The sequence below is a fragment of the Antechinus flavipes genome, chromosome 1 (genome assembly GCF_016432865.1).
Source record: "Antechinus flavipes isolate AdamAnt ecotype Samford, QLD, Australia chromosome 1, AdamAnt_v2, whole genome shotgun sequence".
NCBI classification, from domain to species: domain Eukaryota; kingdom Metazoa; phylum Chordata; class Mammalia; order Dasyuromorphia; family Dasyuridae; genus Antechinus; species Antechinus flavipes.
Window position 1 is genome coordinate 93,478,956 of NC_067398.1, and position 72,089 is coordinate 93,551,044.

Genomic DNA, 72,089 nt, shown 5'->3' on the forward strand with positions numbered 1-72,089 from the left:
AAAATTACCTTTTCTTGGAATATAGGGGAACAAAGCTATCAGGAAGTTAATACTCAAGATAAGTAAAGAAATGGAGAGAGCACTTCAATGATTCAAAGTCCTGGCCCATATGAAGTATAGTCTCAGGTGCTGTAAGAATGGCAGGTGTCATTGCTAAGTCACTTCCAGTGATTTTTGAAAGGTCATGGTAAATGAGAGATGCATCACAATGTTGGAGGATGAAAAGAGTCTCTATTTTCAAAAAAAGAGTGTACAAACTCTAGATCATTAAGCTTGGCTTTGATTTCTGGAAAAAAATGGATATAGCATGACTGAATCAGCCTATTAGGCCAACTCAAAGAACAAGCATTCATAGTTCAACAAGAAATGTTCAGAGAGTCCAAGGATAAGAGAATTCTTTGTTTGGACAATCTGAAATAATGAACTTTCTGGACGCTTCTAAGCATGTATTGGGTCCACTTCTGAAATGACTTTTGGATTCTTTAGAACAGGGATGGGGAACCTGTTTTTTGTCAAGGGACATTTGACTATTTATAACCATTCACAGGCTATACAAAATTTATCAACTTAAAAACTCAAACAAAGGGAGGTTGTAGTTCCTAGCTTTCAGCTCATCATCACCTGCAGCTCCTTTGGCAGGGCCAGACCAAATGATTTTGTGGGACTTTTGTGGCCTGTGGGTTCCTCACCCCTACTTTAGAATGATAGACAAATATTGAGCATTGAGCATTCTATACCCCACTCCCAACATCATCACAAAGGAGAATGCCGAATCTGATGAAATGATTGGTAGCCCTCTTTGACTCAGATATCAAGATGTTTTGCTGGTAAAGGATGTAGAGATTCAAGGTCTTTCTCTATCCCAGAGTAGAATTGATTTATTTCACATGCCATGTAGGGCATGGGGGCTTAACCAAATGAGCCTGCATAGGAGCCCCAGACTGCCTATATCTGTTTCTTTTCCCTAAGAGGGCTATGGTATTAGCAGTGATAGGACCAGGATGGCACCAAAGATAGTAGTTACCCAGGTGGTTCCAGTTTCTGCAGCTCTGGAGACAGACTAGTGACAAAGGAAGAATCAACATTAAAAAGAATAAGAGGACAAGATAAGATAGATTCCCACTTAGATCCCACTTGGAGTTTGATTATGCTGTGCTCAGTAGAGATGAAGTATAAACTAGCTAACTGAAAGTCTTATAAAAACCATTGGTGTACCAATAAGACATAAATACTAGCCTCTCTGTGGTTGTATTTTGTACTTGTAGTTATAAGTTAATCATTCTCTAATACCAATTATGATTCCTTTATGTTTAGCAATCCACTTTCTAAGTGGGAATAAACCTGTTCTAAATATGATTCATATTGATACATTAAGTACATTTTTTCATTTGATTCCCCTCTCTTTTTCTTTGAGGAAGTCTTAGACTAGAACCAACGGTGATAAAACTATAATTACTTATGAACTTTACTCATTAACCCAAGATGGGGGCAATAAGCTTAATGAATTGCAAGAAATGGGGAACCAATCTCATCCATTGAGAAGTCAGGCTTTTCCCCAGAGCCAACCCTGAGCAAGACTTGATGACAACTAAAGGATAAAACCTGGCATGGGTCAACAGTTCTGTGGCTTCAGCTGAGTTTTGTCTATCTCACAACTGTATGAGATCAGAATGGATTATTAAAGATTTGGTTGATGTACATCTAAATATAGAAGTGGTGATTAGTTGTTAATGAATCAATGTCAATAAGGCAAGTCTCCTGCAGAGTACTTTAGAGATCCATGCTTGATCCTGTGCTGTTTAACATTTCTAGTAATGATTTGGATAAAGGCAAAGATAGCATATTTGTCAGATTTTAAAATAACACAAATCCAAGAAGATCAGCTAACACATTGGATGACAGAATGATCTAAATGGATCTTAGCAGGCTAGAATATTGAACTAAACACAGTAAGATAAAAAAAAATAATAGAGATAAAAGTAAAGTCACACTCTTGGGTACCAAAAACATCTTTGCTGGGACAAGATGAGGAGACATGATTAGACAGTTATTAGATTATTCAGAAAAAGACCTGGGGGAGTTTAATAAATTGAAAGTTCAATATGCATCAGCATATCAGGGGGTAGCCTACCCTATCTCCCAAAATGCTGGTATAGTCTTAGGCTGCATAGAAAAACATAGTTTTCAGGAGTAGAAAAGTGAGAGATCTCTGTACTCTGCTCTCAGCAGACCTCATTTGAAATATTTTGTTCAATTCTGGGAAACCAGTTCAAGGGAGCCATTGACAAGGCTGAAAATGTCCAGAGAAAAACAATCAGATTAGTGAAGGACTTTGAATCTATATCATATAAAATCAAGTGAAGGAACTGAAAGTCTTTAGCCTAAAGAAAAGAGGGTAATGTACATGATGTCTGCATTTAAATATTGGAAGGATTATCATGTGGAAGAAATATTCAATTTACTCTTCCTGGCCCCAGAGGACAGAATATGGAACAATATAAAAAAAAAACAGATTTAGGGTAGATGTCATGGGGCAGGACAGGGGGAAGACATCCAACAATTTAAGCTGTCCAAAAGTAAAATAGACTGTTTTAAGATATGATGAGTTCTCCCTCCTTGGAGATGTTCAAATAGAAACTAGGTTATCACTTGTCAGGCATAATGCAGTAGGGATTCTTTTCATGTGTGTGTTGGATGTGTTGGATTAAATGGACACTAAGGTTCTTACCAAATGTTATGTTGTAGAATTCTGTGACATAAGAATAACTGTACAATCTCCTTATCCACCTTATAGTAGTGCTGTATCAGTTTCATGATGGCATAGTTGCATGGATTCTGAATAATGGATGATGCTTTTGTGTTTTCCCACTTACCAGTGGGATGAAGCAGGAATGTGTGCTTCCTCCCATGCTTTTCAGCATGGTATTTTCAGCATTGTTGTCAAATACTTTCAATGAGAGCAGAAAAAGCATCAAGATCAGCAACCACTCGAACAATTAATTTTTAACTTGAAAGAGCTATAAGCCAAGACTATGACAGAGGAAAAGTTGATGCATGGCTTTTTGTTCTCAGATGATAGTGCTTCTATACTGCTTCTAAGGCTGAAATGCTATAGAGTATGAATAAATTCTCTGCTTTTTTTTTTTTTTTTTTTTTTTTGCTAATTTTGGCCTAACAATTAATATCCAGAAAAGAAACACCAGCCAACACCACACCAGCCATAGATGGAGCTATCAGGTACTGTGAATGGAGAGGTTTTGAATATTGTAAATAATTTCACTTATCTTAGCAGCATACTTTCCAAGGATGCATATAGATAAGGCTGACACATGCTAACTTAGTGTTGGAGAGCCACTGAAAGAAAGTGTGGGAGAGAAGAGGTACAAAACTGAAAGTATACAGAGCTGAACAGTCTACTAGTATCATTCCAAGAAAATGAATCACTTTCATATGAATTGTCTTAGGAAGTTTCTGCAAAATAAGATACTGGACATTGAGAACCTTTCTTGAGTTGAATTGCCAAGCATTCAAATACTGCAGAGATGCAACTTCAATGGACTAGCCATACAGTTTGAATGCCAAAAGTATGTTTGCTTAAAAGACTATTTTATGAATAACTTAGTTAAGGCAAGTTAGAGGTCAAAAGAAGTGCTACAAGGATACTCTCAAAGTTTCTCTGAAGAACTTTGGAATTGATTATGAGACATTAGAGACACTAGTTAAAGACCATCAAGCTTGATCTACATCAAAAAAGGCACTGTATTCTGAGCAAAACAGAATTAGAAGACAGCTGAAGTCATCGATCTGCTAAGCTCAAAAGAAAAGTGAGATGAGGAAATTTAGAGAAATGTCCACACCCAATGTTCATACAGGCTATTTGTACCTAAACCAGGGTAGAGCTTTTTGATCTCAAATTGGTCTAATCAGTCACAGTTGAATACACCATACCTTGACCTCAAAATATTGATGTCATTTTGGTCTTCTTAGAGAATAAAGTATAACAACTAACCAAAAGTGCTATAACTATGAAATATATAGTTCTCTTCTTCTGAAAAGAGGTTGAGGTATATATCATAGAGTAGGACATAGTGGAAAGATACATGAATTTCTTGAGGCTTTAATGCCATAAAATTAATTCATCCATTCATTCAAAAGATAATAAGAACTTAATGAATATAAGTTTCCAAATAGTGAGAAATGTCTAAGCAGAGCTAATTAATTTAAATGGTAAATACACTAGAATTATAAAATTATAAGATTTGGTAGGAACAATAAAAGTTGTCAGGCACAAACCCTTACTTTGAAACATAAAAGAGTTCTAAATAAGTGCAAAATAATATTAGCAAGTTCATCATGAGTAAAATTGTTACTATTAAAGATATACACTTAAGCAATTTGAATGCCTGAAACATACAAGAATTATGGTTTAATATAATTGTGTCTTCCTTTAAGAAAACTCAACATAAAAACCCCAGACTTTCAAATCATAAATTCACATTGTAAAAGGAGTCTTTATTTTATAAAATAATCCCCTAGCATTTGCTTTAAAAGAGTGATCTTCCCAAGTCAATTTTAAATTCTTTGATTTACATGTAACCCTTCCAAAATCCATTATTGCATCAAATGGGGGGTATATCTATACTCAGAATGAGACTGAAAAATTGCCTTGACACTCACTATCAAATTACGCAGACTGTGTTTAAGACAAGAGTCTTCTAACCCAGCAGTTTCTCCTTTTCTGAGTTTTCTATATTGCTGCAGGGTCCTGTTTAGAGGAAGAGATGCAAAGATTAGTAGATGGATGATCTTGGCCAACTTTTTAAGTGCCAACATGTCTCCCTTAGCTAAGAGAAGACAGTATTTGTGACTCAACATTCAGGAAACAAAGAAGAACAATCTGAAGACTATTCAAGTGATAACTGGTACCTTCAATTAGAATTATCTAAAGTTGTATGTTGCATTGAGATGAGGCTCTTCCTCTCCTTTGTTTAGAGAAATGATAGGTAACTGAGAAATTTCATTGTGTTTTTCCTAGAAGAATAGCTCTGCAAGACTGCACATCTCCTGGAGGACTGTTGGCTGCTTCTCAACCAAATCAGGCAATTAAGCATGCTGGAACTTGATGGTTCTACTCCTTATTTCTACAGGTAAGTATTCAGGATAAGGTCACCTTGTCTTAGATCCTGTTTCCAAAGGAGTTCAAGTAACTAAATTATCCAAAGGATTATGTTACAACACATCTACGCATAAAGGACAAAACAAAACTCATCTAGTGCCACTCTTCATGGGAGAATTTTCTTAAACTTTTAAAGATCAGTTATTACTCACATGTAAAAAATTTTTCTCAAAAATTAAGAAAGAATCCTATCAGAATCTTTTTAGGAGACAAATGTCCTAATATCTATATCAAGGAAAGACAAACTGGGGAAAGAAAATTCTAGGTCAATATTAATAAGAATTGACTTAAAATGCTTCAACAAAATCCTATTAAAATGCACCTACTTCAGCCACCACCTATTTCTAATTAGAATTGTACCGTCTTCGCAAACTTTCCCCCATTTTGTAAAATTATCCATATAAAAATATGCAACAATATTCTTTAGCAGTTTGTTAACAAGTTCCACAGACTCAGAAGTTCAGATGTTTCTTGTTTATCAGTTCTCAAAGGAAATTTAAAAATCTATTTCTTATTATTCATTATTGACAAAATGAAGGAACTTTCAGATCAATTGCTTAGCATTTCATTATTTCTACCTATTTATTTTGGAAGTTCTTTCAAATGAGTTGACCAATTCTGATAAAATTGTGACTCTACCCTTTTGTTGGCCAGGATAAGAGGTGCTGAGGGTGAAGAAATATCCAGATCTATGATTTCTTCACATAAGGAGTTTCCTCTATCAAGGGAAGTAAGCAACCCATTGGTTCTGACTTATACAAGTTAGATTTCATTCAGAAATATACACAGATCTTTCTGACTTCATTATTTGTCCCTTCTCTCCAACATCATGCTGTCTTTTAGAACTTGGAAAAAATTAAAAGAATCAGAGTATGTTGAGTTACCTGCCTGCTTTGTCTTATAAAATTTATAGAAAATGGTGATATGCTGGTAAATATTTAACAACCAGCTTTCAAAAAATGCATAGGAAACACTTTTAAATTCAATCTGTATATTAACTTTCTCCATCACTTTCTTAAGCTATGATAATCAATCAAGTCCAACTTCTAAGGGGGGTAAATGCTCACACTGAAATTTTAAAAATTTTAAAGTGATTCCTGCATATTCCAACCTAAAACTCAACTTTGCTTCTCTGTTGGACATCATAGAATGAGGTGTACATCAACTGAAATTTTTCAAACCAGTATAATATCTATAATTTGTAATCAACTTTCAGCAAAATTTGGTATGAACAGAGAAATTTCAGAAATTCATTTCAGTCCTACAAACATGTATTAAACACTCACAATGTGAAAGATATTATGTTAAAGAATAGAGAAACAATGATCAGCCATGATACAGTCCTCACTTTTGTGGGGCTTATATTCTTATAAGGAGATGGACTAAAAAAATAAATTTCACACAAAGGGGGTTTAATTTAAGTTCATTTCTCCTCACTCTACAGATGTGAAGAGCAGATTATTTTAGAACAAGAGTCCTAGACAAAGCTATTTCACTTTTAAATTGTATGACCTTACACAGGTAACTTTATCTCACTTGTCTAAATCTTAGTTTCCACATTTCTCAAATGTAAAATGCTTAAATTCAAATGAGGAGCCGTAGTACTGTACCCCAATATAATAACAAAATGGCAGTTCTGGGGCAAATGAGGGGGTTATACTCATTGATTTCTAAATCCCCTTCCAATTCAGCAATCCATAGCTACAAAGATATCATTCTATTAGTTCACAAAATCATAAAATTTTAAAGTTGGAAGGGAACTTGGCAATTATAAAGTTCATCCTATACTTGAAAAATAAATCCCTATTATAACATCCTCAAGAAGTAGTCACAAAATTTCTTATTAAAGACCTCCCCGACTCTTTTAGATTTCTCTAATTATCCAGTTTATTTGTTTAATACAAGTTTAAATTTTCCTCTATGCAACTTCCATCAACCATCATTATTTCAGTCCTGCCCTCTGGGGCCCTTCAACAAGACAGTCCCTCATACAGTTCTACACAGCTATCATGCTTCTCCTTAGACTTCTTCCCTCCTAACTAACCAGTTCTACCTCAATCATTACCTAGCCTTAATCACTTGAATGGGTGCAGTCTCAGTCAAACTGAGCCTATTGAAGACATTAGCTTAAAAAGGCTAGGGTCTCCCATTTCATCCAGAGCTATCTCGTTATCTTAATCTATATTTGGCCATTGGACCCAGATGGTTCGAGAGGGGAAAAGGAGGCAGGTGACTTTGCACAGTCCTGCCTCACTTAAATCTATCTCACTTGCATGTCATGGCATCATCTCTCTGAAGTCATGATCCTCTTCAAGAATTAAGGACAAACAACAACCTCTGTGAGTAAAGCTGGCCCATAAACTGGAACTGGTCAGTTGAAAAATTCCTTCATTCCTTTTTTCTTCTTCCCTCCCTCCCTCTCTTTTTTCCTTCCTTCCTTTCTTCCTTCCTTTGTTCCTTTATTCCTTCCTTCCTTCTTTTCCTCCTCTCTTTCATTCCTTCTTTCCCCCCTCTTCTCTTTCCTTCCTCTGTTCAGATAGGGTATGATACCCTGCCTACAGATGCTCTTAAAAAATGTTTCTTCTTTTCTTTTGCACTTCTGAAGCACTCCAAGATAACTTGGGATTTACTGGCTAGATTTCTTTCAAAACAGCCATGCCTTAAACCAAAACTAATATGATTCTCATCGACCACCAATAGGTACTAGACCAAGTCCTATTTGGTCATTATTTTGGTCCTGATTGACTCAGATTGAATGTAAATAGCAATCATTTCTGCTTAGGCAAGAAACCTTGAGAGTCTTCCCCTCCAAGATTCTTTTATTGGTTTATTTAGTTTTTTTGGACTAGGTGAAAGAGGAGATTCTTTGCTTCAATTGCCACCTAGCCTTAATGGTGCAGCCTCAGTCAAACTCAGAACAATTGAAGATCTTTAATTTAAAAGCCAAGGTCTCCCAATGCATCCAGGGCTATCTCCAGTCCTCTTGATCTTTATCTTACCACTGAACCCACATGGATCTCGGCAGGAAGGTAAGGCACAGCCTTCCTTCACTTAAATCCAGTTAAATCCAAATCATGGTGTCACTTCCCTGATGTCATGGTCATCTTCAAGAACAGACAAACATCAACATTCCCAGTTCCTTTAGTTAATACCCATAAGACTTGGACTCAAGCCTCTTTCATGTTCTGATCATCCTCCTTTGGCCCGGTTCTCTTTTTAAACAATTTCCTCTTCAGAACAACCCTGAGAAGCTGAAAGTACAAGTTTTATTATCCCCATTGTAGAAATGATTAAAGTAAGGCTCAGAGCAAAGGACTTGCTTAGCATTGCACTGCTAAGACATGGTGGAATCAGGACTCCAACCAAGACTAGTAGTCTTTAGTCCCACATGCCTAAATCTTCCTTGTGTCTTTTCAGAGTTTCTGTCCAAGGATGGGGCAGTTAAATTATTGCTTGATTTGTGCACAACTGAAAAGGTTCTCAGTTCACCATCAGGTACCCATCCCTAACTCAGCCCAACTTAAGGTAAAAACTCCTGGTGGATGCAGCTGGTAGCAATCAGGGATGTCTCTTGTCAGTCTTTTTGTGCCTGTAATTCCCTTTCCCAACTTCTGCCAGGCCATGTTTGTTGCTATTGAGAGCTGGCTTTCTTGGCATCTTTTCCCACTTTCTCCCTTTGCTCAGTTAGCACTCATCCCTCACAGTCTTTTCTGGGAGCTTTTCATGTGCCCGGGAGGGCATTCTGTGTTGGATGTATGCTTCTCTCCCACTTGTCGTCAACACATTTTTCAAATTAGCGCTTGGTAGCTTTTAGGGAAACCCAGACATTGTTGGGAAGAGAGTGAGAGGCCAACTCAAAAAGAGGTCTGTTTTTTTCTCAGCTTGTTATAAATTTGCAATACAAGCAAAGAAAAATAAACACCCAGATTCTGCAACTGATATAAAAGTTCCATGACTTGATATGGTACCAATTTTGGTCTTCCCCCAGATTCTCTGTTATTTACAAGCAGGGAGCTGTTTCTCATTCTGAGGAATGCATGGCATAGTCAGGCAACTCGACCCTCCCCTCCCCTGCCTCTTATTAAATTATTACAGTATTTCCCAGGATGCAAGACACATAGCATATAAAACACAGAGACTTCTAGTTCCTTGGCATAGGATGAGAAGGCACTTTCACTCCGGAAGATGCCTTCCTTGACCCTGGCAAGTGGAACCACAAGGGAGAATACAGCTGATTTTCATTTGCATGTGAGAAGATCAGGGCTCTTGCCAGAGAATCTTTCGTGGCCCCTTCTCTGCCCTTTGTGTTGGCGATACAGTGAGGACTTGGGAAGAGGAACCGGGAGAAGGAAAAGAACAAGACCAAAGCCCTTTGGGAAAAAAATTTGGGATGACTACAGCAGAAGGTCATGTTTTCAGACTTAGGGATAAAGCCAGCATCTGGAGGCCATGATGATTCCTGCAACACAATCCTAATAATTGACATAATTCTATTGGAAGCTTGTTTTTTATGACCTGGAATGCCCTCTCTCCCTCTCTTCACCTAATGAATTCCTTTAATGTCCAAAGTAAAAAACCACCTCCTCCAAGAAGCCTTCTTTAATCCAGTTTCAGACTTATCATCACTCCTTGCCTTTCCCCCTCCCTAATCCCTGATATAGGCAAACAGAACTTCTGGAACCAGGCTCAGGAATTTATTTGCTTCCAACTCTTCAGCAGACAGACTGCCCTAATTCATTCCAAGGTTAGATCTGTCTGTGGCCCTAGTGATGAGTCAACATGGTTTTTCTTAGATTATTTGTGTCTGCATTTCCTTTTCATGATTGCCACCTGGCCATTTTTGTAATATGTAATAGCATGTGTCACAGTGATCCGTGTTTATGCCTTATAGTTCGACTATGGAGTAATCGATATGGATATGGAGTATATAAAGATATAGCCCTAAACTCTTTCCCCCAAAGCTAAATAAAGTATATTGCAAACAGTAGGCACTTAATGTGTATTGAATACAAGACTGACTCTTTCTTCCAAATTCTATATGGCACTAACTCCCTTCCAAATGTCAAATAAATATTTGCTGCCTAGCAAATATTTTGCTAGTATTTTGTACCTCTTTACTAACATGTTCTCCTTATTTTCCACCTACACAAGTAAATCCTTCATGTCTGGAATGTCCTTCCTCCCCTCTGCTGTACCTTATAATCCCTAGTGTCTTTTAAGGCACTGACCAAATGTCACCCACTTACATGAAGTCTTCACTGCTTCTCCAAGTTATTAGTTCTTTTTCTCTCTTGAAATTATCATACATTACTTTGGATATTTTGTATTTATTGGTCTATGTGCTGTATTCCTTCTCCACCCCTACCCAATAATGTAAGCTTCTTGAGAACAGAAAATATTTAATTTTTTGGCTTTGTATCCCTAACCCAACATAGAGCCTAGCTCATAAAAGATCTTTAATATATGTTGACTAAATTTAATTAAAATTCAATTTTAAAAGCTATTTCTATACCTTATGTGAGAGTTTGATTTATATTATAAAGTAAGCTTTATTTATACTTGTCTATTGGATTATAAATTCATGAAGGCTGAAAACTTGTGTTGGTCATCTCTGTTTCCTCCATGGCATCATCCACCACTATTCTTGATCAATATTTCTTAGTTGAATGACTGAATGACTGAATGTAACTTCTTTTACAGTACTTGATAAATTATGCTTCATATTAATAGTGTTTATATATGTTTTATCCAAATGATGGCTATTTCATCATTTCAAAATTCCTTTATATCACTCATATCTCCCCTATTAAACTGTAAGTTGTTTGTGGGCAGAAATTGGTTTTTATATCAGTTAAGATCCTCTCTAAACAACCAGCCCAGTACTTTCTAACATGTTTGTTGAATTAAAAGGTGAATGAATGACTGAATTTACTAATCAATGCCTTTGGCCAAAATATAGAATGCACATATTTAGTCCAGCCAACTCATATTATTAATAAAAACACCATAGTGACTTGCACAAAAATCACATAGGTAACTTGCAGCAAAGAGAAGAAAATAACCAGATTCAGTTTCTGGTGTGCACTTCATTTTTTTTGCCTGGGCCTTAATTCTTCCTCTCTTTTTCTCTTCATGTATTCTAGCCTGATATAACAATACCTTGTAATTTTACCATACATGGTGTCTCTACATGATGATATAATACAAACAAAATAGGTGAATGTAACCCCTATCCTCATGGAGCTTACATAGTCTAGAAAAAACATGTATGTAATAAAAAGAGCATTGGACCAGAAATAGAGACTAGATGACCATAGGAAAATCCCTTAATCTCATAATGAAATGAAAAGAGCACTAACTCTGGAGACAGTGTTTTGCTTCAGTTTCCATTTTCAACAGGAAGTCTTCCTCAAATTAATTCCTCCTAAATCCACTGCCTTCTTGCTTTATTATCTCCTGCTTACTCTATATATGGCTTACTTTTTATATATTTACAGATTATCTCACTTGTTAGATTATAAGCTCCTTAAAGTAGGCTTTATTTTTTTAATATCCTTAGCATGCATGGTACCTGGCATGTAATAGTTGCTTAATAAACGTTTATTAATTGATTGAAGTTACTTAATATCAGGAGTTTTTTAGGCCTTGTTTTTGCATCTGTAAAATAAGGGTATGAGAGTCTAAATGATGAGGTCTTTTTTAGATTTAAATCTATGAAGTTCTCTGAAACATAATCTCTAAAATGGTGAAAGAGGGAGAAGAATTAATACCACATATATCCACCTCATAGGGTTGTTTTGAAAATCAAAATAAGATAAAAAGTTTTTATAAATCTTACAAGTGCTATAGAAATGTTAGTCTTGGTTATAATCAATTCATTAAGGGTGATGGTGAGGTACAAGAAAGAAACCCAAATCTTGACTAGTGAGATACCCTTCACTCAGATCTGACTTTATAAATAGACACAGTTTTAAACAATTATCATCCTCCCTTACCTTCTAGGGATTCTTGTACAGAATGTGGCCTTTTAGGGAATCTTGTATAGACAGGATACCTTTTTTCTTGTAGGCAGTGCTCCTTTTCCTTTTCAACCTATCTCCATCCAGAACTGTGTCTGTTAATACACACTGGTACAGAGACAGACAGTATTTACACATGGTAGTCTGAACTTCCTTTCATTCTTTTCCTCTATTCCTATCTCCACCACCACCACCTTCTTTTCTATACGCCTTCATATTTATTACAGAGCTTTGTCTCAGCACTTAGGCTTCACCCCAGGGACACATTTGATCCATATGCAGGGAAATCTGTCAGATGAAATAAGCCAGAAGCACAGTTTGCCCTCACAACCTCCCATGTCAATGGGGCTGTGCTCTCTTTGAAATCTTCCAGGGCTATGAAGTAGCTGGGTGACATAAAGGTGGAAGAGAAAGCCTTTGCCTGTGTGAACCTTGATGAAATTTGTTCATGTGGAATATGAAGCAAGCAGAGGCCTTTCTGACTAGACCTCACTCTCATGATCCTGTTCTTTACTGGGATGGGAAGAAAGAGAGGCAGAGAGAGAGACACAGAGAGAAAGGGAGAGACAGAGAGAGAGAAAGAGAGAAAGACAGGAGAGAGAAAGAGACAGACAGACAGACAGACAGACAGAAAGAGAAACTCCTTCAAGGTGCTATTTTCTATACAAGGAACTCAAGACAGGTTTGTACATGACTGGGTCTCTTTTGAAAGGCAATGTGTTTGATCTCAAAGTAGTCAGACATCAGCATTGACCACTTAAGTTCATTTAATATTTAGGGCTGGTCTTTGTTTTGTTTCGTTTTGTTTTTTAAGCCTGATCTTTTTATATCACAAAACATATACTGACCTGACTTTTAGGAGACTCCATTTGGAAGATTCTTTTCCTATCATCCCTACTGCTTTGACCTTCAGCAGACCACATGGCATCTCAGATTTTACAATATGTTCATCATCCAACAACACTCCATAAGTAGAGCCTGATATCTGGTTGTGGTTCATAACAGAAGCTCTGCAATCATAAGTATAGAAATAAACAATAGGGATTACAAAATGTGAGTTGGTTAATTTAATCTCATTACTGAAGATATATATGGTTGTATATCTAGATTGCTCAAAGCCATCTCAGGTAAGAAGTCTTCCACTTGGACCAACAGCAGTCAAATCAACAAGCATTTTTATAAAATACCTACAATGCAGCAGGTACTGAGTTAAGTACTGGGAAGTTTAAGGCAAAACACAATTCCTCCTCACAAGTCTACTAAAAGAAACAACATGCAAATAACTTTGTACAAACCAGATATTCAGGATAAATTAGAGAGAATCTCAGAGGGAATGCACTGGCATTAAGCAAGCTAAGGAAAGGCTATTTGCAGGATATAGGATTTTTAACTAAGACCTAAAGGAAGCCAGGAAAGCTTTGAGGCACAGATGAAAAAGGAAAAAATTTCAAGCATGGAGAACCAGAGAGAGAGTCAATGTACCTCTTATGTCAACCAACAAAAGTTATTAAATTCCTACTATGTGCCTGCACACACACCACACATACACACACACACACACACACACACACACCCCCCACACCTCAGTGGAACATCTAGTCCAACCCATATACCTAAAATAATCCCCATACAATATATTTAAAAAGTGAACATCTAGTCTTTTCTTGAAGATCTATAATAATAAGGCACCCACTATTTTCTAAGGCAACATAGTCCACATTCAGAAAGCTAGAATTGTTAGGAAGTTTTTCCTTACTTCAAGCCTAAACTTACCTCTTTGCAACTTCTACCAAAACACTGGTCATAACTCTTTCTGATCACTGATTTAGAGATATAAATAACCTTGAAGGCTGTTGGGTCTAAACTTCTCATTTTGCAGACAGTAAGCGAGGCACAGAGAAGTTAAGTGAATTAGGCAGAATCACACACCCAGTAAGAATCTGAAGCAAAATTGGACCTCAGGTCGTCTGACTCTCAGTCCAGTGCAATATCCACGGTGCCAGCTCTCAATTAGATTCAACTCCCTTATCATAAGAAGGAAGCAATGGCTCAGAAACACAAGCACTGAGGGTAAGGATGCAACAAGGAGTTAATGGTCAACTTAAGACTGTCTGTCACCCAGATCTCCTAATTTCTAGTCTGGACCATTTCCTCACCACCACCACACAGGTCACCAATACTTTAGAAAGGCTAAGTAAAGAGTCAAGGTTGTGTGGTTTCCTCTAAACACTTCCTCAACCTTGGAATGCCTGACATGCAAATGCAGCTGTACACACAGCATCACCGGCCAACAGCCTTTCTTTCCTTGGCACAGGGCATAGGCTGTGCCACTTTCTTACTGTGACATTTTAATGCAAACCCAAACTCTGGAAAACCCTGCATGACCTTCCCAAAGTCAGCAACCTCTCATTCATTTGAACCTTTTCCAAGACTAGTGCGCCAGTTTCAACACTGCAAGAACTGGAAGAGGGCAGGCTGAGAATTGCATTTTCCAGAAAAATAGAAGACAGTAGACTGTTCAGGTCCCTTTTCAGATGGGGCGGTTCTTTGGCACAGAATATTCACAAGTGGAGAATACTGGTGCCTGTAATATCTTGTCCTAATCCTCCTAGGAGAGAGATGATGTATGCTTCAGAAAAGAGTTGGATCAGGTGACCTTTAAGCCTCTAAAGTTCTCCCAGCCTGGAATCTAATCTGAAAAAAAAAAAAAAAGAAAGAAAGAAAGAAAGAAAAAAAAATGTTATGTTCAAGTACCTATCTTCAGACGGCATCATGAAGAGATGGATCCTATAATAATTAGCAATATTTACTGTGTCCTTACAAAATGGCACTATGCCAGATACCATATCACACATGGTCTCTGCCTTAGAGGACTTTAAATACTTGGTACTTGAATAGAAATGTTTATCTCAAGATTTTTAAAAATGTAATTCTACCCAGGTGACCAATCCAAGCATATAAACAAACACATCCTCACAGCACCCCCTAGTGTAAGAGGGGGATACAAAGTGGCCAGTTCTTCATTGTACCAACATACAAAGAAGAGAGCCCCCATGTCACACTTTTGAAACAGTATCAAGACTTTTAATATTGAACTATTAAACTATTGTGTCTTATTGAGCCATCAATTTTCTAAACAATGAATGACACTTTTCCCCTTTAAAAAATGAATTCTACTTTATTTTGAATTATTGTGCTTTGCAAAGGAATTTCAAAACAAAAACCCATGGAATTCGAGGAGTTAGAATTGGGAAGGACATTAGAGGCCGAATCTACTAGTCAGTACAAAGGGAGGCCCCAGAATTGACTTTGCCAAGATCTTTAATGAAATAAGTAACAAAGACAAGATTCTAACCTAGGTCTTCAGGCTCCAAATCCAACGTTCTTTCCACTACACCAAATGGGTGCTTCCATAAATTTAACTGAGCCATGAAAAATAATGAGAGTTAGCTTGAAAAATCAACAAATAACCTTTTTCCTGACTCACAATGTAGGAAAGAAACAAGGAAATGCTGAATAACACTGAGAGGCAATAAACTTCAGAGAAATAAAAGGGGAAGAGCTCTTTATAGTAGTTCTATTCAACCTATGGAATTCACTGGCATGAGGCATTATTGAGGCAAATAAATAGTCTAAAAAGATTTTTTTAAAGGCACAAGATAATTTTATGACCACATATAACATCTGAAGCACTCAAGCAGACTTGCAGGCCTGGTAATCAAACCTCTAACTTAGAAGGTAATCTGATCCTGCACTGGATATAGGCAGAGAAATGTTCCTCCTCATGTTAAGATCTTCCATAATTAGCTAAGTGAAGTATCAGGTGGTAGATACTGCTGGAGGGAACTCTCTGAAAGAGGTTTACCAAGGTTTGTCCTAATGCTCTGATGGAACAGCTCTGGAATTTTCAAAGAGAGAAAGAGAAGGGGGAGGTGGGGAAAACTAACTGAAAAGAAAGCATACCATTCTGTTTTCTTGGCCTCCCTGAATCTCAGGGAGATAAACTACAACTGAAACTGTGTTACTTAGATGGCTTCTATCCCTTTATAATAGATCAAAGAACTCTTTCCATCTGCATAGCCTAGTGGTTAAACAAAAACTACAGGTCTAGGCTCAGACAGTAGAAAAAGTCGGCCCTTTTTGACATAAGAAAAGCTAATTATCAGATAATGACTACACTGAGTCATTCACAAAATTTGCTTTCTTACTGGTTAAGAAAGTTTATTATGGCCCTTCTACTTCTTCTCATTTCTAAGTAGAAACTCAGTGCTTGGGGGAATCCTGATTCAGCTCCCCACAGATATCTACTAAGTTATTACTGACCTGGTTAGAATTCCCTTTATCCTTAAGGGTTATCATCTTCTCTAGTAATGGATTCAAAATGGAACAATCCCTGTCATCACTTCTTTTTGAATTTTCATTCTTGCTCCTTGAAATATTGCTATCCTCCTCATTCTTCTCCTAAATGCTTGACAAGATTTAAGATTTGTCCTTGGTACCACTTATCCCTTCCTTGATTACAATCAAAGATGCATCCCATCAGCAACCATGCTACCATTCAATGTGTATGAGTTGAAGCAATAGAAGGTGTTGCTTTAGCAAAACATTGAAAGATGGGCAATCCTATCTATTTTTTAAATACAAAAAGACAGGTGAAGGGATAGGGTTGCAAAATGGTGAATAAGTAAATCTGTTCAATGTTGTGAATTTTTTTTAATACCCAGTTGAATCAGCTCAATGCTCTCAAGTTCAAGGTCATTTTCTCATTCCTCCTGTCATATTCATTGTTTTTAGTTTTAAAGATTCTTGTTAAGAGTTAAGAATTTTGCAACATATTTTAGTTCTATTCAACCCAAACTTTTGTTCTTGTGTATCCCTAGTTATCTCTCAGTGGGAATCAATAACATTCATCCAATAACCATTTATTGAGCTTCTACTATATATAAAATGTTGTGTTTGACTGTGATATAGATCATAAAAAAGTCTCAGAGGTGAGTTTCAGCACGTCTGCATAAGCTTTGGAGAAAAACCATATGATACCATTTTCAGAGTATATGAAAGTGACCTACCCATAATGAAAAGTTGTTGTTGAAGGAAAGCATACTGTATTTATAGTAATTTGCTCAGTTGAGTAAGGAAGCATATTGGAAAAGGAAAATTATGTATGGCTTTGGTACTAAGCATATTTGAACAAAATAGAATACTCTGGTAATGATGAAGAAATTACTGGAGTAAGCATTTAGCATGATTCTTATGGCTTATCCAGTCAGAGATTATTAAGGTGCATGTGATTGCCACTGTTACTACTACCATCCAGTCATAAGTTGCACAGTAGTTATGTTAATGTATTTTAGAGCTTAAGAGGGAAGTATAAATTGTATTCTGGGCTCACTCCTGCTCTGACAAGTAAGAAGGTAATAAAGCATCATTATCTGCATGCTATGCTATGCATCCCAGGGGATTCTCATGTAGCACCAAGCAGCTGGAGCTGCTCGGATGGGAAGGCAGGTTCTATCAGCCATAGCAGAAGGGCAGATACCAAATGGCCAGGCACTCCCTTTTCTACAGGGACCTGTGAATCCCCCTCTGGGAGAGCTCTTCTGGGGAATCCTTGAAAGATAAAGCGGGGGTAGGGGCGGGGAGTGATAACTGCTAATTCCTAGAAATAAGACTTACTTTGGGACTTAACACTCCTGGGAACCTTCAATTCAATTCAACAAATAATTATTAAGAATCTATCCTGTGTTAGGGACTGGAGATACAAAGGGGGAAACAATCTCTGTCCTCCAGGAGGGCATCCTCTTGGAATGATGGAGCATGCAAACAATAATAATAGCTAAGATTTACATAGCATTTACTATGTGCCATGCATTGTGCTAATCATTTTAAAATTATTTCATTTGCTCCTCACAACAATCCTGTGAGGTAGATGATATTATCTCTGTTTCGTAGATAAAAAACTGAGGCGAACAGAGATTAAAAGACTTGCCTAGACTGCTCCAGTTAATAAGTTTCTGAAGCCAGATTTGAGCCTAGGTCTTCCTGATTCTAGATCCCCGTGATCTATCTACTGAATCATTTAACTATCCCATGTCACATATAAAAGTAACCGAACACAAATGACATATGAATTTAAAAAGCAGTTGAGAGAGAAGGCTCAAATAATGAGGGGGATCAAGGATCATGTAGATAGTAATACCCTTGCAGTGTTTTTAAAAAACCCAGGAACTTTTTGAGGTTCCAGAAATGCAGAATCACTTACACAGGTGGGAGATGTATAGGAAATACCTAGAAAATCAATTTGACCAGAACAGAGATTGAATAGAAGGCTGTGATATATGATGATATGATATCACCAGCAAAGTTGTGGGGGCTACATCTTTCCTTTGAATAGGATATGGCCTGTGAATGATCTCTATCCTTGAGGCACTTGGGGGGAGGAGTATAGAATGATGCCGCTATTGTGAAACAGGGACAAGACTAGCCTTATGGAAATCAAGGGCCCAAAAGCAGGCAGGATGCACTCCATCAACTTACACACATCCTTTCATGTTTCACATGGGAAGAAGGAGCTAAAGCCCATGCATTCAGGTTCCCTGACCTCACAGGTCAACTCCCGAAACTCTAACTGACATTTAGCTAAGCTGATCAGGTAATAAGTACTTCAGGGGTAAAAAACACTTTACCATGAAAATGTGCCTTTCCTTCATGATAAGCAAATGAATCCTTTCTATCTCTTCCAGAGGCAGTGAGGTTGAATTTCCAACAGAATTTCTGAAGTTCAACATTTTTTCCCACCCAACCATCTTCTGCAGATACTGTAACTCTGGTGATAAATTCACCTTCAGGGACTTATTCCACACAGGTCAAAGCATAGGAAAGATGGGCTTTGCTATGAACAGTACCCACAGAATACAAGAAACTCAACTGTAACACAATTACAGTGGAGTTTCTCTTTTTAATAGTAATACAGTTAATAAATAATGCAGTTAACAAGAGTTAATTTCTCTCGTTAATAATAATAAATACAACTAATTTTATACTCTTCAATGTGTTTTCACTTTGAAATCATTTAAAGAGGAACAAATTTCAGGTAAATATAGGAAAATATTTCCTAATAATCAGAGCTGATTCAAAAAATAGTTTACCTTCAGAAAGAATGAGCTCTGTCATTTTTCCGTTATAAATAGTCAAAGATATGAATAGGCAGTTTTCAGATGAAGAAATCAAAGCTATCTGTGGTCATAGCTTTAAAATTATTGAAATCATTATTTACTAGAGAAGTACAAATTAAAATAACCCTATCATATTGACTAAGATGGAAAAAAAAAGAAAAATGGCAAGGGTTGGAGGGAATGTGGGAAAATTGGAATGGTAATGCACTATTGGTAGAGTTGTGAGATAATTTATCCTTTCTGAAGAGCAATTTGGAACTAGGCTCCAAGGGCTATAAAATTCTTTGCAGGCCTTTTGAGCTAGCAATATAATTTCAGTATTCTGAAGAGATTAAAAACAAAAAGGAAAAAGGACCTAAATGTAAAAAATATTAATAGCAGCTCTTTTTTTTTGTGGAGGCAAACAATTAGGAATTGAGGGGATACCCATGAATTAGGGAATGGCAGGAAAAATTGTGGTGAATGATTTTGATGGAATACTATTGTGTTAAAAGGAATGATGAGATAGGGGCTCTCAAAGGAAAACCTGGAAGGATTTACATGAACTGATGAGAAATAAAATGAGTAGAACTAGAAAAATATTGTACACAGTAATAGCAATATCATAAGGATGAACAACTATGACAGACTTAGCTATTCTCAACAAAGCAATGATCCCATACATTCTTAAAGACTTATGATGAAAAATGCTACCCATCTCTAGAGAATAACTTTCATTGTTAGAATCTGAATACAGATCAGAGCATACTTTTTCTCCTTTTGTTTTTCTTGGGTTTTTTGTCTGTGTTTTATTTTAATATCATGACTAATATGGAAATGTGTTTTACATACTGCACAAATATAATCTATATCAAATTATTTGCCTTCTCAATAAGAGGGAAAGGGATAGAGGGAGGGAGCAAATTTGTAGTTTTTAAAATGAATGTTAAAAACTGTTTTACATGTAATTGGGGAAAAAAATTAAAAAAGAAACCATGAATTCTCCATCATGTTGCTCTCCAAGTGAACAGAGAAGGAATTCCTGAAAAGGTATGAGTTGAAGATCCCTTCTAACTCTAAGATACAGTGGTTCTTGACAATGTTTATCCATTCATCTTAGTACTTATTGTTTTTATTTCAAAGGGTCTGGATAATAAGGTGGGTTTTTTTTTGTTTTTTTTTTGTTTGTTTTTTTTGAAGATCAGATCATTGCCAAGCTTCATAAAGAGTCCCTGGTAAAAGACTATTTAAATCCTGCCACATCCAGCCAATGGATTTCTGTTCAATTTACCAAAAGGGGTGGAATCAATTCAAATTCCAGTTAAAGCAATTAACTTTGTGGCCTTTGTGATCTAGCTCTGCCACACTTGATGTCCTGACCTTTGTTTTAAATAGACATCTCAACTCTGGAATTCCCTAATTCCAATTTATATGTCTGGTTTTGATCATGAGTTTTTTAAACCACTGGCATAACTACAGGGTAATGAGTTTGACTTTGATTATCCAAAACTTCTGGAATTGTAGTTACTGAATGGAAGGTCTAGAAAAAATTTCTATCTTGATGAGTATATAATCAAAATAAAGTTCTGCGTAGTATCCCTTTACTGGTAGATCAGAAAAATACTGGAAAAAGAGTTTACCTAGATTTTAGCAAAGCATTCGGTAAATGTCATGCTATTCTTCTGGATAATATAGATGAGAGCATGATATAGATGATAGAGCAATTAAGAAGATTCAGAACTAAGTGAATGTTTGGATCCAAAGAATAGTCACTAACGGTTCTATGTCAACTTGGAAGGAAGTCTGGTGAAATGTCCTAAAAGCCAACACTTGGTCAGTTGAAATTTAACATTTCTCTCAGTGACTAAGTTAAAGTCAATTTACAAATGAATGGAGTGGGAATTGAAAGACTCTCCCACACAAACCATGATTTCTGTGACCTTGTATCATTCCTCTTCTGGTTCTCTTCCAGTCTAACTAATTTTCCATCTTTTAAGTATGGGATTCCACAAAGCTCTATCTCAGATAGTCTTTCTTTTTTTTCTCCTAAATTCTCTTCCTTAGCAATATCATCTAATTCTCTGGTTTCTACTATTTCTGTATAAATAAATGGATCTTTCCATTAGTACTTCAAATTCAGCACATCAAAAATGGAACTTATTCAAATTCACTCCTCTTCCAAATTTTCTCATTTCTATTAAGATCATTCACATTTTCCAAGTCACTCAGAATTGTTTTTATTTTTTGTACCTCAGTTTCCATGTCTAATTGACTAGAAAGTTCTGTCTGTTCTACTTTCATATCTCTTGCATCTGTCTATTCTCTCTACTCATATGAACACTAATCTAGTTCTCTTCCTATCTAGATTAGTATAACAGCTCTCATTTTTTTCTTCCTACTATTTATTTCACACAGCTATAAAATACTTTTCATAATGCATAAGACTATGCACACTACTCTCCTCAAAAACTTTCAGTGGCTTTCTATTTCCATTAGGATACTCAACAGATTCCTCCATGAGGAAATTTAGATCTTTCCCAATATGGCTCCAACACATCATTATAGATTTATTTTATTTTTAAATATATATACATTTTTATGTTAAATATGGTAGAAATATATGTTAAATCCAATATATGTGTGTGTATATATATGTATATTATATATATACACACACAAATATTATGCTGCACAAGAAAAACCAGATCCAACCATTAAAAAAAAAAAAGAAGCAGAATAAAATGCAAACAACCAACAATGAAAAGAGTGAAAATGCTATGTTGTGAATCACTTTCAGTTACCACTGCCTTCTCTCTAGGTGTAGATGGCTCTCTTAATCACTGAACAATTGGAACTAGTTTAAATCATCTCATTATTGAAAAGAGCCGTCAAAATTGATCATTGTATCATCTTGATGTTGCCATGTATCTCCTGGTTCTGCTCATTTCACTTAACATCAGTTCATGTAAGACTCTCCAAGCCTATCTGAAATCATCTTGCTGGTTATTTCTTACAGAACAATAATATTCCATAGCATTCATATGCCATAATTTATTCAACCATTTTCAATTGATGGGCATCCATTCAGTTTTCAGTTTCTTTCCACTACAAAAAGGGCCTCCACAAACATTTTTGCACATGTGGATCTCTTGTGGGTCTCTTTCCTTTTTTTAAGTTCTCTTTGAAATATAATCCAGTAGAAACACTGCTGGGTCAAAGGGTATGCAGAGTTTAAGCATAGTTCCAAATTGCTCTCCAGAATGGTTGGATCCATTCATCATTCCACCAACAATGTATCAGTGTCCCAGTTTTCCCACATTCCTTCAAAAATTCTTCATTATCTTTTCCTGTCATTTTAGTCAATCTGGTATCTCAAAGATGTCTCAATTTGCGTTTCTCTGATCAATAGTGATTTAGAGAACTTTTTCATATGACTAGGAATAGTTTACATTTCTTCATCTGAAAATTGTTCATAGCCTTTGACAAGTTATCAATTGGAGAATGCTTGAATTCTTGTAAATTTGAGTCAATTCTCTATATATTTTAGAAATGAGGCCTTTATTAGAACCTCTGAATATAAAAAATGTTTTCCCAGTTTATTACTTTCCTTCTAATATTGTATGCATTAGGTTTGTTTATTAAAAAAAACTTTTTAACTTAATATAATCAAAATTATCTATTTTGTGATCAATAAAGATTTCTAGATCTTCTTTGGTCACAAATGTCTTCTTTCTCCACAGATCTGAGAGGAAAATTAACCTATATTCTTCTAATTTGTTTATAATATCATTCTTTATGTCTAGATCATGAACCCATTTTGATCTTACCTTGTTATATGGTATTAGATGTGGGTCAATATCTTGTTTCTGCCATACTAGTTTCCAATTTTCCCAGCAATTTTATCAAATAGTGAATTTTTATCCCAAAAGCTGGGGTCTTTGGGTTTTTCAAACGCTAGATTACTATAGTCATAGACTATTTTGTCCTGTGAACCTAACCTATACCACTGATCAACTATTCTATTTCTTAGCCAGTACCAAATGGTTTTGATGACCTCTGCTTTATAATATACTTTTAGATCTGGAACAGCTAGACCACCTTCATTTGATTTTTTTTTTCATTTGTTCCCTTGAAATTTTTTACTTTTTGTTCTTCCAGATAAATTTTGTTATTATTTTTTCTAGGTCAGTAAAATTGTTTCTTGGGAGTTTGATTGGTATAGCACTAAATAAATACATAAGTTTAAGTAATATTGTCATCTTTATTATATTTGCTTGACCTATCCAAGAGCCCTTGATATTTTTCCAGTTGTTTAGATCTGACTTTATTTGTGTGGAAATTTTGTAGTTTTGCTTATATAGTTCCTGACTTTCCCTTGGCAGTTAGATTCCCAAATATTTTGCACGATCAACAGTTATTTTAAATGAAATTTCTCTTTGTATCTCTTTCAGTATCTCCTTTTGGATTTTGTTAGTGATATATAAAAATGCTGATGATTTATTTTGTATCCTGCAACTTTGCTAAAGTTGTGGATTATTTCTTATAGTTTTTTAGTTGATTCTCAAGGGTTCTCTAAGTCATATCATCTGCAAAGAGTGATAATTTGGTTTCCTCATTACCTACTCTAATTCCTTTAATCTCTTTTTCTTCTCTTATTGCCAAAGCTAGCATTTCTAATACAATATTGAATAGCAATGGTGATAGTGGGCAACCTTATTTCACCCCTGATCTGACTGAGAATGGTTCCAGTTTATCCTCATTATATATGATGCTTGCTGATAGTTTTAAATAAATGCTACTGACTAAGTAAAAGTCCATTTCTTCCTATACTCTCTAGTGTTTTTGATAGGGATGGATGTTAGATTTTTATCAAATGCTTTTTATGCACCTATTGAGATAAAGATAACCATATGGTTTTTGTTAATTTGGTTGTTGATATAGTCAATTATGCTAGTAGTTTTTCTAATATTGAACCAGACCTGTATTCCTGGTATAAATTTTACTTGGTCATGGTGTAATATCTTGGGGATGACTTTCTGTAATCTCTTTGCTAATATTTTATTTAAAATTTTTGCATCAATATTAATTAGGGAGATTGGTCTATAATTTTCTTTCTCTTTTTCATCCTACCTGGTTTAGGTATCAGTATCATGTCTGTGTGATAAAAGGAATTTGGTAGAAATCTCTCTTCCCCTATTTTTTTCAAATAGTTTATATAGTATTGAAGTTAATTGTTCTTTAAATTTTTGGTAGAATTCACATTTAAATCCATCTGGTCCTGGAGATTTTTTCTTAGGGAGCTGATTAATAGCTTGTTCTATTTCTTTTTCTAAAATGGGACTATTTAAGTAATTTATATCCTCTTCTGTTAATCTGGGCAATCTATATTTTTGTAGGTATTTCTCCATTTCACTTAGGTTATCAAATTTATTGGCATAAAGTTGGACAAAGTAACTCCTAATTACTGCTTTAATTTCCTCTTCATTGGTGGAAAGTTCTCCCTTTTCATTTTTGATACTAACAATTTGATTTTCCTCTTTCCTTTTTCTAATCAAATTAACTAAAGATTTATCTATTTTTCATAAAACCGACTCTTAGTTTTATTTATTAATTCAATAGTTTTTTTTTTTTACATTCAATTTTATTAATCTCTACTTTTATTTTTAGAATTTTAAGTTTAGTGTTTGCTTGGGGTGGGGGAGTGTTAATTTGTTCTATTTTTTTTTTGTTTGGCATTTTAAATTGCATGCCCAATTCATTGATCTCTTCCTCTATTTTATACAAGTAAGCATCTAGAGATATAAAATTTCCCCTTATTAATACTTTGGCTGCATCCCACAAATTTTGGTATGTTGTCTCATTATTGTCATTCTCTTGGATGAAATTATTAATTATGTCTATGATTTACTGTTCCACCCATTCATTCTTTAAGATGAGATGATTTTGTTTCCAATTACTTTTTGGTATATTTTCCCCATACCTTTTATTGAATGTAATTATTATTGCATTATGATCTGAAAAAATGCATTTACTATTTCTGCCTTTCTGCATTTGATTTTGAGTTCTTTATGTCCTAATATATGGTCAATTTTTGTATAGGTTCCATGAACTGCTGAGAAGATAGTGTACTCTTTTCTCTCTCCATTCAATTTTCTCCACAGATCTATCATACCTAACTTTTCTAGTATTCTATTTACCTCTTTAACTTCTTTCTTATTTATTTTGTTATTTGATTTATCTGGTTCTGAGAGAGCAAGGTTGAGATTTCCCACTCCTAGTTTTGCTGCCTATTTCTTCTTGCAGCTCTCTTAACTTCTTTAGGAATTTCCATGCTATACCACTTGGTGCATATATGTTTAGTATTGATATTGCTTCACTATTTATGGTACCTTTTAGCAAGATATAGGTTCCTTTCTTATCTCTTTTAATTAGATCAATTTTTGCTTTATTTGATCTGAGATCAGGATGGCTATCCCTGCTTTTTTTTTTTTAACTTTACCTGATGCGTAATAGATTTTGTTCCAGCCTTTATTCAAGCTTTCAATCCAGTCTGCTATCTGCTTCCACTTTATGGGAGAGTTCACCCTATTCACATTTACGGTTAAGACGGCTAGATCTGTATTTCCTGCCATCTTATTAATTCCAAATTATACTTTTCTTTTTCCTTTTCCCCTTTCCCTCCTCCCCAGCATTTTACTTATGCTCACCACTTGCCTGAAGCAGTCCTCCTCTTTAGAGTCCCTCCCCCTTTCTTATACCTTTTCCCTATTATTTCTGTTTTCCCCTGTACCCCTTCCCTTTTCCCCTTTCCCCTCCCACTTTTCTATAAGGTGAGAGAAATTTCTCGATGAAACCAAATATGTCTAATATTTTCTCTTCAAGCCAAATATGATGAGAGCAAGATTACACAATGTTCATCCCTTTCCCTTTTTCCCCTCAAATATAATAGGTTCCCTTTGCTTCTTCATGAGATATAATTTCCCTCATTTTACTTCCCTCATTTTACCTCCACTTTCTCCTTTTTCCAGTACAATCCCATTTCTACCTCTAGTTTCTTTTTTATCTTATAACTGTAAAATCATATTGTACATACATTATCTATGTATACCCATAACAAATACAGTTCTCAAGAGTTCTTTTCTTTTTCCTTTTTTATGCTTCTCTTGAGTTCTATATTTGAAGGTGAATTTTTTTGTTTAGCTCTGGTCTTTTCATCAGAAATAAATGGAATTCACCTGTTTCATTGAATTTCCATCTTTTTTCCTCGAAGAAAATGTTCAGTTTAGCAGGGTAGTTTATTCTTGGCTGCATTCCAAGTCCCTTTGCCTTTTGGAATATCAGATTCTGCCAGGCCCTTTGATCCTTTAGGTTGGAAGCTGTTAGGACTTGGGTAATCCTTATTTTGCCTCCTCAGTATCTGAATTGTCTTTTTCTGGCTGCTTGTAGTATTTTTTCCTTGGTCTGATAGTTCTGAAATTTAGCCACGATATTTCTTGGAGTTTTAATTTTGGGATCTCTTTCAGGAGGTGTTTGGTTCTTTCAATGGCTATTTTAACTTCTGATTCTATGACATCTGGGCAGTTCTTTTTGATGATTTCCTGAAAAATAGTGTCTAAGCTCTTTGTTTTATCATGGTTTTCAGGAAGTCCAATAATCCTTAGATTGTCTTTCCTAGATCTATTTTCCAAGTCAATTGTTTTCCCAAGTAGGTATTTTACTTTTTTTTCTATTTTTTTTGTTTTGTTTGATTCTTGATGTCTCATTGAGTCATTCATTTCTGTTTGTTTAGTTCTGATTTTTAGTGAATTATTTTCTTCATTTCCTTTTTTTTACTTCTTTTTGTATTTGTCCAATTTAATTTTTAAATGAGTTGTTTGGTCTATGGATTTTTTTTTCCCATTTCACAAATTCTATTTTTAAGGAATTATTTTCCTTTTTTATTTCACAAATTCTGTTTTGAAGGGAGTTGATTTCTTTTTCCATTTTGCCAATTCTATTTTTTAAGGAGTTATATGCTTTCATTTCACTAAATCTATTTTGTAGTGAATTTTCTTCAGATAATTTCTGTGCTTTCTTTTCCAAACCCTTTTGTAAAGTTCTCACTTCCTTTCCCATTTTTCTTCCATCTCTTTTAAAATCTTTTATAATTTCCTCTAGAAGAGTCCTGTGTGATGGGGACCCATTTAGAACACCCTTTGGGGCTTCATCTGGAGACGATCTGATTTTAGTCTCCTCAGAGTTTGAAATCTATTTTTCTCTTTCATCATAAAAATTATCTATGGTCAGAGTTCTTTTTGCTTTTTTATTCATTTTTTTTTTAAAGCTGAGATGTGTTTTTAGGGCAAGGGAATTTGTTCAAGCTTCCTCAAAAAGCGGCAGCAGCTGTGCTGGGTCAGTGTTTACTGACTTCTAATGCTGGGTGGGCGTGGTCAGGTCCCATGAGATTCTGGCATTTCTGGGTTCACTCTTTACCTTTTGTGTTTGTGTTGGAAGTTTTATAATTTCTCTGCTGATCTACTGGCTTGTAGTCAGAGCAAAAGTAGCCAACACTGCTGTAGATTCTTCCCCATAGATTCTCTGTGCGGAGTCTTCATCACCCCAGGTTTGTGCTGCCTGCTCTGGCATCTGTGCTTGGCTTGCTTGCACTTGGTCTGCCTCCTCTGTACCTGACTGAAAACACCTTTTCTGGCAATCTTCAAAATTATCTTGTTACACTCCCAACATTCATGGATTCTGCTGGTCCAGAGCTAATTCAGAGGCTGGATTTGGTAATTAATGTCAGAGTCCTGGGAGGAGGTCAAAAAGAAATGTGTGTCCTCTCCACTACCTTAGCTCTGCCCCCAAAATATTTATTTACCTTCACATACCCTATGTTCTAACTAAAACTACTGTGTTCTACCTAAAACTATCACCTATTCTCTTAACTTCACATTTAAACACCTATCTCAGAGCTTCACATAAGCTGTCCCTGTGAGGTATCTGGGCTTGGAGTCAAGGAGAACTGAGGATAAATCTGACCTCAGACACCTATTAGTTGTGTGACATTAAGCAAGTCACTTAACTTCTGCCTCAGGTTCTTCAATTGTAAAATAGCAATAATATTGCACCAACTTTCCACCATTATTGTGATTATAGATCAAACAAGATAATATTTGGTAAAGTGCCTAGGACAGTTAGATGGATAAAGGACCAGGCCTAGCATCAGAAAAATTCATCTTCCTGAGTCCAAATCTGGCCTTTTTCTTACTATGTGATCCTAGGCAAATCACTTAATCTTATTTGCCTCAGTTTCCTCATCTGTAAAATATGCTGGAGAAGAAAATAGCAAACCACTCCAGTATCTCCATCAAGAAAATTCCAAATGGAATCAAGAGTCAGACATGACTGAACAAAATATCACAGTGCTGGCATATATATTAATGATAACTCCCTCTCTTCCCACCCCCAGACCCAGAAATGCACTTTTCATCTCCTTAGAGAATTCTTATATTCCTTTAAATCTAATATCAGATGCCACCTCCTCCTTAAATTATTACTCAATCCTCCCAGTTGAAAGTGATTTGGATTTCCCCAGATTTCCTTAAATGACTTTCTCTTAACCTCTTCTTTGCTCATTTCACATTTTTCTTTGTATGATGTTCATTCATGTGTATGACATTGACCCTTTAGTTGGTTTGAAGTTTCATGAGGGCAGGAATAAGTTTTTATCTTTATATCATCTTTACATCTCCAGCAGTGCCCTGAACGTATTTTTAAGCTTAGTACAAGATTAATAAATATTTTAATTAACTTGAACCATGGAGAGGCATTAGGCGTTATGGAAGACTAGAGGATGCAAAGGTGAACCAGAGGAAAGATACAGGAAGGTTTCAGGAAGGAGATAGCTTTGAAGAATGGACTTTGAAAAATAAGCAGCAGGAAGAATGGTGGTTCAATGTTGGCTGAATAGCACTGGAAGCAAAATAAAGTTGAGTCTCCCATTTCCCTTTTGATTGAAGGATAAGAAAAAAAGAGTAGGAATTGACCCAATAACCTTGACTGAGAGGCCCTACTGAGTGTTTAGTTGAAATGTCCACAGAATAAATCTATTCCTCTCTGTCTATGGCATTAGGAATGCTAAAAGAATAAATTCACCTTGAATATAGCATGAGAAGGTAAAATAAATGTGTTGAAGTTTATAGCTCATTAATTTCAATAGTAACAGGTTCTTAAGCTGGAGACTGGTAGAGTTTGGAGAATAGAAAGGCAGGCCAGTTGGAATTCCTGAGGGGGTCAATTTCTACACATGACTCATACCCCTTCATCTCTGATTTACCTTCCTCCAAAAGAACGTCTTTCTCTGTTGGCCATTTGTTAAAAATTTGTTTTAAAAATTTGTTAAAATGCACTTGAAATGCATGAGATGTTGCCCACTCTGACAGTGTAACCATAAGGTTTCTCTGTAGTAAATAACTGGGAGGAGAGCAAAGTTATAATACTTTAGAGGCCTTATCATAAAGTATGTTAGACTTGTAGTCAGGATGGTCTCAGTCTAAATACTAGATTTGACATTAGCTGTGTAACCTAGATAGGACCAATTATTTAACCTCTCTTAATATCTGAATTTCTCAGTAAACAAACATTTATTAAGTACTTACCATGTGCCAGATAATGTAATAAGTGCTGGAAACAAAAAAGGTAAAGGTAAAAATACTATTCCTAACCTCAAGAGCCTTAAATTCTAATATGGAAGACATTATGTAAATAACTAGATACATAGAAAATATATAAGAAGGAAAGAAAAAACATTTATGAAACTTTATTTACTATAAATTTATTCTATCTATTTATTATGTGCCAAACGCTGTGATCATTGCTAAGGATTCAACACAAACAAAAATATAACTACTACTATAAAGGTGATGACATTCTAATAAAAGGGGACAATATACAAAAGGAAACTGAATAGTAAGGGAAGAGAGAAGAGGGAAGGTATATGTACAAAGCATGATGTCAAATTTCAGCAAGCCAAAACAAAAGCATCAAAGATGGCAGAGAAGAAGAGCTACTTAGCTGAACTCTCCCTCGAAACAACTTTAAAATACAAATTCTGGAGAGGCAGAATAAAAAAAAGTTAAATAAAGTCAAGTTGAAACACTTTTTTACTAGCCCAAGTTAGCAGGAAGGTCTGTGACACTGATCTAAGGGTTTGGTCTAGCATTTAGAACAGGTCTTAGAACACCAGAAGTAGAAGCAGCATCCAGAGCTCTTAGTCCAAGGTTGTTGGACAACTGGCTAGGAAGAGTTTACAGGGGATCCTCTGCCAGGTACAAGATGCATTGCATTGCTGTTCTGGGTTACAGGTACAGGGTGAAGAGGAGCCCTAGTGATTTCAGCTGCTGAAGAATCAGAGACCTGATCATAGTTCCAGGTCCAAAAGAAGTGTTAGCATTTGCAGTTACAGGGAAGTAAGGAAACTTCCTGGAAAAAGACCAGAGCAAAGGCAAGAGAAGTTATTACACTTCTCTCTGGAACGTGCCCATTCAGAAAATTTCAGACCCTTCCCCCCAGAACTAGGTCTGAAAACAGTAGCGCAGAAAGCCTGAAGCTTGAGATGGTGCCTCCTTACTCTAGGGGCAGAGCCAAACTTTAACTTACATATAAAAGTCAAGAAATAAGCTAGAAAAATGAGCCAACAATAAGAACAACTAAGTAACCTAACCATAAAAAGCTACTATGGTGATAGGGAAGATCAAGACAAACTCAAAGGAAGACATTAAAGTCAAAACAGCTTAAGCAAAGACTCAAAAGAAAAATGTAAATTAGATACAAATTCAGCAAAAAATCTAAGAGCTCAAAAACTATTTTAAAAATTAAATAAGAGAGAGGAAAAAATGAGGAAAGAAAAGAGAGTGGTACACAAAAAACATAAACCAGAGTCAGTAGCTTGGTTAAAAAAAAAAATTACTTTACCAAAATCTTGGTAAAAACTACTGAAGAAGATAAGATTTTTTAAAAAGAGGATTAGCCAATTATAAAAGAGAAATAAAAATTCATGGGAGAAAACTTCATTTAAAAATATAATTGGCCAAATGGAAAAAGAGATAAAAAATGCTCGCTGAAGAAAATAATTCTTTAAAACTTGGAATTGGGTATGTGGAATCTAATGACACTATAAGATTTTAGGAAATAATAAAACAAAGCCAAAAGAATGAAAAATAGTAGAAAATATGAAATAATTTCTCAGAAAAAAAAACAATTGATCTGAAATATAGAATGAGAGATAATTTAGGAATTATTACATTACCTGAAAGCCATGATCAAAAAAAGAGCACACACATTATATTTCAGAAATGATAAGGAAAACTACCCTGATATTTTAGAACCAGAGAGTAACATAGAAATTTAAAGAATTCAACAATCATTTTCTTAAAGAGAGCCCAAAATGAAAACTTCCCAAAATATGATAGCCAGATTCCAGAATTCCCAAATCAAAAAGAAAATACTTCAAGTAATCTATAAGCAACTAGATTCTAATCTCTCTCTTGAACCTCTATTTCAATTTCAAAGTCCTATAATCCTCAAACTCAACATGTCCAAGACAAATTAAGTATCTCTTCCCAAAAAAACTTCTTTTTTAGATTTCCCTTTTTCTATTAAGGATATCATCATCCTTCCAGACATTCAAGTTTCCAGTTTTATTGTAATCTTCAAATATCTAGCCTCTTTCCAACCCATCCTCCATATGACCCTTAAAGTGAATTTCCTTAAGCACAATCTAACCCCATATCACTACATTTTGATCCTTTCCATTATCTCTGTGATCCAGCTATGTGATTTTCTTCCTCCTCCTCATAAACAATACTCCATCACCTTATCTGTGTCTTTAAAGACAGATTATCCCCAATATCTGGAATAAAATCCCTCTTCACCTCTACCTTAAGGAGAGAAAATTAGGACTGGTATAAAAAATTTATCTTAATTTTTAGAGCTATCCAAAAATATAATGGGCTGACTGGGAATATTGTGTTCCTCTTTCCTATAGTTCTTCAAGCAAAGACTGAGTAACCACTGTCATTTCTATTCTAGAAGAGTTTCCTTTTTCAGAATAAATGGCCATGGAGACCACTGCCATGAAATCTAAAGATTCCATGATTCTTATACACTTTAGACTTATAAATCATTCACCACCATCTTTTTTTTTTTTTTTTTAAGATCTCACAAATTGGAAGTACAGTATCCACTCACAGCTCAGTGCCATTGTTGATAAGTGCGGAAGTTATGACCTGCTCCATTTCTGACCTGTCCCCTTTAAGCAACCTAGGGGTATTCTGTTTTCAGAGGCTTCAGCCTCAACACAGCTCAGAACTCTCAAATCTAAGAGATTTCATCAACCTCAACCTCCCCAGGAGCAGAGATTATAGGCAGGTGCCACCAAGCCCAGTTACAATGTATGTTAAACCGAGTGATAAGCATTGACAATGATCACACATGGAACAAAGAGGACTTTGGTAATGAGAACTGAACAATGTCATGTGCATTAAGAATCTAAATAATGGTTATCCATGGAATATCAATAGTTCATCAGTAGTAAATTTTTATAACCAGCAACAATGAAATTTTTTAAGAGGGAAAAAAATATTATGGCAAACTAGGAAAGCCCCTTTGAATGAAAACATGTGTTTGATGAAGATAACATTATCACTCTGTTTTGTTAACCCAGGATTCCATACTTAGACTTTAGAGAAGTATGCATGTGAAGGGACAGGTTGGATCTAAGTGTAGTCAAGAGAACCAAAGGGCATTGATGGTGCTTTTAAAGGCTTTCTTTAGCTGTTTTCTTTTACTTTATTTTTTGCCAACTACAACAGAAGGAAAGATTACAAGAGAGGGAAAATGGGGGAGAAGGAGACAATGCAAGAGAGATAGACAGAGAAAAAGAGAAAGACAGAGAGAGAGACAGAGAGGGAGAGGGGGAGAGAGAGAGGGAGAGAGAGAGAGAGAGAGAGAGAGAGAGAGAGAGAGAGAGAGAGAGAGAGAGAGAGAGAGAAACAGAGACAGAGAATCTGAGAAAGAGGGAGGGATATACAGAAATTGAAAATTATTGGCAAAATTATGTCAGTTTTTTCTTTTCCAAAAATTTTGAAAAGCATTTTGTAATGGTCTCTGGTTTTGTTTTGTTTTGTTTTGTTTTTTAAAATATCCAAGTACATAAATTTGTTCACAACTGTTTCATTATTGGGTGATTTGACTTTTCTAAAACTGAATTTCTTACTCTATAAAAGCAGAAGTTGTGGAAATAAGCTGCTCTGTAAAATTAGAAATATCAGTTACCCTTACCAGTAAATATAGGGGAAGAAGATAGCTATGAAGTTGTGCAAGAAAATATAAGATTGAGTAGAGACAAATTCATGAAGAGAGTGTACCTCCCAAAGCTATGGCAGATTAGCTAATCTGTTACTTCCAGTGACCTTAACTATTCCACAAACAACATGGTAGCTGACCAGGTCATCTTCCTCTCACTGGACATAATGGGGACTTAGCTTTTGTTGACCAATATAAGTCCAAGTCAATTAGACATAAGGAAATCACGCAAAATATTAATGTTGGCTCTGTCTCTAGTGACAGAAGAAACTTAATTTTACAGACAAGGAAACTAAGGCGCAGGAAAAGTTGACTGATTTGCCCAAGATCATTCAGGAAGTAAGAGTCAAATGCAGTATTTGACTCCAGATCCTCTGATTCTATATCCAATCCTCTTTTCGCTCTTACATAATGCTTCCCTTCATTCCCCAAGATGACCAAGTCTCTCTTGCTCAATTTTCCCCAACTGTAAAATACAGATCATTGACATTTATTAATAATTTCTCAGAAAAGTCCATTCAATCAAATTGGAATGATTAGGAATTCTATCTTCTACTTGGTTTTTTTTTATAATAACTTTTTATTGATAGAACCCATGCCAGAGTCATTTTTTACAGCATTATCCCTTGCATTCACTTCTGTTCCAATTTTTCCTCTCCCTCCCTCCACCCCCTCCCCTAGATGGCAAGCAGTCCTTTACATGTTGAATAGGTTACAGTATATCCTAGATACAATATATGTTTGCAGAACCGAACAATTTTCTTGTTGCACAGGGAGAATTGGATTCAGAAGGTATAAATAACACAGGAAGAAAAACAAAAATGCAAGCAGTTTATATTCATTTCCCAGTGTTCTTTCTTTGGGTGTAGCTGCTTCTGTCCATCTTTGATCAATTAAAGCTCTCTTTATCGAAGAGGTCCACTTCCATCAGAATACATCCTCAAACAGTATCATTGTTGAGGTATATAATGATCTCCTGGTTCTACTTGTTTAGCTATAAGTGTGGTAAGCAGATTCTTTTCTGTTTGTCTCTCTTACTAGGCTTCTGTCACTGGCTCATCAGCAAAAGCACCAAAGCCAGTTAACTACATTGAAAGAGACAGAGAGGGTAAGAGAGAGAGAAAGATTAGTTTCCCTTAATTAACATTAGCAACAAAAGACAATAGAATTATGGTTAGCTGGGGATAAGAAAGAAAAGCATAAAACATAATTCTTTGTATTAAGAGAAACAAGCTTTGGAGCATTAAAGACTTTGAGAACTGAAAGTGTTCTTAGAAATCACCAGCACATTATGCTATAAAGAATAATAGAATAAGGATTTTGGAGACTTATAGTCCACTTGTGCATATGCCATTCAATAGCAGTATAATTTGAAGCAAATTACTTTACCTTTCTGGATCTTAACTTCCTTGTTAAAAAGAAAAAAGTTGGAGAGGGGTGGGCTGGACAATTACTGAAGTCCCTTCAAACGCTGATATCCATTCCTTCAACAACACCATTTATTCTATTTGATTTAATCAAGTAGTTTTCTAATCACTTTGTAAGGAGCTAATTTAATTTCCACAATATTTTAAATCATCAAAATGCAGTAACATTGTTATTAACTGTAAAATTCCTGAAAGGAAAAAGAAAATATGGTGGGGTGGCTATTGATTTTGTTTCCCTCACTACTGATAATATTGCAGAATTTAGAGGGTGGGATGTGGTAAGCTTGAAACATGGTGACAGCAATTGAGATAAGACTTCATGGGGTGGTTATCCAATGAATGGCTACATCAGATTCAAAGTATTCTGTAAGCCTGCATTCCCTAAAATAATTGTTCACCAGCCCCTACTGAGGTCCTTACTTTTAAAAATCAATTAGAAGACACAATTAGTTCAAAGCAAAGACATTTAATGAAATGAAATCATTAGAAAATTAGCAACCAAACATTTTCCCCATAAACCTGAGGTATATTCTCTCACAAATTCAAATTACATCATGGGAAGAGCAATCACAAGGAGGGACGACTTGAGGAAAATCACATCTATAAGCAAGATATGTGATCAGGGAACATAAAGTCTTCTATACTAGTCCTTTCACTGGATCTGATCCTTATTTATCTCATGCTCTTTGTACAACACTGTGCTACTGGATTGTGCTCAGCTGAACACACAGTCCCTGCCACTGTTTGGCCAGGCACTAATCCATGAACACCACTGTCAGATGGATGGTCTCTACTAGATACTGTTCACTAGTATAGCTTAGGTAAAAAGCATTGGCTATCTCTTCCTCAAGGGAAAAGCAGGCACTGTCATGCTCTTTTAGTTTAAAGCTTGTAGGCATTTTCTTATTACAGATCTTTTACAAAAAAAGCAATAACTTTAGCCTAGGACAAGCAAAAATCCTCCCCTTAATTTTCCTGTCTTGTTGCTTGAATTATGGCTATGATACTTCTAACTGTCCCAGGAAGAGATTCTTAGAACTAGCCAAACTATTCTATAAAGCAAAAAGAAGACAAATACCCTCATGATTTTGGATAGTTTGCTGTGTGTATGTGTATGCATGTGTGTGTAATGTTAAGATCTGATCCTTGAAGTAATAGGGAGCCACTGGAGTTTATTTGGCTGTGGGGAGGAGGGGATCAAATCTTCACAGCAGGACAATCACTTTGAACAAAAATTACTTTGGCAGCTATCTACAGAATAGATTAGATTGGGGAGAAACTTACAGCTGAGAGACCTATCAAGAATTTAATTTAATTTAACAATAATGAATAAATATTAATCAGCTGTTATGCACAAGGCTCTGTGACTCCTTATTGAGTTCATTAAAGAGGATACTCTTGGTCATATACAAGTTAAATCAGATACCCTTTGAAGTTGTTTTTCCACAATTTTATGACTTTACAGCTTCCCAACATTAAGAAGCCACAAAAAGCCACAGTGGAAGCAGAACTTCCTTCAGAATCTGAAGCCTCCTCACCCTGGAAAATCCAAGTTTATGATTTTCTGACCCAACAACATCCCTCTGTTATATCAGCCCTCTTCTCCCATTGGTGAATTCCTCCTGAGGCCTTCATTTTGTGAAGGGGCCCAGACTAGTCTATTTTCATTCCCTTCCTGAGTCTGCTTCTGACTTTCTCTGAAAGTCAATATTATACTGCAGATACCTCCCTCCCCCATTCCACCTCTTTTCCTCTCCAAAAAAATGTAAACTACTTGAGAACAGGGACTAGCTTTTTTTGTTTATATTTGAATTTCCAGAGCTTAGCAATAGTGCCTGGACACAGTAAACATTTAAATGCTTGTTGCCTTGCCTCTCCATTTCTACAATATATTAATATTTTAAAATACTTTCTTCAAAAAATTCAATGTGAGGCAGATAGTGCATGAATTCTATCCCTACTTTACACATTGGGAAACAGACTTAAAAACATGAACTTGAATAGGCAGCTAGGTGGGGCAGTAGATGGAGGGCTGGGCCTGAAGTTAGGAAGATTTTAGTTCAAATACCTCTTTAGATGCTCAGTAGTATGTGACCTTAGTCAAATCACTTAAACTCTATCTGTTTTCTTAGTTACAAAATGGGATGATAATAATAGCCCCTACCTTCTGGGGTTGTTGTGAGGATTAAATGAGATAATATCTGTAAAATACTTACCCAGTTCCTGGCAGCTAGCAGGTGCTTAATAAATGCTTTTCCCCTCCTCCATGATGACACAGTATCTGAGCCAAGATTTATACCCAGATTTCATAATTATTCTTCTTTCATTGCATAACATTTTTCTGGCTTCCTCCAAACTGGAGATATTAAATTATAAACTCAACCAACCTTTGTGGTGGATTTTAAAGAGAGCAATAGTTCTGAGATATGAATTGGGATAGATGCTCCAGTAAGTTTTCCACTTTTTAATTAAATGCCTCCATTACACTCCATATTGTCCCATTCTATGTCATATGTTAATATTGTATATGGTTTGTAGTATGCCCCCTTAATAGTACAACAACTGCAAGGGTAAGTAATCAATTGTCTCTTTTTAATACCCACATTTTGGCTGAGCCAGAGACAGTGAACCAAGTCATTAAAACTATATGCGTAACAACACTCTTGGAGCTCTTCTAATTATCTCAAGTGGCATTATGAAATCTTTTTTTTAAATTAATTTTCAAAACAAAATTAATAGTTATTCCTGTACATTTTTTTAAAATCAATACGTGCCTAGTAATACTTTGAGAAAGACTGATTCTATGTGGCCAAACAAAAATGAACTGGTAATCATTGATTTAAATAATTCCAGCTCCAGAAATCCTTTCACTTGACTGAATCCTTAACTTCTAGTCCTTGAGTTTGGGTACCAGCAGTCCAGAGGCTCTTCGGTTTTTCTACCTTGATTATAATAGAGGATTGATATAAAAATGATGACTAAATACTTTGCTTGGAAATCTGGGACAATACATGAAATTTGGGTACGTAGCCCAAAATAAGAAAGGGTGTAAGGGAATCCAGAGACCCTAAGATATTTGAGGCTTGAGGAGCCATTGCAACTGCTCTAGAGTATGTCCCCCAGCTAGACTCTGTGCTGACCATCTGCCAAACTCTGTGGGGGTAGAAAGGGAAGAAAAAGGAAAACAGAGGCTGTTGGATATCTGAAGCAAAAGCAGCCCATGTTTCTATCACTACTGATTTGGTATCTTCAGCTAAATAGATTGTGGACAGACTGCTGGAGAGACCAAGGAAGATAATTAATATGAGCAAGAATACCCCATTTTAATTGCCTGAATCACTTATGAGGGTTAAGAGAGAGAGGAACAGTTATCCTAATCAACCAATGGGAGATGGTACGGCTGTTGTTGTTTATCCTTTGTTCTCAAAGGACAAGATGATACCATGACATACAAGCGAATTATATTTAAGCAAGAGCAGCTGTGCAAAGTCACCAGCCTCACTTTATCCTCTGGAACTGTCTGGATGCAGGGCAAGATATAGATCAGGATGATTGGAAATGGTCTTGGGTACAATAGGAGCCCTTGACTGAAGCAATGCTCGGTGATTAAGGCTAGGTAAGAATTGATGCAAATTGACCTTTTTTTTTTTTTTTTTTTTTTTTTTTTTTTTTAACCTACTCAAAAAAAAAAATTCCAATCCTGGGAGGGAGTCTGCCCAAAATAGAGACAACTGCTTTTACATTTACTCTGAGTCAATCAGGGTCCAAACAGTGACCAATTAGGACTTAACCTGGGACTAATCAATGGCCAATCAATGAGAACCAGTGACTTCAGTTTAAAGCATGGTCCTTAAGAAAGAAATCTAACCCATAAACTCCAAGATATCTTGGGAAGTTTCAGTGATCCAAAAAAAGATTACATTTCTTTGAGCAGAACACATCAAAGTAAGAGTACCATAGAAAAAGAAAGAAGAAAGAAAGGAAGGAGCTGTGTTGCCCAATTGACCAGTTCCAGTTGGGTCTCCAGTGAGGTAGCTCTAACCACAAAGGTGGCTGTTTGTCTTTTGTTCTCCAAGAGAACCATAACATCAGGCAAATGATGCCTTGAAAAGCAAGTGAATTGATTTAAGGGAGGGAGAGTTGTCTAAAGTCACCAGCCTCTCTTTCTCCTCCAGAGCCATCAGGATCTAGTGGCAAGATATTGATTGAAAGCATTTAAGTAGAAAAAGGGGGATTTTATTGCTTTTTCCTCTAAGACCCCTTCCCCAAGTTCTCTCCTAAAGTCTACCTTAGGTAGAACCAACTGCTGCAAAAGGCCCATGGGATCACTCTAGGTCAAAGCTCATGCTGATGACTGCATTGTGCCACGTGTATAAAATACACACTACTAAAGCTTATATACACTAGTTACCAAAGAGCCATTAATGCTAGTCAACACATTCTATTGGGAGTCTATACTATTCAGAATACCTTTTATTAGTACCTTACACCCAAATAGAAATAATAATTTTCTAAACTTAACAAGGTCACCCTGCCCTTTTCCCAACGGTTCTCAACTTATACCTGTAAGTATACTTATAGATCAGAGGGCCCACGAAGTCTAGAGTACAATTGGTGGGTTAAGATAATGAAAAAGTTCTATTTAAATACATATTGCTATACATCGAATCACAAAGCTAGAAGGGATCTGAGAAACCAACTAAAAAACCATGTGACATACAGTCCAAAACTCTTGAATCTCAAACCAGTGTTCTTCCTACCATCCCACTAGAGAGAGTGGCAAATGACACCTATATCCACCAACTTAAATACTGGGAAACAAATACTTCTATTTTCTAGCTTAAAAGCAAAAGATAAGAAGATGCTGGTTCCCATGTTATAGAGAAATAAGGAGGTATGTTCCAAGATAAACTAAAAGCATTTTAAAGGCATAAAAGGATCCAGAAATGGGAAGCTAGGCCATTATATAATAAAAGCTAGATGAAATGGGAAAAAATATTAGATTAACCAAAATACTCTTAAGTATCAGTAATGCAATACCTCAATTAACAATAAATAGCATTATTTAGAATATATTCACAGTAGACAAATGGTAAGTGAAAACATTAGATCTCTTGGGAAAGCTTGGGGAGAATTAGAGATGGAGGATAAGGAAATGGAAAAAATATATGAAACAATTATGTGTCTCTGTTTCTTACACATCAGTGCTGTGTATTTTTACTATATCCAGGCTGTAGTCAGTGAAATAGAAGATAAGGGGTTATTCTACAGCATGCAGATAATGCTTGAAATTGTTTAGGAAACACTTGTGTCTACTGAAAATCCACAATAATCACAGAATTGGAAAATAGGAAGGAACTTAAGCAGCCAGCTAATCCAATCTTCCCTACACACACACACACACACACACACACACACACACACACACACAGAAATAATGGTCATTCAGCCTCTATTTGAAGACGTCTAAGAAAGAGGAATCCACCCAGCAGCTCTCAAGGCACCCTTCCCCCATTCTTGGACATCTTTAGCTGTTAATAAAAAATGTTTCCTGACATCAATAGTAAATTTTTTTTTCATTTTTCACCCACTACTCCTGATTCTGCCCTAAGGGGTTGAACAAAACCAGTCTATTTTCTCTTCCAACATAGCAGCCCTTCCAACAGTTGAACACAGATTTCTGAGTCTTCTTTTCTTCAGGTCAGACTTCTTCATTTTCTTTAACTACTCCCTCATGAAATTAATTTCAAGCTCTTCAAAACCTAATTAATCAATATCAGTCTAAAATAATGGCGTCCAGAACAAAGATAATACCCCAGATCTGATTTAATAAGGGTAGAACACAATGAGATCATCACTCAGGCAACTAGGGGCACAGTGGATAAGTATTGTTCCTAGTTCAGCAAAATCTGAGTTCAAATGTGACCTCAGACACTTACTAGCTGTGTGATATGAACAAGTCACAACTTCTATTTGCTTTAGGTTCTACATCTGCAAAATAAAATAGCATGAAATAATATTTTCTTTACAAAAAACCTGACACATAATAGGCACTTTGTAGTTGCTTGTTCCCTCCTTCCCTCCACTCCTTATTTATTCCTTATGCCCCTCTTAAAGCAAGATCATATTAGCTTTTTCAGCTACTATATCATACTACTGATTTTATTGAATTTGAAGTCTGCTAAAACCCCACATCTTTATTTTTCCTGAACAATTACTAACTGAACAACTATGTCCTCCCCATCCTATACTTGTGAGAGTTATTTTTTTGTTCCTTTGTACAAGATACTACTTTGAATTTCATCATTTGGATTTGGCATAATGGTAGTCTGTCAAGATCCTTTTGGTTCCTGCTTCAATCTTCCTCTTCTCCCTCCAACATAAGAGTCAACTGCAAATCTTTATCTAAGTCATTGATGAAAAAAATGTTAACTAGCACTGGGTTAGATAGAGATCTTAGGATACTCCACTAGAGAGCCCCCTTCATGTTGACATTGAACCAATCCCAACCATTTTTTATCCAACCAATTCTGAACCCATCTCGTTATACCATCACTTAATGCATATCTCTCAGTCTTCTCCATAAGAACAATATTATTTATTCTATAAACAATTTTGCAAAGCATTCCTGTCACCCACTAGCTCAGTAATTTTTGCAACAAAGAAAATTAGGTTAGTCTTCCATGACCTGTTCTTGATGAAGCCATACTAATTCTTTGTAATCATCATTTCCCTATAGGAATATCTACCAAATCTCTTTTTAATGGTCCCTCCATTGGAAGGAAGAGATTAAAGACTTGAAGACCAATTAAGAGGCTTTTTTAGGAGTCTAGATAAAATCATAGATTATATGTCATAGATTTAGAGCTCAAACTACAAACATCTCCAAACCACCTTTTTCAAGAAGCTTTTCCTACTTGGTCTCCCTCTCTTCCACTATTAGTGCTTTCCTTCAGAGTTTATTTTGAGCTTACACTGTGTATTTTTGCATATAGATAAGACAGACAGATAGTTACATAGATACATACACATATATGTATATACTTATATGTCTTATATGTACATAGTATTTGCTTGTTATCTACATCATTAAATGCAAGTTTGTTGGAGGCAGGAACCATGTTTTACATTTCTTTACATCCCTACCCCTTAACTGGGCACCTGGCACATTAAGCATTTAATAAATGCTTGTTGACTCATTTAATTTTAGTGGGAAGGAAAAATATTGACAAGGAAAGATAATGAGTACTATTTTAGACATGTTGGATTTAAAATGTCAATAGGGCATCCATTTGGAAATGACTAATAGGTAGTGATGCAGGACTGAGGAATAGGAGAGAGATTTGGTCTGGATATAGAGATCTAAGTCATTTTCATGTTAGTAGTACTTGAACCCTTGGAACATGATGTGATAACCAAGGGAGAGTATATATAGAGAGAAGCAAAGAGGAACAAGATCTACGGCATATCGTCATATAAGACAGCATGGTTATCCATGACCTAGAAAAGGAAATAGAGGAAAAATGATCATATGGGTAGGAGAATGAGAAGAGTATGTCATTAAAACTCAGAGAGAATAAAGTACATAGGGGTAGAGGGTGATCCAGTGTTAAATTTCACAGAGAAGTCAGAGAAGATGAGGGATGAGAAAAGAAGCTTTGTACCTGATGATTCAACAGTAACCTAAGAGTGAGTAATTTGAATTCTGATAAAATCAGAAAGAGCTTTCAAGGAGTAGAAATGTGTCTGAAAGAATAAAAACAATGAGTAAACATTTTTTTCTAGCAATTGGCTGGTGGGAGGAGAGATATGGAATAATAGTTTGAGAAGATAGATAGTATGGTCAAGTGGTAGTTTTTAAGGATGAAAGAGACTTGAATATGTTCAAATGTAGCAGGAAAGGAGTAAGTAGGTAAGAGATTGAATATTAGATAAAAAGAAAATACAATTGTACAAACAACTCTTAGAAGGGGGCACAAGGTCAAGAAAACAAGTAGAAGGATTGGACTTTTAATCAGAAACTGAAGAAAAGTAGAAATTGTGGGCTAATATCAAGGTTTTTAAGTCATAGAACAGGAAAGAAAAGGAAAGTCTCAATAAACAGTCTCTATTCTCTAGCAATAATAATGAGAGGTCTTGGGGCTTAAGAAGAAAAGAAATGAGGATTTGAACCAGGGTCTTTGGGCTCCAAATTCAATAATCTTTCCACTACATTGGGCTGGTGCATTTTACAAGTTTACCCAAGTCAAGGGAATCCAAATTGAGAGAAATGATAGGCAAGGAGCATGCAGGTTCATTCTGTAAAAACCTCTCTGAGGACTGAAAGCAATAATCCCTTACATTGATATAGTGTGTTCCAGTTTACAAAGCACTTTCATACATTCTTTCATTTGATTCTTACAACTACCTTGTGAAATAGGTAGAGTCAGTGTTATCTTGGTTTTATAGACAAGAAAGTCAACATAAAAAAGGAAGGCTCAGGGAGGTTATGTTTTACTCAAGATCTGGAACACAAACCAAAGCTTCTGACTCATGGTTCAGACTCTCTCCATTCCACTGCCTGCCACACAAAGTGCTCACACTCATGCACACACACATATGCACACTCATGCAAACATGCATGTACAGATGCAAACATATATATGATACTATGGAAAGACATTTGACATTACAAATTTCAGCTCTGCTATGACTCATTAACTTTGTGACTTTGGCCAAATCATTTGACATCTCTAGATCTTGATTACCGCATTAAAAAAAAAAGAAAAGAAAAGAAAAGAAAAGAAAGAAAGAAAGAAAGAAAGAAAGAGAGAGAGAAGAGAAGAGAAGAGAAGAGAAGAGAAGAGAAGAGAAAAGAAAAGAAAAGAAAAGAAAAGAAAAGAAAAGAAAAGAAAAGAAAAGAAAAGAAAAGAAAAGAAAAGAAAAGAAAAGAAAAGAAAAGAAAAGAAAAGAAAAGGAAAAGAAAAGAAAAGAAAAGAAAAGAAAAGAAAAAGGAGAAGGCTGGATTTGATGATATCTAAACTTCCTTCCAAACTTAAATCTATAAACTTATACCAAAATTTGGGTCAGTATCAGGGGCCACAAAGACAGTCTGGGAAAGAGTTTGAGGACCTGAAATGGAAAAGTAATTAGAAGAATGCAACCCAATTAAGAATAGCAAACAATGATCTCCAGAAGTTAAATCTGTACCCATGAATAGCACAGTCCTCCATCTCTATCAGAGAGAATTTTCATTTAAATGACAAAGATTTCATAGTTGTATTTATTCTAAGCTCCACAGAAAAGGCACTTTAGTGAATCTTTGAATCCTGGGTTCAATTTGAGATATCTGCTAATTAATTTAGTGAGAAGTATCATCACTCAAAAATTCTGCTCAAACCTAGAAAGAGAGCTTGTAGAGATGGCATGAAGGCTTTCCAAAAGCCTAGTTTTTATTCTCTGCTTCCTACATGATATATTGTATTTGGATGGACACTCTGTAGAACATGTCCATTTGTATTTGTAATTGGGACAAACAGTATAGATGGACAATGAAACGGGTCCCAGAATTGAACAGAAGGAGAGTGGTGTGGATTGTCTTCAAGAAATTGCAAAACTTTTTTCATGACATCAAGATTCACATAGAAACAAAAGTCCCTCCTTTTTCTAACTATTCTATCAATATTGCTATATGATTTCAAGATATGAAGTACACCCATCCCTGAAGAACTAAAAGCCAGTATCACAGAGTAGGAAAAGGAAAGGAAAGGACATGGACAGGCTGTAATGTAACCAATGTGGAACATGAAGAACAGATAAAAAAAGATGTCATCCAGGAAATATAAACTAGGATAAAAAATGGGCTGGCCATAGAGTGAGGCTGAATAACAAATAGACAAACTGTTCCATTAATACCTTCACAATGTCAGGAGAATGCACAAAGACTTTTAACACATTGAGTGAACTCCTTTCAGTAAAATTATGGGAAAACATGGACAAGTCACACAAAATGGTCAGGCACAGAGAAGTTGAGATTTGCATCATAGGAGGGAACTTCCAAGTCAATAACATCACAGACATTTGAATAGGAGCCCATATATTATAGATCACTTCAAAGAATCACAAAATAGTAATTCTAAAAGAAAAGAATTAGGAAGTGGAACTGGGCTATATGTGAAATAGAAAGAAAAATGATCCCAAAGCCTAACCTTGGAGTCAGTAAGATAGTATGGAGAAAGTGCTATGCTGAAAATCAGAAAATCTGCTTCTTCCTAATCTTTATTTTCATTTATTCTGCCACGTATAGCCATTTGGCTGCAAAGAAATCTGAGCTCATTTTCCTCATCTATAAAAAAATAAAATTCATTTTTCTATCTTTTTTTATAGATACAAGTATGATAAAGTAGGGAATCTAGGTGCTACAGTGGCTAGAGTGCCAGGTTTGGAGTCAGGAAGATTCATCTTCCTGAGTTCAAATGTGACTTCAGACACTTAACTAACTGTGTCATCCTGGGCAAGACACTTAACGCTGTTTACCTCAGGAGCACATTTATAAAATGAGCTGTAGATGAAAATGGCAAACTGTTCCTGTATCTTTGCCAAGAAAACCCCAAATGCAGTCACAAAAAGTCAGATGACTGCAATGACTAAACAACAACAATGGTGAAGTAGAAAAAGAACTGGACCTGGAATCAGGAAATCAAAGTTCAAGTATCAAGTTCTGCTGTGACCTTGAATCAGTCATTGTGAGTTTTGTCTCATTTTCCTTTCCTGTGAATGTGGATGAAAAATACTTGTGTTATTTAAATAACAGATTTGTCATAAGAAAAGAATTTTTAAAATGGCACAGTAATCATGTCATTGTCACTATTGTTGTGTTTCCATGGAAATATAAAAAGTTTCTACAAAAGCAATATTCATTTGTCCTCCTATAGTAAATGAAATTGAAAATGTTAAAGAAAGAAGCAATGGTCCACTTGAACTCCATGTTGGAAATTTTATATATATACTCACACATACATATATATGTGTGTGTATATGTACATGTCTATATGTATGTGTAATCATATTACATATATATTGCATTTTATGTTACACATCCTCTATATTATGTAATATATATATATATATATATGTCCTATAACAGCAGCAGCAGTAGTAGTAGTAATCGTATTCCCTACAAAAAAAATTAAAAATATGCAGCTTTTTTATTCTCTCTCCAAAATATGGAATATATACAAAATGGTAATTTTCTCTTCTCATTATACATCTATACTATTAATTCCACCTTTGAAGCTAAGATTCCTGGGAGGATCAAATGAGATAATATTTCTAAAGTGCTTATCCCAGTGCTTGATACAAAGTAGACACTTCACTGTCTTACCCCAAACCTTGAAAAAAATTTATCTATGTCTCAGTTTCTCCATTAATAATAGCTCACAATAGTCATAGAATTGACTTTAGAGATCAACTAGTTCAACCTTCTTGTTTGGCTAACCTAAGGCCTAGAGTGAGGATGTATCATGCCCATCAATTATTGAATTATATAAAATAAATCTTTAGTGACAGAAACAGATCTAGAACCCAGGTCTCTTGTTTCCTAATCTTAGAATGTTTTACTGCCAGGAGATTTGCTAGCATCATTTCCCACAGCTTTATGAACTCTTTTATGTGTAATTATGTCCCTGAAAAAAAAAGGACTATATTATTTTAGTTAGTCCTGGATCAACAAAGAAACCTAAACATATTATTGAATAATAGAATGGATTTAATAGAATAATATGGGGTGAAATTCTAAACCATTGTTACTCACAGTGATTAACTATATTATTAAGCTAAACTATTGTTTGACAAGTCATGCAGAATTATCTAGGAGAGAAATTTCCCCAATCTTCAAATGTTTGATGATAACCTAGAATAAATACTAGTACATTGTTCTACACATTAACATGCAGGGGGAAAATAAAAGGTGTAAATATTATTTGCAAAAATTTTGAAATTCAACAAAACTTATTAAGCTTGTATTATGTACAAGGTCTGAAGCTAAGCTTCAGGTAGATCAAAAAAAGTGATTTAGTGGAAGGAAGATGTATTGAAAGTAAGAAGATCTGAGTATATATACTGGATTTACTTGCTATCACCTCCATGATCTCCTTGGTAAAAGGAAGAAATTGCATCAAATGATCTCTAAATACTCTTTTAATTCCAAATCTTGTGTCTGTATGATTTGATGAAAATGGAATAGTTCATTCCTCTACTAATTTATAATCTAACCTGGAAATGGTTATAAAAAGGCAAGATTAGATTCAATAGACCAAGGTACTTTTACTACTACTAGAATAACCAAAGGAAAGTCAGAATTAGGGTTAGCCCAAAAAAGGTAGTTGCCTAGACCTGCAGAGTCAAATTCAGATGAAAATAACCCACTAAACTGGGGGAAAAGGGATCCCATCTTTATATTAATGTTTGATTTTTAAAATGTTAATATTATATTTGGCTTATATCTCTATTAATTTTATATTTCCTAATTATATTTAATATGGTTTTCCCACTCATTATGTGTTTGATATTTCTGCCTCTGAGGCACAACACCTAAAACAGAGCACAATGAGAGGTCATTTCCAACTATGATAGTTTTATAAATGCTGGATAACTCTGCTCTCCATGGTATATAAATATTATTCTGTGATAGGTCATCTCATATATTAGTGTGAAGGGCTAATGCACATGAATACACATGCCTGGTTCAAATTTTGAACACAAAGGCCATGTTCTAAGTCCAGAGCTTTGAATCATTGTCAATTATCATGAGAGATGGTGTGAAAAAAGTATATATTACATGTGATAAAGTAATGGTGACTACACCATTATGCAGCAGCACACTATTTATTACCTCAAGTTAATACTTACCAAAATACTTATCCCTTGAGATTTTTTTTCCATTATAGCTATAGTTAACTGTTAGCAATTAGTAGTAGTAGTAGTAGTAGTAATAGTAATAGTAGTTGTAGTGGTGGTGGTACTAGTACTAGTGGTAATAGTACTAGTAGTAATGGTTGTAGTAGTAGTAGTAGTAGTAGTAGTAGTAGTAGAAATAGTGGTAGTGGCAGTGGTAATGGTGGTGGTAGTGATGGCGGTGGAAGTAGTAGCAATAGTACTAGTAGTAATGGTAGTAATAGTAGTAGTTATAATAGTAATAGTACTTGTAGTAATGGTAGCAATAGTAGTCGTAGTAGAAATAGTGGTAGTGGTGGTGGAAGTAGTAGTAATAGTACCAGTAGTAATGGTAATAGTAGTAGTTATAATAGTAATGGCAATAAAAGTAGCAGCAGCAATTTAAAATAGCTAAAATATATATAGCTCTTATTATGTACCAAGTACCATGCTAAGAATTTTATAATCATTATCTTATTTGACCCACATTACAATCCTGAAAGGTAAGTGCTATTATTATTTCCACTTTACAGATGTGGAAATTGAGACAAACAGATCACTTAAACTTCATAAAGCAAAAACCGTTTCTTTAAGAAAAATATTGTCATCTGACAATAATATGGTCTCAAAAAGTATCCATGATAGATTGTCATGCAATTCCTTTTTGAATACCTCCAGTAGTAAAGAGTTTTCTGTTATCCAAGAAACATCTGATTAGAAAAGAAAGCCAGCCACTCACATATTGAGAGTTTAAGACAACACAGATAGCCTAAGTGATATGGTAATAAGACCCATGGAATTTTAGAAGTCAGAACAGTTCTTAACCTTTTGGATCATGGACCTTTTTGGCAAAAGTCTATGTCTCCTGAAGTTTATGGATACCTTTTCAGAATATTTGTAAATGCACAAAATATACTACATAGGATTAAAAGAAATCCCAACTATATTGAAACACATGAAAATATACATATTTTTTAATTTCACAGGCTCCAGATTAAGAACTTTTGATGTAAAAGGAAGATTTCCAGTGTGTGGATAGACTCCCAAAAGAGGATTTATGGGATTGTGTAGAAGAATTGCTAAGAAGGAAATGCTATAGATGTGAATTCATTGATTCACACTGGAAGGAAGTACTTCATTGGATTGGAGGATGGATCTAAGAGCTCTTCCCAACATCTTTCTTTTAAGGAAGGCCCATTGGTCTATCATCTTTTCATCTCCCAACTTCCTGCATTGCTTGGGACTTCTCCAACATGCCCCTGATCCAGGGCCATTCCCATCTTCTCTTCTCCCCAGACCCTTCATTTCATCTTCCTTTTAGTTTTTTTCTTCCCTTATTAAATGTACTTGAAAGCAGGAACTGGCTTTCTTTTTCATATTTATATCCTTAGTTTTAGCACAATGTCTAGCGCTTAGTAGCCCTAATAAATGTTATATATATATATATATATATAATATATATATATATATATATATATATATATATATATATCAATAAAATCACAGAACCACTGAAATATTGAAGAAAACATTTCTAGGGTTTTGGAGTTTACAATACACCTTCAGGTTTTTTACCCAACTTGGATCTCAAAAGCATGTGAGGTAATCAGCAATTCAGTTGTTAGGTCCTGTGATATGCTAAGTGCTGAGAACACAAAAATATAAGAAAAAAAAATACTCATAAATTCTGAGCATGAGTTCCTTTCCTCAAGAAACCAATATTCTAATACTAAGAAAAAAAGGTATTATATGCCTTTTTTTTAAATGTAGAAATTAAAGTTATACATGCTTACTCAGTGTCAGAATCAGAACTATGACCTAAGTCAATAAGAATGATTATTGTTGCTATCATTAGTAGTAAGTTCACATGTATTACTGTATTTATTGTGTTCACTATTGTGTTCTAGTTTCTCTTCCTGATGTGGAAATGACTGTAGTTTCTTAAAATTGATATTAAGAAAACATAAATCCAGGCAATTTTTACAAAGTCAAAGTACAGGCCTAGTAATGGACTATGTGTCTGCTGTATAAGGACCAAACTTGCTAACCTGGGGACTGATGTAGATATTAAATACTACAGAGAAGTCAAAAAGGATGAGGAATGAATTCTGCTAAGTTCACAAAGATTCATTACTAGGCTGGCTGCAAGTTGATGAATTTTTTTACATCAGCTACTTTGGCCATAAACCAACTATGAATTTATTGGGGATTTACAATCTTTATGCATGCAGGTATTAGTCCAACTGATAAAATTACAGAAATTTGATATATTGACCTATATAGTTTACATAGCACTTTCATATTCATTATCTCATTTGACCATCATAACAATTCTGTGAGGTAAGTAGGACAAATATTATCTCCATTTTACACTTGAGAGAAAAATAGTCCAGACTGGTTGAAATTCTTCTTGCTTCTTTAGGGACTAAATCATTTAATATCTTTTCCGTGAAGCTTGCTCTAATCTACTCTTGCCAAAAATTATCTCTTCCTCTTTAAAAGTTTTTACTGCACTGTGTCTAGCTCTGCATTTTGTCCTATCAAGTGAGATATTTGTAAAGTGCTTTGCATAATATCTGAAATACATAAGTTTTAATCCTCCCTTCATCACATTCAACCTTGTATAATACTTATTTGTATAGATGTTAACCCCCTATTAGACAGTAAGTTCCTTAAGAACAAAGATTCTGTCATTTTTGGAAAATCTCTATTCCTGTTATAAAAAATAAGTTGGAAATGCCTTAATACTTTGATGGTTCTTTCCTCTAATTAATGCAAGCATTCTTTCCATCGGTACACTTTTAGATGCATTTGAATCCTCTCACCGTGTATAATTCATCGTTTCCCCCTAGATCCTATAGAGAAAATTAATTCAACTTATATGATATCTTCTAAGAATTTTTTTTTCTATTTCATGAGTACCAATGAAAACCAATGAAACTTCATCTGTCATTCCTCACTCCTGCAAGTGGCAGACCCCTTCCTTTTTTTATTCATTGACTGAGAGGAATCCTTTCCACTCCTTGACAACAGGACATAATTGTACATATACTGCAGCTTACTCACTCCTATTATGCATCTTTCCATTGTCTGCTGAGTTACCCTTAACTTTGGTTGTATTATTTCATGATTCACAAGCATTGAGCATCAGTGGGGAGACATTTATAGCCAAAGACATTTGTATTGCTCCAGAAAGATTCTAAAAGAGCCCAGAAACAACTTTAGACAGAAATCATTTTACCTTCTTGCCAAGTGAAAAGAGATGGAAGCCAAGGGCAGCAATCACTTAAAATACAAACTTATTTGTAAAAAATTATAGAAGAGGAGGATGATAATGCAGAGGATTACAAAATGTATCACTTTAAAAAACAAAACAAAACAAAACAATGAAAACACATTTAAAGAAAGCCTGGCACGAGATTCAAATTGACCACATCATCTCAAGAGCTTTCCTAGATGAAAATAATGAGAGGACAACAAATGGATATAAAATGGAACAAAAGTGTCATCGCTTTCATAATGATCTATTTTCATCAGAAGTGACAAAGGAACCGACAAATTTGGACTCTAATTCCTCAATCCCCAAATTACTATACAAAAAAGTAGAAATGGCACTTAGAAAAATGAATTCAGGAAGAACAGATGGCCAAAACCAAACACATTTACTGAGAAAATCCACAATCTTGATACAATCATGAAATTATTATTGATCTGCTTTAAAGAGTTTCTCATTGAAGGTAAGATACTAAAAGAACAGGAAAACTCACTGATGACAATAACCTCCCTCCCAAAAAAAAAAAGTGATCAAGATCATGTCAGAAATTGGCTCATAATCACACTTTTTCATCTTTATAAAATCTTTGAGAATGATATATATCTGAGGTCAGAGCCAATTCAGCCATTGGACTCTTTTTGCATTATACAGACCTAAGAACAGTTTTGTATTTTTAAATACAATAAAATTATATAAATTTAAAAAAAAAAGCAGGCTATAGGCTATAGGCCATATCTGGCCATTAGCTGTACTTATGCCTGATTTTATGTATATATATGCATATATACATATATATATACATTTTATTAAAATATGAGAAGACAATAAACAGACTTTAACAAATAATTCTGTGGAATAGATTATTCTGTAGGAATCACACACAACCAAAAAAGCAATGAATAGAAGCTATGTTTTGTTTTGTTGATTATGAAAAATAATTTTTAAAAATTCTAAAGGAAAATACTGCCTTAAGTCTCTCCTCCAACAAGAAAAGCCTCATGTAAGAATTATAAAAGATTCTTTGATGAATAAAATCAATGGAGCTGTGCATTCAGCCCTCAACTATTCAATAACCCACTAGTTCTTGGTGTTAAATGAGTCATAAGACAGCAAAGGTGTTTACCACAGTCATGTGGTCTTGTAAAAGGTGCTCCTGGAATGGGGATCACCAGAGGATGATAATATTCTGTGGAGCAGAGATTAAACTCTTAGCCCTCAGGCATCATACAGCCTGCAAAATTCCCAAGAGCAGCCCAAATCAAATTAAATAGTAATCAGAGAAAGTTTTTTTGGAAAGATTGGAAGAGTATGTCAGAAAATTCCAAACTTTCCATATTTCTCCCACAAACCAGATAAAATAGCAACTTAGAGTGATTAAAACAAACAAGATTTGGGGCAACAGAGGTTCTCCTAGGACAATCAAACAAGATCCAGAGAAAGATACCAGGCACCTCCAGGTTAGCTGCACTAGCACTGCTGAAATAGCAAGTGGCAATCCCTGCGGGTAGCTGGGCTGGGGACAGACTCAAACCCAGAGACAACTTTCACCTCTCAGACAATGGAAGCTGGGTGTAAAGGTGGAGAAAGATTGTGGGAGCCTTTACAGGTAAGGGATGCCAGGCCAAGCTGTGCTTCCACCAGGCAAAAAGGAGCAAGCATGTGCCCGATGAGGGCAGAAACAGTAGGGTAGGGAGTCAGCTGGCTATGAGCACTTACAGAAGTGAGGAGTTCTTGGTTTCAGATCCAGCCATAGAGGAGAACTGAAGGAAGACCTGAAGCTGAAGGCACCATCCTCCATCCCCAGAAGAAAAGGTGAATAACAAGCTTCTATATATATATTTTTTACATGAGGAGGCAAAGAAAAAGGAACCCAATACAGAAGTTTTTATGCAAATAGATGAGATTCTTCTTTAGAGGAGGATAGAAAAGAAAAAAAAAAAAAAAGTCCCCTCTGCTCCAAAAAGTGATGTCAAATGATCATCTGCTCCCCAAAAAATTTCATAAAAGAACTTTTAAAATACTTTTAGAATCAAGTGAGATGTTGAGGGAAAATTGTTTAAAAATAAGCACAATCCAAGAAAAAAGAAAATTATGAAAAGAAAATCAATCCACTAGAAAAAGAGATCCATAATCTTAAAGAAGAAAATAAATCATTTAAAACTAGAATTGGGCAAGAGGAAGTCAATGAAGTTATAGAGACTAGAAATAAAAATCAAAATATAAAGACTAAAAAAAAAAAAAAGATGGACAAGAATGCAACAATAACAACTGATTTGGAGAATAGATCCAAGAAGAGAAAACATAAGAATAATTAGATTACCTAAAAGGTGCAATAAAAAAAAAGAATATTGAAATAATACAAGAAGAATTAAAGAAAATTATCCTGAAATGTTAGGACAAGAAAAGAAACCACCAAATCAAGACGAAAATATTATAAGAAAGAATTAAAAAAAAAACAATTCAAATATAGCAGAGCAACAATTAGAATCACACAAGACCTAACAGTGACCATAATAAAAGAACATAGGTCTTGAATATATATCAAAGTGCAAAAAAAAAAAAAAAATGGAGTTGCAGCCAAAAATATCATGATCAGCAAATTTAAGCATAATCCTGAATAGGAAAAAAAAAATTGTTGCAAAAAGACCTGAAGTTAATAGAATATATGACATATAAGATCTAAGAAAAATGTTAGACAAACCTCAAAGACTAATTACAAGGGACTCAATAAGGACAAACTTTATTTTCTATGTGTAAAAATGTAAACCATGTATCTAAGATTGTCATAAGTAATTGAGTAGTTCAAAAGTAAGACTAGGGTAAAGTTGAATATGATGTCATTTTTAAAAAGCAAAACTGTGTAGAAAAAGGTAAAAAGAGTAATTATACAAATGAGATACAAGAGGAAACTGACACAGAGGAATTAGATGGGGAGAAGTTCTGGAAACCTGGTTTTATTAGGAATGGGTTAAAGAGAGAACAATATATATATATATATAATTTATATTTGTGTGCATGTATATGTGTGTAAAAGTCTTCTAAATTCAGGAAAAAATAAGAGAGTAAAGGTATTAGGAATATGGACAGGATAAGGGAGGGATTGTTAGATTTAAAAATGAATAAAAGTCTAAATTTATAAAGAAATAAGAAGAGAGGGTAATAGGATGGGGGATATAGAAGAGCAGGTATAGTTATATGTATAGAAGGCTATAAAAGTTTTCTAAATTCAAATGGGAACAAGAAGGCAATTGGAAAGGGTGGGGAAGAGGATAAGGGAGGGATCCTTTGAGATAAGATAAGTTAAATAATAGGAGAGCAAGGTAGCAGGCAGAAATAAAGCAGAGGTGTAAAGAGGGATAGGAAATAAGAGATATACACAAACAAACAAACAAAAAAGATCAGGAATAGAATTTGTTAGGTAAGAAAAAAAAAAAGCAAGGGTATTAATCATGATCTCAGAAAAAAGTTTAAGCTAAAATAGATTTAATCAAAAGAAAAAACATAGAAAAATTTGTATATATCAGCCATATTAATCAACATTCTTTTGGAAGATTGAAAATAACTAGACAGTATAAAGTTGAAATATTGCTGTAGTGTAGAAAATGATGAGCTGAGCTGGTGGAGTTAGAAAAATATGGAAAGATTTGGACTTATGAAGGAAGATGTTATCCACCTTCAGAAAAATAAAGGACCAATAAGCGTAGTATGGTCTTATAAATAAGCATATGAATGTATACATGTATGATTATAATTATCAATGTATATGTAATGTTTGTATGTGTGTATGTATATATTTATGTTTGTAGTCTTATGTATATATATATAAATGTAAACATACATATTTTAGTTTAATATAAATATGTAATTTATACTATACCCACATAAATATATAATACAATAAATGTAATTACATATACTATAAAATATATCTATTTTAAAATATGTGTATTTGTATGTATCTATCCACACTTAATTGTAGTCTTCTTGGGGGAACAGACAGAAGGAAGGAGAAAAAATGAATAAAATATAAAGTGCACAGCAGAGAACAAAAGAAAATTTTCAAGGAAGCAAAGAAAAGATGGACAGCTCTGAACACAAAGTATAGTATTTATTATATAAGCTTTCTTGAAATGGAAATTTAGTGCTTTATATTTGGATCATCATATGTCTGCTGAGCACATGGCAATTTTTTTTTTCTTTTCCCATTTTGCATTTAAATTTAAAATAAAAAAGTAATTGGAAAATATTTAATGAAGTAAATAAAAATACAATACAACATAGATAATGGTTATCTGTGGTTTTTTATGTCAATAATCTTCTGGCAGTGATCATTTTTTGTTTGAATTTGATTGACAATATAGTTCTAGATATTCATCTTAGTATGATTTTTGCATTATATTGCATATTGCATTATAGAGCCTCCTGAATGAGATTTATAATTATTAAAAACAGGTAACAATCCATACCTTTTAAAAAATAAAACTAAATGGATGAAGTGAATCTTGTCTCAATTATGACATTTCAGTATATGGCACTGCCAGTTTCTTCTGTAAATTGGTCAATACATATATTTGGTCCAAACCCAAAACAGAACAGAATAAAGACAGCAGGCTAAATTACGTTTGTGAAAGCATACAGTGCTTCTCATGATCCTAAGCTGCTGTGTTCTATAGACAATATAATTCAATTTAATTCAAAGATATTAACTGAATCCATGAAAAGACCTACTCCAAAGCATCAATGAGATGTCAAGGTGAGGCTCTCAAAGGATTTTTTACTAGAATACAAACCCTGGCCATAAAGCCTTCAAGTATAGACCTAGCAACAGACAGTACATCTGGGGTCAAAGATGTGCTTCATTACACTTGGCAGGTCCTGTCACCAAAGGGTTGTTCACCATTGTCCATGAATTGAGATTAGGACATCATTCATAAAGACTATTCTGGGTCAGAGTAGAAGGGTTTGTGATCCACACTGATAGAAGAAATAGCCAAACAGATAAGATCATAGGATCACAGACTTAACTGAAAGAAACTATAGAATTTCCAATTTTCTTAAAAAAAAAAAAAAGGAAAATTGAGGTTCAGAAAAATTGTTACTTGCTCAAAGTGACATAATTACTAAATAGCTGAATCACAGGATTAAAACCCATGTTCTGATACCAAATCCAACAAATACTGTTGCTTCTTAGCAAAGACTATCTTCAGTAAGACAGGCAAAGTGTAACTATTTTGTGAGAGGCTTTGAAAATATCATGACAAGTGTGGATTTTATGTTTTGGTAGTGGGGAAGCATTGCACTCATTGCATTTGATTGTGATTCTTTTTACCACTGTGACACATATAATTTCAAGAGCTTAGTCCTTCAAGAATGTGCATAACCTTCTTTACCTGGTTTTCACATTCTTGGTGAATGATTCTGAATATAATTTGAGCATAAAATATTTTCATTCAAACAAGTTTTCCGGGGCTCACATTAGAAGATTAAGTGGTGTCCAATAAATTGACTAAGAAAAGTAATCTGGAAAATACTGCAGAAAATTGCCTAAGCAAATTTCTGACAGATTTTCTCTGTGTCCTTTGCCCTTTCTTTTCAAATAAGTTTTGATTCCACTGAGTGTTTTGTTTTTCAAATCTAAGCTCTAAACATTTCAAACAGCATAAAAGATACAATGGTACAAGCCATGCTGGAACACAAAGAATGCCATGAACCATAGTTAGGTTGATTGCTAATGACATAAGGTCTCATTTGTAATCTAGGAATTTATACTAAGGCAAAGAGCAGATTCTTTCCAGGAAAAAACAAATGTTCTTTAAGGATATTCCTTTGCTGGGTGTTAACTATCTATTTTTCCAAAATGAACTGGTGAGAAGTAAAAACAAAACCGTATTCTGGTGACAACCTACTTTGGGTTTCTCACTGAGAAGAAGAATAATTTTGTGGTATAACTTCTGACAAAGAATCCAGAAGAAATTGATTGTTTTATTCATTCATTCATTCAACAATCACTTATTCTTTCATATGACAAGCATTTATTATCAATCATGTGCCAGATACTGTGCTAGGTGTTGGTGATACAAATGTAAAAGCAGTACTATTCCTTCCTTCAAAGATCTTCATTAATAAGCACCTAGTGTATACAGAGCTCTGTACTAGCTTGATGCTGAGGGAGACACAAAGTTTAAATAAGATAATCTATGATTTGTGCATCTTGTAGGTCTAAACAGATCTAAATCTTGTAGGTCTAAGACACAAGCATAGAAAAATGCATAGAAAATATAAAATTCAGATTGAGAAATCAGATTTTTAAAAAAGCTAAAATAAAGCAATGTTAATGGCAATAAAAGCTCCTGATGATATAATTCACAGGAGGGCCCAGTGATGGTTCCCAAAGAAAAATTGATGAAGCCCTTTCTGGGACAGCCCCTTGGGGTTATTCTGAGCAAACCAAAGAAATTAGCATTCAAATGAACAAAAGCACAGAGGGAGCCCCATCTATAAATGTAAGTCCTTCCTCATTTCTCATCCCTGTATTGCTTGAGACAAACATAGATGACTTTACCAAAAATTATCTGATTTTTGGTTTCTTATTGGAATTGTTTTCTTCTTCATTGGGGTTGAAAATAAATCCATGCTCAGATGGATATTTGGACAGAATATGATCCTGGCACATAAACACACATTTGTTGTCAGAACTTTTCTCTTTTTCCCTTTCTTTTAATGCAAGTTTGGATTCCACTGAGTGCTCTTCCACTAGAAGCTCTAGACATTTCAAACAGCACAAAAGATATGACAAGATGAAAGAAAGTGTCCACAAATAGACAGCTCGACAACTAGTTAGCAGCTGTCTGCTTTTTCTTTGGGGTTGTTTTTTTTTTTCTTTTTCCTGCAAGGGGGGGAGTTTATTTTTCATTCTTACAGGAGCCGACTACAGACTCTTGCATGCTGGCCATTTTCCAAGCCTGTTTAGTGTTGGAAGAGGGGAAAATACTTACGGGGCCATGTGTGCAGCCCTGACGTGGAGAACGCATTGTCCTTCTGGAGCACCACCGGTACAGCTGCCGTGCTTTGAGTGGCGTGGCCCTTTCTCCATCTTTTATCGTCTACTGTTTGCAATTTAATGAGGTTTTGGTGTTCCATCAAGTCAGGGCATTTCTTTGACAAAGAGAACCTGAAGAGCAGGTTTTGATTAAAAAATCTGCACGGGCTTTGGGGAACTGGTTTAAATCTATTTCAGATCTGGAGCAACTGAGTCCTGATTTGAAGTTATTCATCTTCTCCCCTGACAGGTCTGGCAAGGGCATTGCTTTTTAATACTTGATTTTTAATTGTGCTACATTTGTGAGTTTCTCTCCTTCTCGTCTCCCTCTTCTCAATACCCCACCCTCCCCCCCCTTTTTTTTTTTGCCTAAGCAGACAATGAATCCACGGATGTAAAGGCCCATCTTTTTTTGGCAAAGTGTAACATAAAACAAAGCCTCAGCACACAGATGAAGAGGAAATGTCACTGCTAATTAGAATCTTCTCATAGGCCTCTGAAATTTCTGGCGAGAAAAGCAGCAAGGACTTCCCTACCACAATTAATAGTAAGCTAAAAGAATGAGGGAAATCAATGCTCCTTACCCAGTGGAAAAGGTTAAAATATGTTAGGCGAATGAGGTCAAGAATTCTTCCACTATCCATGATCATGAACCTCAACATTTTTCTATGTATAGAGTGGGGGGGAGGGGGGAGATCAAACTGGACCTTAGAAAAAAAAAGTGATTCTAGATATAACTCTACCACTAATTTAGTGCATTAATTTGAGCAATTTTTTTTTGCCTAAGTATCAGTTCCCTGATCTGTAAAAATGTGGGTGGGAGAGAAGAATTAAATGATCCCCAACATCTCTCTCATCTAATTATCTTTATTCTGTGACTCTGACCTAGGAACTGTAAGTGGACAGCCACCAGTGACTTCAAACTGAGCAATAGGATATAAAGCTGCCTATTTCTTTCTAAAATGCGATTCAACAAATACTTGTTGAGCATTTATGGTGTGTAAAAGCACTGTGGAAGATGAAGGTCTTGAATCACCTATATGTGTCCTTCCTCCATTTGAATATGAACTCCTTAAGAACAGAGACTGTCTCCACTTTTCTATTTATATCCTTAACACTTAGCAAAATCTTTTCACAAAGTACATACTTCATAAGGGCTTTTTTTTTTTTTTCTAATTCATTCATTCTTTTATTCTGATCCTGGGCTAAAAGAACTAGAATGTTTCGGATACCCCGGGGGTATATTGGCTGTAGTCACCTAGTTGTGAAAACTGTAACAATGGAAAGTTGGCATTGATGGGGCTTGAGTAATAAAGTCAAACTGAAAAAAGCACCAAGACCAACTAGGGCAGTAAATAAGGAACAACTGCAATGGTGAGTGTCTATTGGAGGTGGAGCCCCTTTGTAGCAGAGAGATAGAGCAATGATGGGGGGGAAAGAAGGGAGGGAACAGGGAACAGGGAAAGACCAATATGGCAGGTACCTAGTTCAGAGAAGAGAATGGCAGATCCATAGTGGAGAGATGGAAAATCAGTAGGACAGGGGCAGGAGGTAACAACAAGGGACAGAGATTTAGTGGAGGAAAGTCACAAAAAAGGAGCACTTGACAAGAGTAAATAACATGAGAAACAAAGAATAGACTATCAAGATGGAGAAAGAAAGTCTCAGATCCTTTTCTCTTTCCAAGTTCTATCCAAAGTAGCATTATGGATCACTTATCTCTAGCATCTATGAGGGTCCTGATGGAGTTCTCCCACATGCCCCCAGAAAAAGGCTGATCTCTGAATTCTCTAACAAACCTCAAATTCTTTCTGTTTGATGGGAACCATACCCAAGGAAGTATTCTAAGTCATGAGAACTGTGCAGGTTTGTAAGAAAGGACTGAGATCAGGTAAAAAGAATTGTTTCACTCTTTAATGGGTTCTAAATCTTTTTTCTTAAAGATGGAGAGGAGAAACAAAGTAGCATTAAAACTTACAAGGCTCATGTAGTTCCCTTGTGAATAGTGAAGCACCAGGAAGGACAGGGTGTGAGCCCATTCTGTGTTCTTCATTGAGTAAATCAAACCTGCTTTGTTTAATTCCTGGTGAGACTGAGGTCTTTAAAGGGTCTCTAACGTTTCCAGGATTCACTTGGGTGGAGGTTGATGATCCAAATTAGTGTTAATCTAATACTAATAGGATTTCATCGAACTATTGGCAACCATTTAGAGTGTACCTGACTCTGACTTTCCCAAGTTCCAATTAAATGGGAACAAATAAGCCAAAAAGAAGATATCTTTTAAATGTGTTTTATGTCAATAGGAACTATCTGACATTAGGATCACATGGTAATAAAGGGATTGTTTATAAGCATTTAGAAAGGGAAGCCATGATAATGAAAAGTCAGAGTGGTCTTATCAAAAACAAGCCAAGCTACTCTGACTTTATTGCCTTTTATGACATGCTAATTCAGGGGAATTCTATAGACCTAGGCTCCTAGACTTCAGCAAATTACTTGACCAAGTCTCTCATGCTGTACTGAGGATAAAATAAAGAAACATAGACTAGAAGATAATTAGTTGAGTGACCAAACCCATAGAATTTTGATTAATTTCAGTGTTAGAGTGTGAAAAGTCCTATAGCGAACAATTCCAGATTTGTCTTTGGCCATACTATGTTGAACATTTTTATCAATGACTTGGATGAAGTTATAGATGGTATGCTTATCAAATTTGCATGTGATGTGAAAGTGGCAGGGATGGAGAACACATGGGATAACATGACAAGACATTTAAAAAAGATTTTTGACAATCTAGAATAATGATCTGAATCTATTAATATGCTTTTTAAAATAAATATTATTATAAAGTTTAGTTCTTAGCTTCCAAATATCAGCTTCACAAAGTGGGGGGGAAGCAAGACTAGATAATAGGGCTTGTGAAAAAGAGCTGGGAGTTTCAGTAGAACGCAAGCACAATATAAATCAAGATGCTGTGGCAGCCCAAAATTAAAGTTTTTCTTTTAAGATAAGTGTTGTGAAGAGAAAGCTCCAAGTGAATTGTTATTCCACTAACATCTCCCCAGGTTGACCATATCAAGAATATTGTGGTCAATTCTAGATACTAACTCTAAGATTCTGTGATTCACATCATAGAAATTATAGATTTTAAATTGGAAGTGATATCAGAAATCAACTAATCTAATCTCTCCCCTTTTTAAAAAGAGGCAGTAAACCCAATGGGCTGACTAATTGTAGACATGAACCCAAATACTCTCATTTCAAATCCAATAAATCTTTCCAATATACTAGCCCTTATTCAAATGTGCCCAGATGATTATAGCCAGTGCTTCCAACTATAAGAAATTCAACAGTTACTAATACTTTCAAAGAATCTAAATTGAAAAAGAAAGATTGGGGAAGAGAAATAAGACAAGGAGGATAAATGAAGGAAAGCTGTATCAGAAAAGCAACCCCTAGGAAGTAGTCAACAAAGTAAAGATTAATCTGAGGAACAAAAAGTCCAAAGATGCAGGATTGAGATTTTTCTAGAACCCAGTATTCAATTTAATCTTCTATTATTCACCATATTAATGCTTGCCATTGAGTTATTGGTATTTCTTTGTATTTCCTAGACTACTAGTCCTGTTGGTTGATATATAGTTTTTAATAAAACAAATCTTAGTGGTAGATAGAAATTTTGCCTCATCTCCAACATAGAGATATTCAAGAAAATCAGGCTAAACTATTAAGAATACAGACTGAGGAAAAGATCATAGCACTTATAAACTGTTCCTCCAAACCAACAAAGCTAACCACCTGCAGACAGAAATACAAGACTCACCTGCACCTGATGTATCTGATAAAACCAAATATAGAAAACCAAAATATGGAAAATATATAATCAAGTTTCTAAGAAGTTTTTCTGGAAAATAGATTTTTAAAAATTAATTTAGTCAAGAAACATTTATTAAGGATTTTATTGTATATAAAGTGCTTTGCAAGGTACTAAGGGAAATATATATGACAGAGTGTCTATATTCACAAAGCATAAAGTCTGGAGGGGAGGAGTTAAGACATAAACAAATCTCAAAGTAGAAATAAGAATATTATGAAGTCATCATAAAAGCACTGATGATGGAGAAATTACTGTCAAGAAGAAGAAATCAGAGAAGGCTTCATGGAGGAAGTAGTATTTGAGCTGGTCCTTGAAAGGCGAAAGTTCTCAACTTGATTAGAGCGTATGCAGAAGAGGTAGACTCTACACATAGGTTGGAGTCAGATTGTGGAGCAATCTGAAACCATGATTTAGTGCTGTAGGCAATGGAGAGCCAATGAAGGTTTTTTAAAAGGGGCATGACCAGAACTGCACGTTAGAAAGATGTTAAGACTTATCTTCAAGAATGTGATCATCATTGCCATCATTAAAGTATGTGGGGAATAGAAACATTTAGAAAAATGAGTGGAATAGACAATGTTGACTGATGAATCTGCATCAGCAGCAATAAATTAAAAGCACTTTCACTGAGAAATGCTACTTGCTCTGTAAATCTACTTGCCCTAAAATTTCTAATCTTTATGACATTTAAAAATTTTAAGGAACCTTACTAAATACCTCGGTTACTTATTTTTTTTTTATAAGAGACTTCTTAAGCTAATGCTACATGCATACCCAAAGTGTTGCCCCAGAAAAAACAATGATGAAATGATATCTTTCTTTGTTAAAATGCCAATTTGCATTTTTACCCACATATGAATTCCACTGGGTGCAAACTATTCTCTCTAGGGAGGAGGGGGAAAAAAGAGGTAATCATGACAAATTATCCTTTTTCCAAGTTATCATCATCTTGCTCTGTCTCTGTCAGATTGTTCCTCAAACACAGCAGTCTGCAAACCACCCTTTCCCCCCTCTCTCTTTGTGCTATTTATACCTTTAGGATTCAGCATGCACTTTTGCATATCTCAGCCATTTCAAGGGCTGAAATGATGAACTGTTTTTAGTCCTTGCCATCAAAGAGTGATGGTCACATCCCTGATTATCTTTAAGGATAATGCATCCAATAATCTCTCCTACACAAATCTATCTATAATTATGATAGAGGGTGATATGCTAAGTGTTAGAGAAGAAGGGATTGCTCATTTTTCAAGCATACATGTTACTAAGTGGATTATCCCATCTCCTACACAACCCCAATCTACAACTTTTCCAAGAAGTGATTGTGACATTTTTTCCCCATCAAACTAATCCCAATTTTTCAGGTGGAAAATATTTGTTTTCCAACTTATTTTTTATTGCCATTTTTTCTTTTATTCACACACATTCATATACTACTTTAGAGCAAAGATGATATTGAGAGTGATATGGAATTGAAGACAGTATTACAAAGGAGAGGTACAAGGCAGGAAATAGGGACAGGGCATGTTGCACCAGAGAGAAATGAAGCAAAAGGGAAAGGAGAGAAATGGATGATATTTGGATGTATAATAATGTTTTTACTTTGTGACTTAACTCTACCCAAAACTGTCAGCTAAACAGGACTCGGAGAAATATTTCTTTCCAACTACTTCTCTGGGCAGAATTCAATAGAGAATTGCAACAGAATTTTCTTACTCCTCCAAAATAGTCTATCTGGTTTCCACTCCCCAAATCTCATACATGTATACATAAATATATATTTATGCATATATACACATACATATATAATTATTATATAGTCATTAAATATCATGCCCCCATTATATATTAAATATGCATACATATTATATGCATATATGTGTGTGTATATGTGTATATTATATATATATATGTTTACAATATTCTAAGTAGCAAAATTCAAAACTAACAATTTCTCAAATAATCAGTCTTCCTCATCTCCAATATCCAAATTCTTGCCAAATTTCGTGATTTCTATCACTACAAAATCTCTTGCATTCTTTTCCTTCTCTCTACTTACTCAGCCACCATCTTAATTCAGGGCTTCATTATCTCTCCTCCTAACAAGTTTTCTCCCTGCCTCAAATCTCTCCCCACTCCAAAAATATCCTCCACCTCACTTCCCGAAGTGATTTTCTTTCAGCATAAATCTGACCATGTAATTCTCCCAAGTGACTTCCTATAGTTTCTAAGTTAAAATCCTGCAAAAAAAAAAAATCCTTCTGTTTGACCTTTATCACAACTTGCACCCAATCTATATTATAGCCTTATTGTTGCACTCTATGATCCATCCACATTGGCCCCCTCTCTCTGTTCTTTACACATGAGACTACAAGTGTGTCTTACAGTCTTTGCCTGGGGAAATCCCCAAACCTGGAATGAAAATATGCTCCAAATCATTATTAATCAGAGAAATGCAAATTAAGACAACTCTGAGATACCACTACACACCTGTCAGATTGGCTAGAGTGACAGGGAAATATAATGCGGAATGTTGGAGGGGATGTGGGGAAAACAGGGACACTGATACATTGTTGGTGGAATTGCAAACACATCCAGCCATTCTGGAGAGCAATTTGGAACTATGCTCAAAAAGCTATCAAACTGTGCATGCCCTTTGATCCAGCACTGCTACTACTGGGCTTATACCCCAAAGAAATACTACAGAAGGGAAAGGGACCTGTATGTGCCAAAATGTTTGTGGCAGCCCTGTTTGTAGTGGCCAGAAATTGGAAAATGAAAGGATGCCCATCAATTGGAGAATAGTTGAGTAAATTGTGGTATATGAACGTTATGGAATATTATTGTTCTGTAAGGAATGACCAGCAGGATGAATACAGAGAGGATTGGCGAGACTTACATGAACTGATGCTAAGTGAAATGAGCAGAACCAGGAGATCATTATATACCTCAACAACGATACTGTTTGAGGGTATATTCTGATGGAAGTGGATCTCTTCGATAAAGAGTGGTAATTCAGTTTCAATTGATCAAGGATGAACAGAAGCAGCTACACCCAAAAAAAGAACACTGGGAAATGAATATAAACTGCTTGCATTTTTGTTTTTCTTCCCAGGTTATTTATACCTTCTGAATCCAATTGTCCCTGTGCAACAAGAGAACTGTTCGGTTCTGCACACATATATTGTATCTAGGATATACTGTAACCTATTTAACATGTAAAAGACTGCTTGCCATCTGGGGGAGGGGGTGGAGGGAGAGAGGGGAAAAATCGGAACAGAAGTGAGTGCAAGGGATAATGCTGTAAAAAATTATCCTGGCATGGGTTCTGTCAATAAAAACCTATTAAAAAATAAATAAAAAATTAAAATCCAAACTCATTCACTTCAATTTTAATTTCTTTTATATTGATTTTGAAGTTTCTTTTGCAGCTTCTGCTACAACAGTCTCTAACAATCCATTATATACCTGTCCCCTCCCCGAATTTTTCATATCTTTAGGCAACAAAAAGAGATGGAAGTGCAAAGCTGAATAGCCCCAGCTGTCAGAGGTGATGGTGTTGTGTTCAATGGCATTTTTAAAGAGGATCAGATGTAGTGCCTGGCAGTGAGCTTTTCAGGCAGTTGCTTCTTCTGAATGAGACTCCCGGGGACACAGCTGCTAAAATAACCAGCAGTCTGTGAGGCACCAAGTCTGTTGCATATTAACCTATGGGCAGCTAAGAGTTAAGTGCAGTTTATACAACAGCGGCAAGTTTTACCTGACTCCTATTCAGGAAGCAATGATTGTCCATTGCAAAAAAAATAAGGGAATTGGTCACTAACTTGGATCTCTGACTACCACTGACCTTGGTTAAATGTAGGTGAATAGACATAGCTATGGATTTCCTATTTCCCCACTTATATCAATATCAGAGACTACAGAAAATTCTTTTTCCTAATATCAGTCTTTGGGTGCATCAGTCTCCCACTTTCCTGTAACGATAAGAAAATGGAAGAGTTAGAAATTTACATGTTACCACAAGCAATTCAGGGCATCTAGGTGGTACAGTAAGTAAATAGTGCATGGAGTCTGAAGTCAAGAAGACCCAAGATAAAATCCAGCCTCTGACATTTACTAGCTTTATGGTAAAATTACTTATGCCGAATAAATTACTTACTCTTATTTGTCTCAGTTTTCTCATGTGTAAAATGAGCTGAAGAAGCAACTACTCCAATATCTTTGCCAAGAAAACTCTAATTGAAGACATGCAATGTTAGACATGGGTTGAAATGACTGTACAACATAAGCAACTGGGGGCTTCTCCCACATCTTGGGTGTCAATGTTTTATACTTTACTTTTTTTGTAATTAAATTCAAATAAACTTAACCTATATACTGATCAAGGAAGGAGGGAAAGTAAAACTAGAGAATCAAATGAAAATAAATGCTAAAGCTATTTGATAAGTTAGAAATTTGAGGGAATTAAGTCGTGACTCTTGAATTGAGTATCAGGGAGTATTTAGAAGGATGTGGCCTGAGGATACCTAGTTGGTAATGAAAATCTAGTAGGGGAGGCAGCAAGATATGTCTTCTGAGTTCTATTTCCCATCACCAACTGCCTATTCAATCTCTCTAATTAGATGTTTCATAAGAATCTCAAACTCACTATGTCCAAAAATGGAATGTAGGTCTTTCCCCCAATGTAACTTCTCAAAATTTTCTTATTCTTGTTGAGGGGACCATAATTTGTCTAGTTACCCAAGTTCCCAGTCTCAAAGTCATCTTTCTTCCTTCTTTCTCGCTCCATATATCCAAACAGTTGTCAAATCTTGTTGATTATATCTCCCTATGTATTTATATGGTTACTTCCCTGATGCAGGCTCTCATTACCTTACCTTTCATTTGTAATGATATGACTGTTGTAATGATATAATTGGTTCCCTATACCTCTCTTTCCTCTATCTCTAATCTATCCTCTATGTGGCTATTAAAATAGTCTTCCTAAAGCATCCAGTGAATATGTCACTCTTAGGCTTAAGAACCTCCCTAATGGCTCTAGAATATCCTAAAAATGATTAGTTTTGCATTTAATAATCTGAACAAAGAGGATCCAGGCCACCTTTCCAGCATATTATTCCTATTTGTATACTCCACATTCCAATCAAACTGTTTCCTGATCTTAGTATATCATCTATCTCCATAGCTTTGCACAAGCTACCTCCATACTTACCAGATTCTCCATCTTTACCTTTCCTAGTTAAAATCTGAGTTTCCTAAGCTCATCTCATCTAATAAAAGCCTTTCCTATGTACTTCTCTATCATTATTTATCTTATTTACTATAAAAGTCTTTCTTGATCCCCTTAGCTATTAATAGTTTCTCTCTTCTTCTTCTGGAAGCAATTGGGGTTCAGTGACTTGCCCAGAATCTAGTAAGTAACTGAGGTCACATTTGAACTCAGGTCCTTCTGACTCCAGAGCTGGCATTCTATTCACTGTACCACCTAGCTGCTCCTTCTCTCTCTCTTTTTCAAATTATCATGCATATTTTTTTTAATTGGGTCCCACAAATGGAACCTAAACTCCTTCATGTCTGATTGTTTTTTTTTCCTTTGTATCACAAGAACCTAGAACTAATCCTTGCATTCATAAGGTGCTGAATTAATGCTAGATGCATGGTTTGGATCAATTTGATTGGTTAAATTATCACTACCTATTTTTTCTTGTTACTTGTTTGTCTCATTATTGATCTTACCTTCCCTATTGTCCTCCATTTTTATCTTTTGATTTCACTCTCAAATTTGATGTATATTTTTCTTGTGAGCAGTCCCACAGTTGGCATCGACAGTAGGAAAATTCATTGCAGCCATTCCTCCCTCCCATTTTTACTTTCATATCTTACCCACCCACCCACTCACCCACTGAGCATAGAGATGATGCTCATGTTGGACTATAATGCCTTCACCTATCTCACAGCAGCTTGACTGATTCACTGTAATTTTGTGTGGTCTTTGAGAGAAAATCATGGTTATACCATCAAAAGGTTTTTCTTGATCTAAACATAATAAATAGCTTTCTTGCCTCTGTCCTTTGGTGTGTTCCAATCAAACAGTCAGATTTTTTCCAACCTTTTATGACCACACTGCTACTCCGTGGGTAACATGCCCTCTGCTAGTCTCACCAGCTCTTGCAGTAGGATTCCTGCAGAAACTGCTAGTCAGTATTTAGGAATGTCAGTGGCCTCTAGTCTCTAGTCTCCTCCCTCTCTCCTTGGTGCAATGTCATCATTAGTGATCCTTGTCTCCTTGTACTGGTCATCTCACCTTCCTCCCACATCTATTGAAAACTATAGCCAGGGGTTGTGCAGGCTTCAGTCCTCAAAGACATAGAGTTCAGCAGAAAGTTCTTTTAAAAATAAAATCATAGGTATCACCTTCAATGCTTTAATATCTTTGCACAGATATTTGAATCTCTAACCCAATGGTTCCAATCACCAATTTGTATATATTTTTTTAAATAATAGATACCTGGAAAGGAAAAAAAAAAGCATTCCTCTTGACATAATTAATATTAAATATTTTAAGGCTAGAGACTTTGTTCTCCTTTTGGTATCTATTTAAGATAGACTCGCAAAAAATTTGTGAAACCATTTACAGTTTCACAAATCAGAAATGCATCAATCTCCTTTAATTTTAAACTCCTAAGATTCTCCAGAGAAATATATTTTCTTTCTGCTTTGTTTTAACGATTTAACAAACTTAACAAACTTGCAGAAGACACAAATCTAGGAAGGATAGCTCATACATTGTATGACAAAATCAAGGTCCCAAAAGATCTTGACAGGTTGAAGGATGGGCTGAAAATAACAAGATGAAATTTAATAGGAATAAATGTAAAATCCTTCACACAGGTTAAAAAAAATCAACAGCACAAGTACAAAATGAGGTGGAGAGGGGGAGGGGAGATGAGACTTGGCTAAACTCCAGTTCATATGAGAAAAGACCTGGGGATTTTAGTGAACTATAAGCTCGATATCAGCTAACACTTTGTCATGGCTGCCAACAAAAAGCAAATATGCTCTTATTCTGCATTAAAAGAAGTACAAGGTCCAAAAAGAGGGAGATGATCCTTTCATTGTACTCTGTGCTCATCAGTCAGACCACAACTGGGATATTGTGTTCCCCTCTGGATACCACATTTCAAGTGGGATATTGACACACTGGAATATGTCCAAGGAAAGATGGAAAGTTCCATCCCTTCATTTTACAAACTAGCAAAATGAGGTCCTAGAAGAAAAATATTACTTGCTCAAGATTTCACAATAAAGGATTTTAAAACTAAATGGTAACTGGCTAAAAGAACAGACAATTGGAGAACAATAAAGTTAACATGAAATATTTAAAAGTTATTGTGTGGATACGGAATTAGGCTTATTTTCTTTAGCCTTAAAGACCAGAAATAGGAAGATTCTTTCTTTTCTTCCCCTATAGACCTTATTAAATGAGTCAGACTGGATCCTGTTAAGAACTAGCAGTAGGTAACTAAGGTACAGATCTGTGTCAAGATAACAGAACTTTCACACAAATAAATACTGGATCGCACTCTAAGTCAAAAGTGCAATCTCCAGTCTTTGTATTCACTTATAAAAGATATCAGAGTTAAAATTCTACATATTTCAATCTAATATGTTTATATCTTTTTTGAAGGTCAAAAGGAAAAAAAGGATTAGAGGCAGGGAAAAGTTTTGAGAAGAGAGGGGAAAAAGGAGGGAAAGTAAGAAGAAGAGGAGGAAGATGTGATAGCAAGAGAATGACAGAAAAACAAAGGAAGAGAGAGACAAAAAGAGGGAGAGAGAGATAATCAAATGTAGGGAGACAGAGACAGAGAGAATGAAAGAGAGAGACAAAGACAGAGACAGAAATCAGAGACACACAGAGAAAGATAGCAACAAAGATAGAGAGATCATTACATCAACTTATGACAAAACTCCAATTTATGCAAGGAAGAATTCAATATTAAAGAGAACTTTTAACAGAGTTAGTAAATTTGGAATCCCTGCTCCCCATGAAATTAAAAATAAAGCTCCCTAAAATACACTGAATATAAAAGGCTGACAAATATGAACAACCATGACATTCTCCATGGTATAGAGTTAATGAAAATGATTAGTGTTTACATGTAAAATGTTCTTGGTTTGGGAAGGAAGAAACTGGCATAAAGGCTCTGGAAATATAGCTACAGTTAGGCAGCAGTATCTACATCTCTCTTTTTCAGAATCATGGACTTAGAGAATGTTAAAATGATTAGAGGCCTTGGTAGCATTATCTTGGCCAGTCTCCTCCCTTTGCAGATAGAGAAATTCATTTTCAAAGGTTAAGTGACTTGTCCAAGTTAAACTAACCAAAAGCCAAGCTGAGATCAGAGGAGAACAAGTCTGCAAAAATCCATCCTTGATCTTTGTCTTTTCTCTTATCTCTTTTACACGCATATTCCTTCTCTATGAGAAAGGAAGGAAAGGAGGGAGACAAGCTTATTATTATTTTAAGTGCCTACTCTGTGCCCGTCACTTGCTAAATGCTTTATAAATACTATCCCAACTGATCCTCATAACCAAAATAGGAAATACCACCATGCTCCTTTATAAGTCTCAAATATTCTTGTGAATTCTGCTTTCTTTGTAATATTCTCCATCTCCCTTCAGACACACACATACACACACACACACACACACACACACAAATACACACAATGCCAAAAAGTATGTTCTGTGCACCATCGGTGCGCAATCCATGTCTCCCTCTCACTTACACACTATTAAATAGGCAAAGGTGAATTCTGCTAAAGACCCTAAATTCTCAGACCCTAATAGTACAGATAGACATGACAAGAAGCAACAGGTCAACCAAACAAAAGTAGTTTCCATTAGTTATTTTCTCTATAAATCTATGGGACATTTTCTTTATTTTAAATTTCTTGTTTTTTGAATTATATCATTTAACTATATACTTAATTTCACTGAGATCCAAAGAGCATTAGAAAGCCATGTATTCACTGGAGCCTGTTGCATTAAATAAATGTGAAAGAAAGCAGAGGTTATCTGTTCAGAGAAAAATATTCACAGACATGTTCTTATTCTCTGGATTTAGTAGGGTATTTGTGAATATATATATATATATATATATATATGGAAATAGAGAGACAGAGAGACAAAGACAGAGAGACAGAGACAGAGAAAGAAAGAGAGAGGGTTTTCCCCAAACTTTTTCCTATCCTATTAATAGCTTTGGAGTAAATGCCTACCATTAATTTGTCCATCGTAAAGGAAAATAAAATCAAACAGCATTGTAATAAGTGAATCAGAGGATCTCAGAATTAGCAAGAACCCCAGAAGTCACCTGAAATAAGAATCCATTTCTACATCACCAAAAGATGACCCTCCAACTTCTGCCTGATGCTTGCCAATAAGGAAGAATTCATAAGAAATTGATATTAAAAACACATTTTACTTTTGAGGAGCTTTAATTGTTACTGGGTGGGACATAAGTGGCTCAGTAAGTAGAGAACTGGGTCTGGAGTCAGGAGAATTTATCTTCTGAGAGTCTGAAATTAAGTACTTATTAACTGTGTGACTCTAGACAAGGCACCTACTTCCATTTGCCTCAATTTCCTAATGTATAAAAGGAGCTAGAGAAAGAAACGATATATCATTCTAGTAACTCTACCAAGAAAATCCCAAATGGAATCACAAAGAGTCAGATAGGACTGAAAGCAATTGAAACAACAAAAAATTGTTACTACATTGTCAATTCAACTAGCATTTATGTGCTTACTAAGTATCAGGCATTATGCTAAGTTCTGCAGCTACAAAGAAAAACAAAAAATAGTCCCTG